Here is a 72,089-nt window from a genome sequence, read left to right as displayed (position 1 = left end):
TATCTTTACTTGTTCGATATCAAGACCATGTTGCTCGCCGGTTATGGTACGGAGAGGTAAGTAAAAATTATTTGATTTATTTTAAATAGAATTTATTATTATATCTTCTAATGTGGTTTTGTTTATTTATTTTCAGGAAAGAGGCTATAAAAATGAGCTTAAAGTTGCTGGGCACGGGACGAAGCTCCAGGAGAGAGTGCCTCAGCAGCTCCAACCTGAGATTGAGGCTATCGTGACTGGGTCAGGTCTGGCTTCTCTTCAGAGAACTAGCCTGACCAAGATAGACGTTAATCTCGTCTCAGCATTTGTGGAGAGGTGGCATGTTGAGACTTCGTCATTTCACATGCCATTTGGTGAAATGACGATTACTTTAGATGATGTTGCGTGCCTGCTCCATTTGCCTATCAATGGTATGTTCTGGTATCCTGATGAGCATGTCACAGAGCAGGTGGCTGTTGATCTTGGCTGTGAGTTATTGGGAGTGGATAGACATGCCATGGTTGTACATGTGCGTTCTTGCAGGGGAGCTTATTACTCACTGCAGTGGCTGTATGACAGATTCGTGCAGTACCGTGCTGCTGGTAGTTGGACTTACGCGACCAGGGCATATCTGATGATGTTGGTAGGTTCTACCATTTTTGCGGATAAGACATTTACCCTGGTTGAGGCCCGATATTTGCTATTGTTTAGAGATCTACGTGGGCTTGGTTCATACAGTTGGGCATCAGCGGCACTGGCCACTCTTTATCGCCACCTTGGGGATGCATCTATGTTTAGTTGCAAGCAGCTCGGTGGATATCCTACTCTTCTACAGGTATTTATGTTATTTTTAATTAATTATATGTTTATTCATATATTATAATTTATATTATTTAATATATATATATATATAAACATTGGTATTAATGAATATCATTTAATTTATTTGTTAACAGTGTTGGATACATGAGTACTTTCCTACTCTGGGAAGGAAAGGAGAAAATTGGCGGTCAGACAATCTAGGGCTTCCGAGGGCGTTGAGATGGTTCTACAGACAGGGGGCCATCAAGGTGGATGCATATAGACCGATATTGGATCAGCTGACACCTACAGACGTCATATGGCGTCCATTCGAGGATCATCGACCTCATATTGCTTTTAACGAGCTATCTTTATACAGAGGTTTCCTTGTTTGGGGTGACATACATGTGCCGTACTTACCCGATAGGTGTCTTCGCCAGTTTGGTATTCGCCAGTATATCCCGCCTGCACCTCCTGCTGATACGCTCAGCAACGATGCGATTGCTGTGGAGTGGATTGGTTATCACCAGAGCGTGGCAGATGTGATTAGAGGTACGAAGGCTGTGGGATACCCTCATGAGACGGTGGATGGATATTTAGAGTGGTATTACCGTGTCTCTCATCCTCAGGTTGTGCCGCCCCCACCTAGTGAGCGTAGAGAGGTTCCAGTTCCTGTCTTTGATGCAGGACCAGCTGATCCAGATTGGGCTCGTGCCTCCACACTGGTTCGCCGTTATCTCCGGCAGGTAGAGGCCGACGAGGATGATGTCGCGTATGCTGACTTATTTGAGGTGTTGCGCATCGCCGATGAGCATTGACTATGTTATATTTTATTTTAGATATTACATTTTGGATTATTTTATGGTACATTCTGGATTATATTTTGGATTATATTATATTCTATAGTTGATTTTAGTCTTTTGTTTTATTCTATATTTTATTGTATATTTTGGATTATATTTTATTATATAGTTTATATTATTTGGATAAGATATTATGTGGATAAGATATTATGTGGTCCAGGTTGTGCGGATAAGATTGCCCTCATGGCCTATAAATAGGACCTCCTAGTGTTGACACAAAATATCATATTTTTCAGAATGTCTCTTGGTAATTTTATGGTTGACACAATTGTTTTCTATACTGGAACTAAGGAACCCATGAAGCTTTCAATACCTAACGATTGCGGGAGACTCGAGTCACTTAAAAGTTGGGTGAAAGAAGAGTTGCCAGAAACTGATAACCGAGTGGTGACTAAAATCTGGTATCGTGAAAATTGGAACATGGATGTTGATGGAAGGATAAGTTATAATATTGTGGAGTTGAAATGTGATGGTGATATGAAAGACATGTGGAAATCATACCACCGTAAGATAACAAAGGGACCGATCGAGTTTGAGGTAAACCTAACAAGGTCTGCTGAGGATGTTCTGAAGATGCTGGTGCGCCCAGAATCGTCTGCAAGAGTCTAATGCTTTAATGTTTTATGTTATTGTTATCATGTTTTATGTTATTGTTATCATGTTCTATGTTTTAATGTTCTATGTTATTGTTATCATGTTTTAATATTCTATGTTATTGTTATCATGTTTTAATGTTCTATATTCAATGTTATAATAATTTAGTGTTTTTTTGTAAATAAAATAAAAACTTCTAAGATGTAAATAAAATAACTCAATCTAAGACGTTTTTAGCTAAAATATTACATATAAATTAAAGTCACTTAATTAATCTATATTAACACGTGATGGTAACATAGGCGTAAGATGGTGCCAATGTTGAAGACGTCCAGCAAATCCTAACATCCAAGATGTCGCCACTTGATGACGAAACTTCATCCAATCTAGCGTGACGGGTGGCAGCGGGAAGCCTTCTTTCATATTAACCTGATTTCATGACATAAAAATAATTAACAAAGTAATTAAATAAGTAATTATATAAGTAATTAAATAAGTAATTAAATAAGTAATTATATAAGTAATTAAATAAAATATATATAAAGGTTACCCCGAAGATAATGATTCCTGTTGACAAGGCCAATGCAAATGCAATATGTAGGAGCACTTGGAGAAAATGTTGTTGTCATAGGAAAAAAGGTCAAGCAAGGGTTACCAAGCAGCACAAGAATAATGTTATACCGATTCGCTATCAAATAACCCATCTCTGGTAGTGTCAACCATTTCTCCGGTGGTTGAAAACCAACATGATCTATCAACAATCCATTTCTCACTTCGGATAAACTTAGACCGAACAATCTCTCATATAAGTCCTTCTTTTCTCTTAATTCCATGTCCAAGTCACGACGAACCATTGCCCAACCATCCTCACTATACCCATGCCACGACGCAATGGCTCTAAATCCACAATTACCATCTGCTACAACATTAACAATCTCGGTAATATATGGCCTAATATGACAAGGAAACTGAAGAGTGAAATCCTCATCCTTTGCTTGTGATTGCTTCTTTGATTGTGATTGCTTCCTGGAAGTTTGTGATGCTTGCGATTGTTTTTGTGAAGATTGAGACGCCTGATCAACATACTCAAAACCTGAAGGATCCCTATAAACATCATACCCAACTGGTTTCTTCCCTTTCCTCTTCACTCCGCCTTTAGTTTTTATTTTCTCAGGTGGTGGACACAATGAAGTTGTTGTGGGATATGCAATTTCACAAACCCTACTTTTCAATGCTCTTTTTCCAACAACATCTAGTGATTTAAACCTTCTCCACAATTCATCAATTGCATTACTCATATCCACCTCCGAACCAGCTTCCTCATCTAAAGGCAAGTCACCTTCCATAGATAGTATCCTCCATTGAAGATGAACATTTTCTATTTGTAATGGGATTCCAACAACAATCGATCTTCCCATCTCACAAGCACAAGGTAGCCCATAACTTGTTCTCATAGTACAACCACATTTTTCCCTACTATTTAACACATAATCAAGCCTCGATAACTCTTCTGCAATGCGTCTCAAAGCAGCTCTCGATACTGAACCACGCAAATTATCATAAAATGGACTAATGTGTGCGTGCTCAACCTCATAAAAACTTTTTTGAAACGAAGCTCGAATGTTACCTATTTGGATTTTTAGGTTAGAATTCATAGCTTCCCAAACTTTGACCATGTCACCAAGGCTGTTTCCTATCACTTGCTTTAGCTTCCAATGTGCAGATTCAACCCTAAAATAAACAAAGAAGGTATAGAAAAATAATATTCCAAAAATTAATACTAAATAAATATTTTAAGAATTATGACATACCGATTTGTCGTGGTGTTACCAAAATGAAGCACTAGATTAATCCATGCGCCTACAAATCTTTGCCTATGTGGGATCAACCAAGTGTTCTTCACGTAATCGAGGAAGTCAGTACAAGCAAAGCATGCTTGTTCAAGATACTGCAACCGTACACCATACTCAACCTCATTACTAGCCCATACAACATCTTTCCACAATGTGCCTATCGTCTCTTGCATGTCTTTCATCACATATTCCTTGCATTTCATCCCAACATTTTTGTTAATATCAAAACGACATAGCAAGTTATGCGTCGTAGGAAAAACAGCTTCAACTGCTTTCATTAAAGCAAGATCTCTATCCGTCAAAATCACTTGTGGAACCACATCTTTCTTCACAAACAATTGCTTCAGCTTATCCAAGACCCAAATATAACTCTCTGTCTGCTCACACTCCATATAAGCAAATGCAACCGTAAATGTCAACTCGGTCGATGTCATACCAACTATTTCAAACAGAGGTTGTCTATATTTGTTGGTCTTATAAGTGGCGTCCATAATCAAGACAGTAGGAAAAAGATTCAGCAACTTTACCGAATCTGGATGAGCCCAAAAAATATCTCTCACAACTTCACAATCATCCCGTTTACTACTCCAATAAACATAGTTCGCCTCCTCTATAAGCTTAAGCAAATGTTGTATCTCACTTCTTGGACCTCTTATCTCCGCTTCAATCACACTTTTATGCTTGTATATTTGCGTGATCCGAGTGACGTTCTCAGGATCTCGCTCTTGCAAGGAAGTCAATATGTGTCTAGGCGGAACATGTCTCTTTGTCAAATCAGCAACATGCTGCTTCTCATCTGTTGTCAACCTACCAACAAATGAATGGCCTTCTAATCTATCTGGTAAACCATGATTATGAACTCCACATTTTACATCAACCTTCCATCCAGACCCATCTTTTGCCGGAGTCGATCTGATTTTGAATGGACATCCACATCTCTTAGTAGCACTTTGAGTCTCACTTTTATCCTTATATTTTCCACCTTTATCGCACGCAAATATAACTTTGTTACTTCTTCCTCTTTTGCCTGTTTCAGTGTCTGAACGCGCTATGATAACAGTCACTTTATTGTTGATTCCGGTCTCTTTAACCCAGCGGATAACTTCTTCCCGTGTGACAAATCTCTGTGAAGTTGTGAAAACATCAGTGGTATCTATAGCTGTCTCGTTTTTCCGACAAATTTGGAGCGGAACTTCCATACCTAAAAAAAAACCACAAATTTAAAAATGCAAAATGCGTTCCGGAACAGTTTTCCAATCTGTTCCGGTTTGATATCAAGTTCACCGGATCACTTTTCAAAACTGTTCCGGTTTGATTACAAATGCACCAGAACACTTTGCTTATCTGTTCCGGTTTGATTTTCGTATTACCGGAACAGTTTTAGAATGTCTTCCGGAAATAAAAAAAGTAAACCGGATGACATTCATAATGTGTTCCGGTTTGTTAATTTGTGAACCGGATGACTTACCAGAAGTGTTCCGAATTGAAGGTGCGTAGGGGTGCAGATTTGAATTTTTTTGACTTTTTAGATGAATGGTAAAAAGTAAAATGGTAAAATGGTTATTAACTATTGAGGGTAAAGTTAGCATTTTTACAAAATTGTAGGGGTAGAAGGGCAATTGTAGGGGTACGAAGTAAAATTTTCAAGTATACCTCATCATATTTTCAAAACTCATTTTACTTTTGACACACATTTACTCCAAAGCATAACTCCTATAAAATTTGATTTTTAGCACACAATGGCCGTATTTATTTATTTATCAACTCTTGGAAAACTAATGGATAATCCGATAATAGTATATTGATTTCAATGAAACAATGCCATTTCATAGAATGTAAAGTACAAATTCCATTATTCCATTGCTCTTCTTCTTTCTCTTACTTCTCTTGAGATACTAAATCCAATTGTCCTTGTTCATTTGTCACATGCTCATTCATGACATGTTGTGTACTCATGATAGGAACATGCTGAAAAATCAATGAAACTACACGATTCTTAACATCAGAATCTTGAACAGTATGTGCATCTCCGCGAAGGTACATGAATAATGACATTCTAGCAAGATTTATCGAAATATCTACGAAACTCCGAGAGAAAGATGAAGTATGAGCTTCTTTATTCATCTTCTTCCATAGTGTTAAAATCAAGGACTTTACATACTCACGAGCCTCCGTTTCAGAAGCATCATTTTCGTTCATGTAAAGTTGAATTGACTTCGGAATGTCACCTGTCTCAAGTTCGCGCTTAAAAACAAAATACCAAAAAAATTTAAGTTAAAAATCCAAAACTTATTAGTACTTTTAAATTTAATCTCTATTAATAGGAAACTTACTTTGTATGTTCCAAGATCATTCGCGAGGCGCAAAATTGTTGCAGAAAAATAAATTATGTTCAAGTTTTCTTCTAGACAAACCGAGTCTTCGGGTTGAAAATAGCAGAAACCATGAATAAGTATAACAGCTGAACCTATGGATTTCCATGCATTCTCTAAGTATTCTTCAAAGTTTGGAGTAGATCCAGTATGATACCATTTTGCTTCCACCAAATATGTTTTACATAGATCTATCCACTATATAGAATTCAAATTAAAAACCGTTACAAAAATCGTAATTAGTCAAACACAAAAATGAAACATACAATCAAGGTTTTAAACAACGGCCGCATTGCGGTGCATAAAAGACTTTTGCAATTTTGGTTGGTACAAAACAGTCATCGCGGTCTGAATTTACTTCAATTTATTTTTATCACAAAAAATATAAATAACAGACACCTTCTGATACCGTTTTGTTGCAGTTGTTTACTAAAAAACGCTTGTTTAAAACCTTGCACATAATATTGCTTAACTTACTGCTTTCTTTAGGTGTGGAGTGATATCACATCCACTCTTGTTTTGAACATCAAAAGCCAATTCATTCACAAAGTTATAGATTGGCTCAAAGCATATTTTCATATAATTTGGAAGACTATCCATGCCATTTAGATCCCATCTAGATTCATAAGATTTTGTTAATAAAATATTTCAAATAAAAATAGGAAATTAATTAACAAAAGTTAATAAGATTAACAAAAACCTGTAAATTGCTTCTGTGAAGAGTTCTAGTTCTTCCAAAGTACCATAAACATCGTAAACATCGTCCAATGTGGTAATTAAAGAAAGGATCTTGGTTGTATATTTTCTAAAGTATCCCGAATTTGGATTGAAATTTGTTCCTACTGACCAAATATAATTCTCAACAATTCTATCTCTAGCAAATGTCAACTTTTCTTCATAACCAGTTCCTTTCCACCATCTTATAATAAAAAAAGAACAAAAAAAAATTTAAAACTTGGTGTGAAATGAAATCATCATAATGGTTTGAAGCATATATAATGGTTGCTTTGATATGTTACCTTGAGTCATATTTAAGTTCTTCTTGGTAGATGCTTTGAAGAATGTTGTAATCCACTTTAGCGAATTGAAGTAAAATCGGATTCATGTTTTTATTTTTTTGGTATTGATCGATGAACCACTGCGCCTCCGATCGAGAAATTCTCAAATGTAGTGGAATCTCAAAAGCATGGCTTATTAGAATTGACATAACATCATCATCTCCATGTTTGTTCAAATAATCTTTAAGAAACTTTATTGTGAAATCTCTTGCTTCATCCAATATAGTTTCATCTTCAAATGAATGAAATGAGGCTTCATACATTGACAACATTCCCTCAACATCAATTGCGTGGTCAGTCTTCAAATCAAGCATTTCATCTCGAAAGCAAACAAAAACATCTGCAACAAAAACTCATATTGTAATTTAATATTTATTAAGAAATTAAAGGTTTTAAATTATGAATTTATGATCATGGTGAATATTATATTAACCTGTAGATATATCATAGCCATGTTGCCTTAAAAGTCTAAACTTGAGTGCTGTGACATATAAGTTATTATTCTTCAAGTTGGATGTTTGTGTATTGTAAATATTGTCCAACATGTTCCTTATTTCATTATTGAAATGATAATCAATTCCAAGTCTTTGCAATAAATCTATAAACTCAAGTTGATCAACCTCATTTTCCATTTTGTTAAACATCATCCTTACTTCTTCCCTTAGCACTATCAATTTCTTTGCATATATTTCTTCCTGCATTAATTTAATTAATTAACAACTAATTGTTAGCATTAATAAATAATAATTAACAACTAATTGTTAGCATTAAAGAATAATTAACAACTAATTGTTAGTATTAATAAATAAATAACTATAAAAATAAAAAGAAAAAAAAGAGTTAAATAATCATAACTTATATTCACTATTTAATGACTGGATATAATCATGGCTCCAAATTGAAGGTCGATCTTTATGAGATCGTCGAGGAATACGATCATTTGCAGCTTCATGTGTTGCCTTGCATTGAATTGGAAGATGGAAATTGGAGTTCCATATTGGTAGAGATAAAGAACCATTTTTTGGAAAAGGGGTTTTGTTAAAGGTAAATGGGAGAGATGAAAATATGGGTAAAGCCATTAGATAGAAAGGAAAATACAATGTTTACTTTATGGAGTAGTATATGCATGTGAAACCCAAAGCAAGCTTTTATAAGACTCAGACCATCGGTATAGTCCGGTGAGGACCAGCTCTGACATCAAGTGAGTCAAGCCTCCTCCCAATCGCAGTTGTAGGGGATTGCACCGTGGTTCTTCTTATCAGGTCTAACACCAATCACCACTGGACCAACTAACGATTGATATATTCTAGTTACAATGATTAGAAGATGTCTAAATGTATTTGTTTTCATTTTTTTTATATATACTAAATATCAAATTATTCCATTTCAATATAATAAAAATTTATAGAGGAATAAAAGATAAACAGACAATAAACTGCGCCACTTTTTTTTTATCGCAAAATCAATCATCTTAAAAATTACATTTATAAACTTAGGAGATATAATATTGTTATTCATAAACCTTTGAACTATTTGTAAAAGATCAACTACTTTTAGTGTTAAGAAATCAAAAATATCAAAAGCAAATAGTATGAAAACATGTTGATTGTCGGAACACGCCTTCTCACATTTAACCATTTTACTTGAAGCTGCTTTATCTGTTTCACCCACAATAAAACCTCCTAAAAAAACTCTAGTCATGTTTACACAAATCTAATATTAATAATTTTCAAAAAATTATTTTCATACCAAATTTTTACACCTACACCATATATATAAAGTTGGTTAATGAAATATAAGGACTATTTAGTACTTTTTATAAAGTGGCTAATGAAATAAGTGGTAAATAATATACTCCCTCTCCCTCTGTTCTAAAATATAAGTAAAAACATTAATAATTTGACTAAAATTTTGCTGAAACAAATTATTTAGAAAGATGTAACAACAATTCTAATCAATTGTTGGTTATAGAAAAGACGAGAGAGAAAATAAATTAAATGCAATTTGCATTTAATTTCACCTTGAAAAGGATGAAAGTTAATTTTTTCTCTTATATTTAAGGATAAGAAAAATACATTTTATTCTCTTATATTTTGAAATGGAGGGAGTATATATTTGTAGTTAATAAATTATAAGTGAAATAAGTTGTTAATTTGATGAAATTGGTTAATAATATAATTTTATAATTTTTATTATAAAATAATTCGAAAACATATATATTTTAATTAATAATATTTTTTATTTTATAAAAATAAAAAAACACTAAATACGACAAACAACACATAGTGTAAATATTGATGTCAAAGATAGCATAATTGCTTTTCAATATGTCTTTTTCCATATACTTCGACCAATTCTAGAGATCGAACCACTTATGCTTATGTAAAAATATATTATGCATAGCTTTTGTTTGATATAATTGTACATACCAAAAATACTTATGCCGACATAGGAGCTCGGAAGCTGAGATACGTTGTTATAGCAAGAGAGTCGGCTTGCAGTATTCATCGGAGTAGGTCTGAGCATCTTCCATACTCGGGGCATTAACCAAGTTGGAGGGGGTATCAAGTCATCACCTCGGTTGTCGACTATCCTTAGTTGGCTGCGACGATTATGAATGCAAAGGGACACCTGAACCGTTACACAGAGCGTTATGCTTCTTAAAGAGAACGGCAGAAGTTACGATTGTTGTCATTATTGGGGGTCTCCAAGAGTCACTCCATAAAAGCTACAGTTCATCTTTTCAGAGGTATAAATAAGGGCTCCCACCTGAGGGATAAGTAAGACATTCACTCTTGAGTTCACGCATACTATTTCTGTGCCACTCGAATCCCTTAATCCTTTCAATCAACCTCTCAGTTTTATTAAATACACTCGTAACCTCACTGGATTAGCTTCCGGGAGGTGATCCAAATGTGTTTTATAGGAACAATAATTTTAAAAAATAAACAACAGTTTTATTTGATAAGCACATTTATAATTTTTTAAGTCGTTTCATTCGTTGGCTAATTCATAGTGATAATTTTACAAAACACTACAAATATGATTCAATAATTGACAATTTTACAAAACACTTCAAATTTCTTCTCTGTATAATTGAGGAATTTGAGATCGTTAGAATGTTTAGGCTTTAGAATTATGAAGCGCCAGATAAAGTTGTCATAGAGTCAAGGGTATTAATCTTATCTTTTTCTCAACGGTAAGGGTTTGTTTTGGCTACTACATCCATTTTTCTTCACATTGTTAAAACTAAAATGGTTTGAAGAACAATGACTTCTAACTCTGATTTTCATGATATCAAAGATGTAAGAGAACAATTTTCTCCTCTTATGTTTGTTTCATGTAATGAAATTCATTGAAAACAATCTAAAAGATTTATGCTTTGACGCTTCCCTCTAGAACAAGATGGGACAGGAAATTTATGCTTTGACACTTCCTTCACTAAAAGCTGGTAGTTTACCTTCAGTAAAAGTTGGTGTATTCTTTTCCTACCTTCGGTAAAAGTCGGTAGTCCATCTTCAGTAAAAGTTGGTGTATTCTTTCATCTCTAGTAAAAGATGATGCTTTAATCTTTCTGGTGCGAAATATTTTCCCCAGTAAATTATCTTTTCCCAGCATAGTCTTGTTTTCCCCAGTGGAGTTCTTCCCACAAGACATTTGCCTTCCTCGGTGGATTTCTTTATTCTCCCCGGTGATGTTAGGTTTCCCCATATTTCATAATCGTGTCTGATACATTCATTAGCATTGTATTATATCTTAGGTTCAAAAATTGTGTGTTTTATATTTAAGTCTCTTCAATCGCGTCGAAATGAAGATTTCCAATTGTCGTGTCTCCGGATAGAATAAACTTAAATAGGGGCATCTGTCATACCCTAATTTTTTACCCTAAGATCATACATCATTTGCATCTCAATCATTAATCAAGAGCTTCACCTTAAAGCTTCGTTTATGGTGTTATGCTCACTTCATCTCTAAGGGGAACCATCAAGCACCAATGTTTGTATAGCTTATATATGTGTTACTAACCAAAATACCAAAAACATTGTGTTGTTTCTTTTGCATGTTTGTGTTTTGTAGGTACCAAGCCAAGACATCCATTAAATAAGGCATTTTCAACATTTCTGGTAGATGAAATCGATTTCCCTCTTGGGTAAATCGATTCCCATACTGCATTTTGCACCAGGATCTCACTTTGAACAGGGGTAAATCGATTTCCCTCCTGGTGAAATCGATTTCCACAGTGCATTTTGCGCCAGATTCTCATTTTGAACAAGAGGGAATCAATTTTCCTCTTAGGTAAATCGATTTCATGCAGCAAGTTTGGCAAAAAATGAACAAGTCTCAAGCTTAGTGATCTTTGGTACCATTTTGGGAGAATATTCTTGATCTCATAATTCCATGTCTCATCATGATTAAATCATATCATTGTTAGGAGTAAATTAATGGTAAATTCAGGTGTTAATAGAAGTGATTTAGTCTCCAAACCAATGCAAAATGTGATGAATCCATAGGTTTTTATGAAGAATTGAACTGAATAAGTTTAGTTCATGTATAAAGCAAATCGAATCACTTGTGGGTATTATTGTTGCAGGTTTTGAGCTAAATTGGAACTTAAGAAGAACATGAGGAGGATAGAGAGCTTGAAGTCTCAAAGGCAAAGGAAAAAGTTGGAAATTGCAAAGAGCGCGCCGCGAGAGTCCTAGAGCGCGCCGCGGAAACATATCTGTTTTGAAGCGCGCCGCGCCAGCCCGTTGCCGCGCCGCGGCCTCGGCGTTAAAAGCCCAAAAATTCTGTTTAAAAGCCCTAGCTTCCAAGAGAGAAAGGGTGGTTAGAGAACTTTGTGAAGAGCGAAATTAGGAGAGCATTCTGAGATTGCAGCCAAGAATAACAATTGAAGGCCAATTCTTTACCAATCGAAGACATTCCATTGATGAAGATGAATCCCTCCATTAATTCTTGTGTGTTCTTCATGTCTATGGAGAGCTAAATCCCTCTTGTTGAGTCTAAGGTAGTAGTTAACCTATGATTATACATTACCATTGATTAATTCCTGTGAACAATTATTTGAATTCATTATCAATAAGAAACCTTGTTTTTATTCTTAAATTATCGTTGAATCTTTGATCGAAAGAAAGGATTTAACTTTTGCCCTAGGTTACTATATTGATTCAATTGCAATTTGCAGAGATGGAATTGGGATTGGGTTTTCATAATTATCGTTCTTAATCACTATTATCGCTATTGATATTTGGAGAGATCGAATCTCATACCGGTAAAAGTTTATCTAATTTGATTTGCAGACATGGAATCTTATTTGAGGATAAGTGAAGATAGTGATTCAAAGGATTGTTCTATTGGGAATTAATTGATAATTGTATAGGATTAGGTTGATGAACCCTAAAGGCTCAACATCTTTCTTTATTTGTTAACACAAAGTCCTTTACTTACTTTTATTTTATTATTTGCTTTTGATATTATTAGAAGTATAAAACAAACCAAACCAAATTTCCTAACTCAAAATAAACAACTATAGAACGGCAGTGATATTAACCAATCCCTGTGGATACGATATATTACAGAAAATATTTACCCACAAATACTTTCAACAAATTGGCGCCGTTGCCGGGGATTGGTGTCAATATTGCACGCATTGCAATAGTTTTTTATTTTGAGTTATTTCCTTATTTTTAGTTATATTAATTTTAGTTATTTACTTATTTTTAGATTTTTTGTTTAGTTACTTATTTTTAGATTTTTTTTGTTTAGTCACTTAATTTTAGATTTTTAGTTTAGTTCCTTTATTTTAGATTTTTAGTTAGTTACTTTATTTTAGATTTTGTTATTGCAATAGTCTTTTAATTGTTTTTATTATTATTATTATTATTATTATTATTTTTTATCCTGTTATTTCACTTGTTTGCTAGTTTTGTAGAATTTTGTTTGTCGGCATGTTCGACCCAAATATAAATGCCGCGATTCATGCTCAAAACGAGATCCTATTTCAACAAATGGAGTATCTCCTTCAAAGTGTGTCACAATTCACACCTCAAGTTAATGAGTTTCATGATATCGGATGGTACACACCGGAAGATGCGATGGAATATCATATGGCTAACCATGAATATCAACAACAAGGGTTTTCACATTATAATCAAGGTTATCAAAGTGGACCCTCTGAGTTAGAGGAAACCATGAATCAATTCATGCAATTCTCTTTATCCATTCAACAAAACCGGGAAACTCAAGATGCTCAACTTACCAAATTCTTAACCGAGCAAAACGTAAGTCAAGTCTCAATTTTTCAAAACCCTACGACTTATGTAGAAACTTGCAATGCTACTTCTATAAGGAGTGTAAAAGTGATTGGTGAGGATGTTGGAAAGAAGAGAGTGGAGGAGGAAGTTGATGACAAAGAAGATGTTGTGGAAAAGGATAACATAGAGTATGTAAACATAAAGAAAAATATAGAAGTTGAGTATGAGCTCTCAATGAAGCTACCTTATCCAAGACCTCCTAAAAAAGTAGATGATGTGTTAGTCGAAGGAACAAAAAAGGAGGATATAATCAAAGAAGTCGTGAATGAGTTAGAAACTTCAAAAGTTGAAATTTTTTCAAAAGAGAATATGGTGGACTTAGAGTTGAAGAAGAGTAGTAAGGCAAATGAGCATAAACTCTCATTGGAATTACTTCCTCCACTAGTTCCTAATAAAGAAGGGAAGGAGAGTCATTGCTTTCGACCAATGGAAACGTTTAGCCGTTTGCAAATCACCATCCCATTTTTAGAAGGTTTGGAGTTAAAGCCAAAATGTATCAAATTCATTAAGGATAGGTTCTCACAGAAGAAGAAATTAACGGATAAGGAGGTTATCTCTTTTGAGGAGAGGAAAAAACAAATGAAGGAAGAAAGATCGCGAGTTGAAGTGGTAAGAATTAAGGATGAAGAAACCAAACAAGCAAACATGAAATACTTTTGGGGCTTCACATTGGTAAGAAAAGTACCAAGGAAAAGAGACATTGGTTGATGATTCAACCATGAACCGTCGAGCCATGCGACGTTAAACGAAGCGCTTCGTGGGAGGCAAACCACACTTCTAATGTTTTATTTTGTTTTGTTTATTTTTATTTTTTTCAGGAAATAATCAGGGAACCCGTCTGGTGAAAGCTAGGAGGCAGCAATTGAGATTGCGTTACTCTCTGTAAGTCACCCTCTCGGACTTGTTACGAAACATTGAGGTCAATGTTTAGTTCAAGTTTGGGGGGTGGAGCTAGTTATTTTTGAATTGTTCAAATTTTCTGTTTTTTTTTTTAATTATGTATTCCCAGTTAGAGTAAGTAGTCCCATAACAAAGCGGGAATCTCAAGCGAAGTATCAACAAGGAAGCAACATGTATGAAAAGTGGTAGGAAGTGAATGTTCAAAATTTTTCAGTTTCACTTTCTTTTTCAATAAGTAACAAAGCAGGTATGAATTTTCAAACTCAAACTCTTAATGTGTGCAATGAAACGTAAGGTGTTAGTAAATACTGTCAGAAATTCTTTATGGTACATTGTTTATTGGATCAGCTTAGCCTTAGCCATTGTGAGGAAAGCTTTCCATTGTTTACTATATGCAGGAGACCATCAATTATTTTGACGTGTTTGTATCATGCTAAACCGTTTGTTGCATCGTTTGTGGAAATCTGTGAAAGTGATTTAGGCACTTGTTTGAATCTGAGAGTTCTTTTAGCCTATTCCAATGAAAAAACTTATTTGCTTCTGTGAGAGTGTGATCCGTTGCTAACCATTCTTTGAGCCTGAGGTCAAGATAAGCATCATAATATGCACCAAGGAAAATACCTGGTGAGTTTTGATCTCAATAAAAAGTTTTGTTTTGGACCATCAACCATAAAATTGGGTGATGTGTTTTCTCTTTGACCTTTTTAGAAAGTAGGGGAGCATTCATATAATCTGAATACAGGTTGATCTCCAAGTTGGGGAGAGTCACATTCAAAAGAAGAGTAAGTACTTAGGGTAATCGGTGAAAGATAAAAGAAGTCGTAGCTTAAAAAAAAAAAAAAGAAGTAACAACGTTTGAATATAAAGATTGTTGAAAAAAAAAAAGTGAAAAAGAAAAACCAAGCTACGAATGAAAAAAGATGGACAGGTAAAGGAAGTAGAGTTTTAGAGAAAAAGAAATAAGTTATGAATTGGATGCTTCCCTATATTAGGAACAACCCTTGATTATCTTCTTTTCTTTGAATCTAAACCACATTACAACCATAGAAAGACCTTCTGATTCTCAGATTCCACAAGACTTGATGCGAGCAATTTGGTGAATGTATGATATGGATCTTTGTTGATTTAATTGTTTGGATGAGTGTTTAACCCCTCTTTTATTCATCATACTTTTTGATGAGAGTGATTAGTGCTGATTCAATTACAACTGTGTAGTGTTTTGAACTTCTGGAGGTAATTTGCTTTCAACGTTTGTTTCATGTGGATGTTCTGAGTTTGCAGGTAGAAGAGGAGTATTTGACTTAGTTACTGGATTGAACCACTTGAGAAAAACTTTTTGAAAAACTTGTTGCTTGATTGTCGGTAAACTTTGCTGGAGGTAAGTAATTTTGTTTAGGGACAAACAAAACTCTAAGTTGGGGAGAGTTTGTTAGGAGTAAATTAATGGTAAATTCAGGTGTTAATAGAAGTGATTTAGTCTCCAAACCAATGCAAAATGTGATGAATCCATAGGTTTTTATGAAGAATTGAACTGAATAAGTTTAGTTCATGTATAAAGCAAATCGAATCACTTGTGGGTATTATTGTTGCAGGTTTTGAGCTAAATTGGAACTTAAGAAGAACATGAGGAGGATAGAGAGCTTGAAGTCTCAAAGGCAAAGGAAAAAGTTGGAAATTGCAAAGAGCGCGCCGCGAGAGTCCTAGAGCGCGCCGCGGAAATATCTCTGTTTTGAAGCGCGCCGCGCCAGCCCGTTGCCGCGCCGCGGCCTCGGCGTTAAAAGCCCAAAAATTCTGTTTAAAAGCCCTAGCTTCCAAGAGAGAAAGGGTGGTTAGAGAACTTTGTGAAGAGCGAAATTAGGAGAGCATTCTGAGATTGCAGCCAAGAATAACAATTGAAGGCCAATTCTTTACCAATCGAAGACATTCCATTGATGAAGATGAATCCCTCCATTAATTCTTGTGTGTTCTTCATGTCTATGGAGAGCTAAATCCCTCTTGTTGAGTCTAAGGTAGTAGTTAACCTATGATTATACATTACCATTGATTAATTCCTGTGAACAATTATTTGAATTCATTATCAATAAGAAACCTTGTTTTTATTCTTAAATTATCGTTGAATCTTTGATCGAAAGAAAGGATTTAACTTTTGCCCTAGGTTACTATATTGATTCAATTGCAATTTGCAGAGATGGAATTGGGATTGGGTTTTCATAATTATCGTTCTTAATCACTATTATCGCTATTGATATTTGGAGAGATCGAATCTCATACCGGTAAAAGTTTATCTAATTTGATTTGCAGACATGGAATCTTATTTGAGGATAAGTGAAGATAGTGATTCAAAGGATTGTTCTATTGGGAATTAATTGATAATTGTATAGGATTAGGTTGATGAACCCTAAAGGCTCAACATCTTTCTTTATTTGTTAACACAAAGTCCTTTACTTACTTTTATTTTATTATTTGCTTTTGATATTATTAGAAGTATAAAACAAACCAAACCAAATTTCCTAACTCAAAATAAACAACTATAGAACGGCAGTGATATTAACCAATCCCTGTGGATACGATATATTACAGAAAATATTTACCCACAAATACTTTCAACAATCATATACCCTCATTTGATGACATGTGCACCACTTGATTATTTCTTAGATCACTCTTTTATTATTATCCATATTCCACATCATTACCATAATTAATTTCCTTCATAAACCTCATTTTAATCTCATTTCTTACCAATTAAATTCAAATTAATCTCCAAGGGACAATTACCAATTTGCCACTACCCTCACTTTCAATTCTATAAATAGAGGCCTCCTCTCCTTCATTTCACAATCTTTTGATAGCCAAACTCACCTTGCAAGAATTTCTCTAGAAGCTTTTGAGAGCCAAAATCACTCTTGCAAATTCTCTTCCCAACCTTTTCCAAATCACTCAAAGCTCTTCTTCCATAAAAAGTTAGAGAGATTCTAATTGAATCTTACTAATCTTTGAGCTAAACCTTTATCCAAACACTTTTTCTTCATCCATTCTTGGTAGATCAAGGCTTGTTGGTGTTTGTTCTTGAAGAAGTTGATTTCAATTGGTAATTTCTAGACCCACTTCCATCCTTCAAGATGTGATACTTTATTGATTATGTGTGCTACATCTATGGTGTTACTTTGGTGCTATTTGATGGTGATTTGATGGTATTTTCGTGCACTATTGTATCCAAGATCACAAGGTGTTTGGTTTTATGTTTAAATAAGTTTTCTCCCTTTAGATGCTGTTTCTTCTGAAAAATGCACAGGGGAAATCGATTTCCCTCTGGATGAAATCGATTTCCTGCTGTTCGTGCCCTGTTTTTTTTGAAAACTGCAGCAGTGAAATCGATTTCCCTCTGGATGAAATCGATTTTACACTGACAGAATGTTGTTTTTTTCCTTTTTTAACTTGTTTTTGGTACTTCCTCTTCTCCTACTCCCTTGTTTTGATGTTTGCTTTGAATTGCAAGTTTAGAGGTCTAATTTCTCTTCAAATTCAATGGACTTAGGATGTTGATGGGATGAAAATCCTAATCCACAATATTAAGTGATTGAACTTGAAGATGGAAGGAACCTTTAATGTGATTCCATCTTTTTCTTCTCTTTTATTTTGGTTGATGAAAATCTTCGATATCATGGGAATTCTTTTGAGTTCTTGATGAAGATGAGACCGTTACCTCTTTTCTTTTCGTGCGGCATGGCTTTCGGAAAACGATCTACATATCGTTTCTCTCGCATGCATTAGCACACAATTCATTATTGACCAACCTCGTTGTAGGGTGACTTCTATATAAGTTACTTGGCGATTGCTTAACATAGCGCTACATTACTTGTCCCGAATCGGAAAAAGATAAAAAATGGGAGAGATTGTAAGCGGTTGGTTTAAGACTTTTGAAAGCTTATCGTGTAGTTTCTTTGATTCTATCAATCTTCTGATGAGCTTTCATTGAATTTAAACCCGAGTTCATCATTCACTCACCATTGATCTTCATTTACTAACAATTGACAACTAACAATTAACTTTACTTTCATGCTTTTTATTATATTGTCCTTTTTTTATTTTTCGTTTTATGCTTTTATTTTCTCAGTTATCATTCATCATCTCTATGTTTATGCCATTTTCCCTTTGTCCAATTGGGCGTATGTTTATGTTTCCTCCATTTTTATTTTGTCCATTTGGACCATACTTTATTGTTATGCTTAAAACACTAATAATAAACTTGAACAATAAAAAATACTTAAGGCTCTTTGTGGACTATTAGTTACTATCTTGAGCACTTTGGAGATCTGGACCTCTTGGACTTAGCATTAGGATCCTTGTTATCTTGATACCTCTGGACCTTGTTATCTTGCTGTTATTCTGTCTGGAATTCCTTGGAGTTTACTCCAAGTCATTGGATTGTTTTCTTTTTGTGTATGCAAGTGTTTCCTTGAAAGTCCTTGATGGTTAATTCCAAGGCATTGTGATAAGGAATTCATCTGTACACAGCCGTTACTCTTCCCGATTTTTGTCAAGAGCTTATGATGCTATTAGCTGGAAATTTCGACTAATATTTATGTTCTTCGAAGATGTACGTCTCGAAGAAAGAATGGCTTCTGAATCACTATTTTTTAAGATTGTTATATATCACGAGGGTTTCCTAAATCGAAGCTGGATGTGAATAGGTTGCCTTCGAAGCCTAAGGGCTGAAAAGATTTAGGATATTTTGATATATTTTCATAAAAGACACATTGCTGCGCGTCGAAGGGTGTTCGAGCGGGAAGATTTGAAATTTAAAGAGTTTCGTTTAAATCGAGGAGGACATGTGGAGCCCTAGGAATTCGAAGAGCATGCAAGCGAGCAACGTGGCATTTCGTTAGAGTAGGACCGTTAGGGTCGAATTAGTATAAATAAGGGTCTTAGTGGTAGGATCCAGGGGTGTTCTGTAACATCCGTATAATTTTAATATTAATTTAATTTGAAATATTGAATTAATAATTAGAATTATTAAGAATATTATGGAAAATAATGGTTTATGGCAATTGGGCCACTGTAAGGAAATAGTAAAGAAGGGGGTGTGATATAGTAAAGTTTTTACTAACCTTAATATTATTATTTTCATAAAATAATAAAGGATTGGGGAAAAGAAAGAACGTGAAAGAACATAAGTTTTGGGAACGAGGAACGTGAAGGAGAACTGAAGAGGAGAGACCAAAGATCAAGAATTTGGCTAAGGTAAGGGGGGACTTGTCTGATTATCATCTATTATCGGGTTAGGGGTTGATAATACTGAATAGATGTGGAATTTGGGTCGATTGAGTCATATGATAGGTTTAGGGATTGAGTCAAATTGTATGATGTTTGATCTCTATGTTTGAATCCATGATGTCTGCGTTGTTATGGTCTCAATTGATGTGTAATTAGTGTATTATGAGACGTATTTTGTGTTGTTTGTGCATTCCATTTCCCTAGGTTCGTACTGGTATGAATTGGGTGAGTTTGGAATGTGTAGAATGCTGTTTTCTGCAGGTTGGGGTTTCTGAAATCACCGGTTCGCGCCGCGTGCATAGGGTTGGCGCCGTGAACAGGTGGGCAGAATGCTAGGATGTGATGATACGCACAGGTCGCGCCGCGTAACCGTGTTGGCGCCGCGAAGGCGTAACCTTTTCTCGCTTCGCACCGCGTGCAGATGTTTGCGCCGCGAATCGCTTGGCAGAGAGCCAAGGATTCTTGGAACGCTCAGTTCGCGCCGCGAACTAAGATGGCGCCGCGTGCTGTTGATGTTTTGAGATATTTTAAAAGTTCAAAGATGCATAACTTTTTAACTGTTGGTCCGTTTGATGTGCCGTTTCGAGCTAAACGAACCTTATAGAATAATCTATATGATGATGATTGATTGGTTTTTAGAATGATGAAAATACATGTATGCTATTCTTATTGAGTATGATGATTGGTGCAAATACTGTATGTTTTGTATATGATGATGATGGAATTGTGATTGAATGATGTTAATATATATGAACATACTTGAATGATGATGATGATGTTGATGATTGATGATGATGATGGTATAAGTATGTTGTATATGTTGCATTCATTCATGTTCATTGATGATACTGTATCCATAAGGGTGTGTTGGATCAGTGAAGGGCATGATTCCCATTGTGTGGAATCTGTGTTGGCAGGGCCGTATCTTGAATGATGTTGGATCGATCATGGGTTATCCCCATTTGATGATGTTGGTACCACATGCATAGTGTCAGTTCATACATATGCATAATTTATAACATGATTGGATGTATTCCAGTGTTGTAAATGTTGATGATGTGTTGATTGTTGTTTGACTTGTTTTGAATGTCTGTTTATGAAACAATTGGGTGAATGATGCAACTGTGATGTGTTATTGCTTTATAACCTTATAACATTTGTTAATTATGATGAGACTCACCCTTACATGTTGTCATTTTCAGATTGAGGATAGCGGCTGTTCGACTCGGTGAGGATTAGCTCATGAGTCAGTGTCTTAGTTAGCGTCAGGTGTCATGCTCTGGTAGTTGTAACACTGGGGACGTGATTGTTTAGAGTTTATGATTATGACTCTAGTTATGTTTTGATGTTTTGAAGGATAAGTTTTAAAGATGTTAAACTTAGTCCGTTTGATTTAAATTCCGCTGTGTTAACATGAAACGTTTTAATTTATGATGATTACCTCAGTGAATGCATGACATGACTGAATGATGTTTATTTATTATGAATTGTGGCACCCTTATTTCATGTACTCTGAATCTTTGTTTAAATTGCCGTGGGGTTAGTAAGGGGTGTTACAATAGTGGTATCAGAGCATAGTCGGTCGTTATGACCAGAGTCTTAGTGTCAGTTTTGTTTTCCTGTGTATGCGACTAGTGAGAGTTAACTGTCGATACTTCTGTTCTGATTAAATTGGTTGTGATTTAAGCAGAACAATGGCTGGAAGAGGAGGAAGAAACGATGATGCTATCGCTGAGGCTCTGGGCATGATTGCTGGTGTGCTGGGAGGAAATGCCAATGGAGCTGCGATTGGTGCTGACAGGCAGCTAAACAGTTTTCAGAGGAACAATCCTCCATTGTTCAAGGGCACGCATGATCCTGAAGGTGCTCAGAAGTGGCTTAAGGAGATCGAGAGAATCTTCAGAGTCATCGATTGTGCTGAGGATCTGAAGGTTAGATATGGTACTCACATGTTGTCTGAAGAAGCTGACGATTGGTGGATGGCCACCAGGACTGAACTGGAAACTGATGGTGTGGATATTTGTTGGGCTGTGTTCAAGAGGGAATTTTTGAGAAGGTACTTTCCTGAAGACGTAAGAGGTCGAAAGGAAATTGAATTTCTGGAACTAGTTCAAGGAAGCATGACAGTACCAGAGTATGCTTCGAAGTTCGTTGAGTTGGCGAAGTACTACGTTCACTACAACAACGATGAAGCTAGTGAATTCTCGAAATGCATCAAGTTCGAGAACGGTCTCCGTGATGAGATTAAGCAGGGTATCAGATATCAGAGAATCCGGAGATTTGTAGACTTGGTGGACTGTAGTAGGATCTTCGAGGAAGATAATCTCAAGCTGAAGTCATCTCACTCTCGCGAGTTAGTTGACAGAAAAGGGAAGAAGCCTATGGATAAGGGTAAGCCATATGGTAGAGGTAATCCAAAGACTGGTGGTTGGAAGAAGCCTAGTGGGGGAGACTCCAGTGCTTTTGTCAGGTGCTATAACTGTGGTGAGGTCGGGCACCGTAGGAATGAGTGCAAGCTGAATCAGAAGAAGTGCTTCAAGTGTGAAGAAGTGGGTCATGTTGCCGCTGATTGTAAGAAGAAGATTGTGACTTGTTACAATTGTGGTGAAGAGGGTCACATTAGCCCACATTGTCCTAAACCGAAGAAGAACCAAGCTGGAGGAAAGGTCTTTGCTTTGTCTGGATCAGAAACCACTCCGGAGGATAGACTAATTAAAGGTACGTGTTTTATTCATGGCACACCTTTAGTTGCGATTATTGATATTGGAGCAACTCATTCTTTTATTTCTTTGGATTGTGCTAAGAGGTTGGATTTGGAAATATCTGAAATAAATGGAAGTATGGTTATTGATACTCCGGCGTCGGGTTCAGTAACTACTTCGTCTGCATGCTTGAATTGTCCGGTTGATATTTTTGGTAGGGAATTCGAGATGGACTTAGTGTGCCTTCCGTTGAAACAACTCGATGTGATCCTGGGGATGAACTGGTTAGAATTTAACCGTGTTCACATCAACTGTTTTTCGAAGACAGTAATCTTTCCTTAAGAAGTTCATTCTGATGATCTGGAGATGACCGCTAGACAGGTGGATGAAGCTATCAAGGATGGTGCAACAGTGTTTATGTTATTTGCATTGACAAATTCGAAGGAAAGAGTAGTAAGTAGCGAACTACCAGTGGTATGTGAGTTTCCAGAAGTTTTTCCGGAAGAAGTGAATGAATTACCACCAGAGAGAGAAGTAGAGTTTTCCATTGAATTAATTCCGGGAACTAGTCCAGTGTCAATGGCACCGTATCGTATGTCACCGTCTAAGTTGACTGAACTGAAGAAGCAGTTGGAAGAATTACTTGAGAAGAAGTTCATTCGTCCTAGCGTTTCTCCGTGGGGTGCACCGGTGTTGCTAGTGAAGAAGAAAGAGGGTTCAATGAGGTTGTGTGTGGATTACAGACAACTGAACAAGGTTACTATAAAGAATCGGTATCCCTTGCCGAGGATTGATGATTTGATGGATCAACTGGTTGGAGCATGTGTGTTTAGTAAGATTGATCTGAGGTCTGGGTATCACCAGATTCGTGTGAAAGACGATGATATTCAGAAGACCGCTTTCAGAACAAGGTATGGACATTATGAGTATTCGGTAATGCCGTTTGGAGTTACTAACGCACCTGGTGTATTTATGGAGTATATGAATAGGATATTTCATCCTTATCTCGATAAGTTCGTGGTGGTGTTTATAGATGATATCCTAATATATTCTAAGAGTGAGGAAGAACATGCGGAACATCTCAGAATTGTGTTGGAGTTGTTAAAAGAGAATCAACTTTTTGCCAAACTGTCGAAGTGTGAGTTTTGGTTAGAAGAGGTCAGTTTTCTTGGACATGTAATTTCTAAGAATGGTATTGCTGTCGATCCTACTAAGATAGAGGCTGTATCTCAATGGGAGGCGCCGAAGTCAGTGTCAGAGATTCGTAGTTTTCTTGGTCTTGCAGGTTATTACAGGAAGTTCATTGAAGGATTTTCAAAGTTAGCATTACCGTTAACTAAATTAACCAGAAAGGGTCAGGCTTTTATTTGGGATGTAAAATGCGAGGAAGGATTCCAAGAGCTGAAGAAGAGGTTGACTAGTGCTCCTATTTTGATTTTGCCGAATCCGACAAAATCATTTGTGGTTTATTGTGATGCTTCGTTGATGGGTTTAGGTGGTGTACTGATGCAGAACCAACAAGTGGTCGCGTACCCGTCGAGACAACTCAAAGTGCATGAAAGGAATTATCCGACTCACGATTTAGAGTTGGCAGCGGTAGTGTTTGTTTTGAAATTGTGGCGACACTATTTGTATGGTTCGAGATTTGAGGTGTTCAGTGATCATAAGAGTCTGAAATATCTCTTTGACTAGAAAGAACTGAATATGAGGCAGAGAAGGTGGTTGGAATTCCTTAAAGACTATGATTTTAGTTTGAATTACCATCCGGGTAAGGCAAACGTAGTTGCTGATGCTTTAAGTAGGAAGACCTTGCATATGTCTATGCTAATGGTGAAAGAATTGGATTTGATTGAACAATTCAGAGACTTGAGTTTGGTATGTGAAGGTACTCCTACTAGTGTTAAGTTGGGAATGCTGAAGCTGACTAGTGGCATTCTTGAAGAAATCAGAGAGGGCCAGAAGGCTGATGTCGAATTAGTCGACAAGTTGACTTTGATTAACCAAGGCAAGAGTGGTGAATTCAAAGTTGACGAGAATGGTATACTGAGGTTTGGAGACAGAGTTTGTGTTCCTGATGTTGCTGAACTTCGAAGGAGTATTTTAGAAGAAGGACACCGTAGTGGATTAAGTATTCATCCTGGTGCTACCAAGATGTATCATGATTTGAGAAAGCTATTTTGGTGGCCTGGAATGAAGAAAGAAATTGCTGAGTTTGTGTATTCTTGTTTGACTTGTCAGAAGTCAAAGGTTGAACATCAGAAGCCATCTGGATTTATGCAACCGATGTTTATTCCTGAGTGGAAATGGGATAGCATATCAATGGATTTTGTTTCGGGTTTGCCGAGAACTGTTAAGAATTGTGAAGCTATTTGGGTCGTGGTAGACAGGTTGACAAAGTCTGCACATTTCATACCGGTAAGAATGGATTATCCAATGGAAAAGCTGGCTCAATTATATATTGAGAAGATAGTCAGTCTGCATGGTATTCCTTCGAGTATCGTGTCAGACAGAGATCCGAGATTTACGTCTAAGTTCTGGGAAGGTTTGCAGAAGGCTTTGGGTACTAAGCTGAGACTGAGTTCTGCTTATCATCCGCAGACGGATGGACAGACTGAGAGGACAATTCAGTTGTTAGAAGATTTGTTACGTGCTTGTGTGTTAGAAAAAGGGGGTGCTTGGGATAGTTATCTGCCTTTGATTGAATTAACCTACAACAACAGTTTTCATTCGAGTATAGGTATGGCTCCGTTTGAGGCATTGTATGGTAGGAGATGTAGAACTCCATTGTGTTGGTACGAAGCTGGTGAGAGTGCTGTGATTGGACCAGAAATTGTACAACAGACTACGGAGAAAATTAAGATGATTCAAGAGAAGATGAAAGCTTCTCAGAGTCGTCAGAATAGTTATTATGATAAAAGGAGGAAGACACTTGAGTTTCAAGAGGGAGATCATGTGTTTATGAAGGTTACTCCTATGACGGGTATTGGTCGAGCTTTGAAGTCAAAGAAGTTGACTCCGTGATTTATTGGACCATTCCAAATTTCGGAAAGAGTGGGAGAAGTGGCATATCGTATTGCGTTACCGCCAATGCTTGCCAACTTGCATGATGTATTTCATGTGTCTCAATTGAGGAAATACATTTCGGATCCGTCCCACGTGATCCAAGTGGATGATGTGCAGGTTAAAGACAACTTAACGGTTGAAACGTTACCTGTGAGGATTGAAGATAGAAGACTGAAGCAATTGCGAGGCAAGGAAATAGCTTTAGTCAGAGTAGCTTGGGGAGGACCAGCTGATGGAAACGTCACCTGGGAGTTAGAAAGCCAGATGAAAGATTCCTATCCGGAACTATTTGCTTGAGGTATGTTTTCGAGGACGAAAACTCTTTTAGTGGGGGAGAGTTGTAACATCCGTATAATTTTAATATTAATTTAATTTGAAATATTGAATTAATAATTAGAATTATTAAGAATTTTATGGAAAATAATGGTTTATGGCAATTGGGCCACTGTAAGGAAATAGTAAAGAAGGGGGTGTGATATAGTAAAGTTTTTACTAACCTTAATATTATTATTTTCATAAAATAATAAAGGATTAGGGAAAAAGAAAGAACGTGAAAGAACAGAAGTTTTGGAAACGAGGAACGTGAAGGAGAACTGAAGAGGAGAGACCAAAGATCAAGAATTTGGCTAAGGTAAGGGGGGACTTGTCTGATTATCATCTATTATCGGGTTAGGGGTTGATAATACTGAATAGATGTGGAATTCGGGTCGATTGAGTCATATGATAGGTTTAGGGATTGAGTCAAATTGTATGATGTTTGATCTCTATGTTTGAATCCATGATGTCTGCGTTGTTATGGTCTCAATTGATGTGTAATTAGTGTATTATGAGACGTATTTTGTGTTGTTTGTGCATTCCATTTCCCTAGGTTCGTACTGATATGAATTGGGTGAGTTTGGAATGTGTAGAATGCTGTTTTCTGCAGGTTGGGGTTTCTAAAATCACCGGTTTGCGCCGCGTGCATAGGGTTGGCGCCGCGAACAGGTGGGCAGAATGCCAGGATGTGATGATACGCACAGGTCGCGCCGCGTAACCGTGTTGGCGCCGTGAAGGCGTAACTTTTTCCAGCTTCGCGCCGCGCGCAGATGTTTGCGCCGCGAATCGCTTGGCAGAGAGCCAAGGATTCTTGGAACGCTCAGTTCGCGCCGCGAACTAAGATGGCGCCGCGTGCTGTTGATGTTTTGAGATATTTTAAAAGTTCAAAGATGCATAACTTTTTAACTGTTGGTCCATTTGATGTGCCGTTTCGAGCTAAACGAACCTTATAGAATAATCTATATGATGATGATTGATTGGTTTTTAGAATGATGAAAATACATGTATGCTATTCTTATTGAGTATGATGATTGGTGCAAATACGTGTATGTTTTGTATATGATGATGATGGAATTGTGATTGAATGATGTTAATATATATGAACATACTTGAATGATGATGATGATGTTGATGATTGATGATGATGATGATGGTATAAGTATGTTGTATATGTTGCATTCATTCATGTTCATTGATGATACTGTATCCATAAGGGTGTGTCGGATCAGTGAAGGGCATGATTCCCATTGTGTGGAATCTGTGCTGGCAGGGCCGTATCTTGAATGATGTTGGATCGGTCATGGGTTATCCCCATTTGATGATGTTGGTACCACATGCATAGTGTCAGTTCATACATATGCATAATTTATAACATGATTGGATGTATTCCAGTGTTGTAAATGTTGATGATGTGTTGATTGTTGTTTGACTTGTTTTGAATGTCTGTTTATGAAACAATTGGGTGAATGATGCAACTGTGATGTGTTATTGCTTTATAACCTTATAACATTTGTTAATTATGATGAGACTCACCCTTACATGTTGTCATTTTCAGATTGAGGATAGCGGCTGTTCGACTCGGTGAGGATTAGCTCATGAGTCAGTGTCAGTTAGCGTCAGGTGTCATGCTCTGGTAGTTGTAACACTGGGGACGCGATTGTTTAGAGTTTATGATTATGACTCTAGTTATGTTTTGATGTTTTGAAGGATAAGTTTTAAAGATGTTAAACTTAGTCCGTTTGATTTAAATTCCGCTGTGTTAATATGAAACGTTTTAATTTATGATGATTACCTCAGTGAATGCATGACATGACTGAATGGTGTTTATTTATTATGAATTGTGGCACCCTTATTTCATGTACTTTGAATCTTTGTTTAAATTGCCGCGGGGTTAGTAAGGGGTGTTACATGTTCATTTTGTACAAATTACTTACATATCACTCAAGTACCAAGTGTTAGAGAAAGAGTTTTCGCTGAGAAATATACGTGTAACACCATTACCTTTTCAATATTCGTCTTTCTTTTAAAAGTACAAAGTCTTTTAAATTCCCTTACTTTCTTGTCGAATCCTTTACGTTTGCAGTTTAATTCTTTTATATTTCTGTCGCAGCCATTTATGTTTATTTTTTAGTCATTTCGATTTACTCTTTGCAATTTCTTTCGTTGCATTGTATCTAGTTTTACTTTATAACCAGTCATTGATTAGGATTATTTCGTTAAAAACAAAAATTCAGAAAGTATGAATCCTCTCACCATAAATGCTAACTTTTCGACACATGTCCTAGGATCAATCTAGTCGATCCTGCGAGTAACCAAAGTATATTCATAGTTTGGAGGACCAGCGGTTGTTTACCGGAAATCACCGTAAATAAATTGGCACGCCTAGTGGGACGTTGTCAAAAGTTGTCATTTATGTGTTTTTGTTTTGTCTTATAGGTTTAGAGTACATTAAAACTTTGTATGAACCTTAGGAGTGGTAAATCTACCAATAATTCACAACCAATTCCTAAACGTAAATACAAAAAGAAAATGGTTAATTCAACCAGCGAACGGGGAGCACAAGATCCCCCACAAGGGTCAGGCACAGTTGCTGCAAGTGCAACGAATGTCTCAACTTCCACGCCAGAATCACAGGCGATACCTACATCGACAGGGTCTGCGGCCGTAAATAGCTCACAGGCCATGCCCGAATCTACGTCGATGACAATGTCCACTGGGACGATACCAGTACTTAGTTCGACCACGGCGCCTCCCTTTACGAGTACAACAGAAATCCCGCCGTTTTCGACAAATTTTACAAGTCAGGTGCCACCATTCACCCCCAGACCAACAGGATTCGAAGGTTATAGACCTTGGAACCAACAACCTTATGGAATGCCATCATCCTATATGATAGGTTTTCAGGGTGGCGCACCTACGTACACACAACCCGTTACGGCGACTTTTTTTCTAAATGCAAGTTCGATTGGTTAAAGTGAACAAAATCAAGGCCCGTCGGGCCAAATACCTACACTGACTACCAACAATCAAGCGGCATTTAGGCAAGAAATGGATGCAAGCAACCATGATATGGTTGGTGTACTTTCTCGAGAAATGGGCTCAATTTTTTCTCCCTTAATAACAAATCTTAATAGGACTAACCAAGATAATGTCCAAACATACCAACAATTGTCTACACAAATGAGGCGTATAGCAGATTTCCTAGGAGCCCCTCAAACTTCTACTCGACGCAGTACCAACTAGGTTGTAATCCAGGAGGAAGAACCAATCATGGAACAAGTTCGACCACCTAGACAAAGACCTGGCGAAAGGATCCCGGGGGCAGGGTTGGAACAACAAACCCAGAGAACTAACGCTATTCAACAGGAAATTCCTAAAGAACAACCTAGGGTAGTTGTGGTTAATAGGGAGCAAAATGCAGACGAAGTGATTAACAAGGTTATGCAAGATAACATGGCGACGGAAAATAACTTAACAACCCTAATTGAGAGAATTATGGCCAATAACGGCCTTAACACTAGACTTAGACGTCCCAATTACACCTCCCATGTGGCAGATTATATTCTGCAAACAGAACTACCAAGAGGTACCAAAGTGCCTAAATTTACAAAATTTTCAGGGGACACTAGTGAATCGACTATGGAATATATAGCCCAATATTTGACTGAGGCAGGTGATTTAGCAAATAGCGAAAATTTAAGAATCAAATACTTCCCTAGTTCACTGACAAAAAATGCATTTACTTGGTTCACCACCTTGCCTCCAAATTCTATAGATACTTGGGCTCATCTAGAGAGAATGTTCCATGAGAAGTTTTACATGGGAAGAACCAAGATTAGTTTGAAAGAGTTGGCTAGCATTAAGAGGAAATTTACAGAGCCTATAGATGATTATTTGAATAGGTTCAGTTTATTGAAATCAAGGTGTTTCACAGTGGTACCTGAACATGGATTGGTCGAAATGGCCGCAGGTGGCCAAGACTATTCAATTCGAAAGAAGTTGGATACCCAGTATTTGAGAGATATGGCCCAGTTGGCAGATAGAGTTCGACAAGTCGAACGATTGAAAGCTGAAAAGGCTAGAGCAAATAAAAATTACAAGAAAGAGAGAGTAGCCTATATCGAGGCTGAAGATGTCGAGGTTGAAGCTTTCGATGACTCATATGGTCTTGATGAGGTCGAAATAGATTTGCTGAATTAAAAGAGGCACCCCCATATTCTTGTAAACTACTCACTCCTTCTAATGGAAAAAACCCTGTCGAAGTAGACAAAAATGACAAATTCCCTAAGAAAACATATACTTTCGACGTCAGCAAGTGTGATGAAATTTTTGATCTATTAGTAAAAGATGGCCATATGATAGTACCTCCTAATTCTAAGATTCCTCCGTTAGAACAACGGAAGAAAAGAGGTTTCTGTAAATATCATGAATTCTTGGGCCATAAAACCTCACAATGTTTTCTTTCCAGGGATCTGATTCAGAATGCTATCAAGGATGTTCGTTTGAAGTTTGCTGACAAGGGCAAAAACCACATGAAGGTTGATGCTGATCCCTTCAATGTCGCTGACACCAATTATGTTGAACCTGTTGATATCAACATGGTGGACGTGACTGAGGCTGATCCCAAGGAGTGGGAGAAAGTTTCAATAGGAAAGCAGGCTACTAAAAGCCTAAGTAACAGTGTGATCTTCAATACAAGTTGGAGGTTCGTTCAAATCAAAGACTACTGAAGGTCTTTCGGAGAAACCAAGTGAGGCTACTGAGGACCTTAGGGCAAAGCTCCAGAAAATAAGGATTTCGGAGGCTTCTCCAGCAGGAGTCAACATGGTGAATGTTGGACAACCCTTGTATGAGATCGAAGAAGTGGAAAGATGTCTAATAAGGGAGAAGGAGAAAGGGAACTATGGAAATCCAAAGGCAAATGAGACTTCGAAGGATTATCTCTAGAGATGCCATGAGAAGAATGCTAGACGAATGCTGATGTGTCCAAGATGCTCAATCATGCTGAGTCGAAGGGTTCAAGAGAACTATGAAAGGGCTCAGTGAATCAGGACACAAGGACATTGGAGACATGAGAACCAGTTGTTGAAGGTTTACCTAAGGCCGGGTGAAAGCCTCTTAAGTTTTCTGGTTTGCTGTCACAAGGAGAAATCTGAAATCATCATGTGTCCCAGATGTGGGGCAGTTTATGATGGCCAGGTGGCAGAAATGTTCGAAAGAGTGTCGTTCTCCACTGGTTGGGACATGCAAGGAATCAATCCCAGCATGTATGTTTTCAATAATCGAGGAGCATCGAAAAGACCTGACACCCTCACCCAAAGGCTCGAAGGGTAATATTTAAGCTCCCAGCAGAAGTGCCCATTGACAAATGGATTCAGGCTGGCGCAGGGAATAATAAGTGGCGAAACTTCGATTAGGGCGGAAGAACAACCATGGCATACAGGAGGAAATTTCAGACTTCCAATCGAGAGATGTACAGGCTCGAAAACTATATGGGAATGAATCCAATGTCTAGGTCTCAATGGAGGAGACATCAAAGGATGAAGAAAGCTGAAAAAGAGTCGAGGTCGAAAGAAGTTGGAGAATCCAGCAGCAACAAAATTCCACTGTAGACAGTAGGAGTAAACAAACCTCCTATTGGGCGTAAGTTTTTCGTTTCAGCAGAGGAAAAGATTGATGAAAAGGCGCAATCCATCCCAGTGAAGGAAGAAGACATGATGACAGACGACTTCAACTATGATGGGGTCTCATCTATAAATCTCAATTGCAACAGAGTGTCAGTCCTTCCTCATGAGTATTATCAGGAGACGGAGGTCAAAGACTGTGAAGAGGCAGACGAGGAGGAAATGGCGAAACATAGGCCAGTATGTTACTATGTGTTGAATAACGGTGCAGTCGAAGAACAAAGTGCTTTCTTCGAAAGGCCTGATCAGGGAATGAGGAATCATCTGAAGCCTCTCTACATAAGAGCCAAGATTGAAAATGTGGGCATCAACAAAGTCCTCGGTGATGGTGGGGAAGCGGTGAATTTAATGCCCCAATATATGTTGAAGAGGATTGGGATGTTCGACACAGATATAAAACCCCATAACATGGTCCTATCCAACTATGAAGAAAAAGTGGGGCACACTTTAGGAGTTATCCAAGTGAACCTTACTGTGGGTTCAGTTACTAGACCCACCATGTTCATGGTAATACCAGCAAAGGCAAATTATAACCTTTTGTTAGGTAGAGAATGGATTCATAGAGTGGCTGCTGTGCCTTCAACAATGCACCAAAGACTAACTATCTGGAGAGAAGACGGGATAGTCGAGAACATAGAAGGAGACCAGAGTTATTACATGTCTAAAGTAAACCAAGTCAATAAAACAAGCTTCGACAAAAATCTGGCTAACATAGGACCATGCCATGCAGCAGAGGATATATATTCTCCGAACAAGAATGCTTTGTATTATTTATCCCTTCACCCTAGTGGGTTTCAATGGAATAGAGAGATAATAGGAGATCCCGAAGAAACAGAGCATATCAAAGGATTACCTGGAACACGGCCAACTGGCTGGGACGAAGATGTTGAATATGTCTGAGTCATCCTTCTTCGAAAAGATTTCGGCTTACATAGCCGAGAATAAAAGAAAAGCGGCTCTAGAGGCCGAAATGACAAGCATGGCTGTCGAAGCCATAAGAGAAGAATCAGAAGTACCAGGCCCAGGGGTGCACTTTATTCCAAAACCCCCCGACGTGAAAATCTCAGACGATTAGGTTTCAAGTGAACAAACAAGTCAAATACTAGATGCCATTTATGATGAAGAACCTTTGGGATTCGAAAAAGATCCAATGGCGCCAAGTGTGAAGATGTTAGCTCAGTATCCCCTCGAAGAAGTAGATCTTGGAGACGGAAGTTTAAAGAGGATCACGTATATCAGCACAAAGTTGGACCCAGACTTGAAAACAAAGGTCATCGCGTTACTAAAAGAGAATAAAGATTGTTTCGCTTGGGACTATGACGAGATGCCTGGTTTGGAGAGAGAGTTGGTCGAATTGAGATTTCCAATAAAAGAAGGAAATAAACCCATCAAGCAAACTCCAAGAAGATTCACACCATAAATTCTCTCGAAGATCAAAGCAGAAGTTGAAAGGCTTCTTCGTTGTAAATTCATTAGGATCACAAGGTATGTCAAATGGATTGCCAATATAGTACCTGTTATTAAAAAGAATGGTTCTTTAAGGGTATGTATAGATTTTCGTAATTTGAATGCAGCAACCCCTAAAGATGAATACCCTATGCCTGTGGCAGAAATGTTAGTAGACTCAGCCGCAGGCTTTGAATATCTGAGTATGTTAGATGGGTATTATGGATATAACCAAATCTTCATTGCTGAAGAAGATGTCTCCAAAATAGCTTTTCGATGTCCTGGGGCAATAGGCACCTATGAATGAGTAGTTATGCCTTTTGGTTTGAAAAATGCTGGGGCAACTTATCAAAGAGCAATGAATTCTATATTTCATGATTTTATAGAAACTTTTATGCAGGTATACATAGATGACATTGTCATAAAATCTGCTTCAGATGACAGTCATCTAAATCATCTTCGCCAATCATTCGAAAGAATGAGGAAACATGGCCTGAAGATGAACCCCCTTAAATGTGCTTTCTTTGTGCAGGCTGGAGATTTCTTGGGCTTTGTGGTCCATAAGAAGGGGATAGAAATTAATCAAAATAAAATGAAGGCCATTATGGAAACAAGAGAACCGTCCATGAAGAAGGAGTTACTATCGCTATTAGGGAAGATAAATTTCCTAAGGAGATTCATCTCTAACTTAAGTGGGCGAACACAAGCCTTTTTCCCCTTACTCCGTCTGAAGCAAGGAAGATTCGAATGGAGTGCTGAACATTAAGGAGCTTTCGATAAGATAAAGCAATATCTGATGCATCCACCCATCATATCACCTCTAAATGGGAAGAAACATATGAGACTATATATATCAGCCTCTGATACTACCATAGGTAGCATGCTAGCTCAAGAGGATGAAAATGGCGTCGAAAGAGCCATTTACTACTTAAGTAGAGTACTTAATGATGCAGAGACTAGGTATACTACTATAGAAAAACTCTGCCTTTGTTTATATTTCTCTTGTATAAAACTTAAGTATTATATAAATCCAGTTTATGTTTATGTTTCGTCTCATTTTGATGTCATTAAACATATACTGTCTAAACCAAAATTGCATAGTCGAATTGGTAAATGGGCTTTATCCCTTACTGAATACTCTTTGACCTTTTGCCCTCTTAAAGCAATGAAAGGACAAATAGTATCAGATTTTATTGTAGACCACGCAGTGGTCGAAAACCCTCAACAGTATGTTGAAATAAAACCTTGGAAGTTATTCTTCGATGGTTCAACACACAAAGAGGGAAGTGGAGTTGGAGTTCTCATAATTTCTCCTGAAGGAATTCCAACAAAGCTCAAGTACAAAATCGAAGGCCCTCTATGCTCCAACAACGAAACAGAATATGAAGCATTGCTTGCTGGACATGAAGCCTTGTTGGAATTGGGGGCAACCAGAGTCGAAATTAAAGGAGATTCTGAATTGGTAATAAAGTAGTTGACGAAAGAATACAAGTGTATAAAGGAGAACTTGATCATGTACTTTGTTATGACGAATAGGCTGCTCAAAAAATTTGAATATGTGGATTTAAAACATGTCCCCAGGATAAAGAATCAAGAAGCAAATGACTTGGCACAACTAGCTTCGGGGTATAAAGTGTCGAAGGAAAGGCTAGAAGAATTAATTCAAGTTAGGGGAAAAGCAATGGCAACCAGGTTATCTCCAACCGACCTAGAAAATACACAACTGGGCTTTGCCAACGAGGAAGAGTTCGAAGTACTGAACATAGACACTCTGGAAAATACAGATTGGAGAAGCCCGATTGTTAATTACTTGAAAGATCCTTCGACTGATACAGAGAGAAAGGTGAAATACAGAGCCTTGTCATATTTTTTGATGGGGAACGAATTGTTCAAGAAAATTCCTGAGGGAATTTTCTTAAAAATCTCGGCGAAACAAAAGCTTATTTAGTACTATCAAACGAACATAGTGGAGCGTGTGGAGCCCATCAAGCCGGGCATAAGATGAAATGTTTGTTGTTTCGTTATGGAATGTATTGGCTCACTATGTTAAAAGATTGTATAGATTTCGCCAAAGGTTGTCAAGAATGCCAGGTACATGCAAGTATCCAACATTCTCCAGTGAATGAATTAAGTTCGATCATCAAGCCATGGCCCTTCAGAGGATGGGCATTGGATCTAATTGGGGAAATTCGTCCTACTTCATCGAAAGGCCAAAGATATATCTTGGTAGGAATAGATTATTTTACCAAATGGGTTGAAGCAATACCATTAGCCAACATAGACCAAGAAGCTGTGATTGATTTTATTCAAAAACAAATAATATACAGATTTGGAATCCCAGAAAGCATAACCACAGATCAAGGATCAGTATTCACTGGTCGAAAGATGCAGGAATTTGCAAAAGAAATGGGGTTCAAATTACTCACCTCCACACCTTATTATGCTCAAGCAAATGGACAAGTCGAAGCAGCAAATAAAGTGATAATAGGTTTGATAAAGAAACATGTAGGAAAGAAACCAAAAAATTGGCATAAAACCTTAGATCAGGCACTCTGGGCTTGTCGAACATCAGCCAAGGAAGCAACCAAGACTACGTGCAGCAAGGTCTTTTGATGCCTTTGAGGCTGAAAGTTGCCCTTCATTGAGCCTAGAGGAGTTGCATCTTCGAGTTAATTGAAGACAACTTGTAGATTTTCTTTTATAATCTTTTGTAATGTCCCAATGTAATCCGGGCTTAACTGTATCAGACACTTTTTGATTAATGAATATCTCTCATTCTGATCTACATGTCAACTTGAAAATCTCTGAACCTTTTATTTTCATTCTATATTACAATTCTGTTTAGGATAAAGCCATCTTGGCGAAACATTCACCATTTTAGCCGTAATATTAGTCTTTTACTTACTACGTTCTTGCAATTTTGACTTCATGCATAAATGGTTTATATTTCTTCAAATATTTCCCATTTAATTTTAGGATCCTCCAATCCTCTGCTAATTCTTCTATTTCATAAGAATTATTTGAAAATACTTTTAAAATTCGAAAAGGGCCTTCCCAATGTGGGGACCATTTACCTAAGGCTTGATTCTTTCGATCCATGGGTAAAATAACTTTCCAAACTAAGTCATTTATAACAAACGTTTTATCTTTCACCTTTTTGTTATATGCTCTTGCTACTCTTTCCTTTTGCCTCCTTATCATCTCTAATGCCCGTAACCTTTATTCGTCTAGATCCACCAGCTCATTCCTCATCATTTCCTAGTATATGTTTGGGGGAATCTCTTCTTGTTTCTGAATTCTGATTGAATGTAAATAGATTTTGACTGGTAACACTGCATCATGCCCAAGTGTGAGTTGAAACGGTGTAGTGTGAAGCATCCCAGAAATACATGGATGCTACCAACATGGTTTGGTTGTATTCTAAACCAGTTTTCGATAACTGGATTAAATCATAAATCCCTAATTCTTTCCAAAATGAGGCTTTTTTGGTTTCAACTTTAGCCAACCAAGCATAATATAGGTCAGGATCTTTTGCTAAGGGAATTTCCCTAAAGACCCTAAGGATATTGGTCATATATTCTAACCTAATGGCTTCTTGGACTACAGAAGTGTTAGTCGAAGAACCTTCAGCGGTAGTGTTTTCAACAAGGAGTGGCTTGCCCTCATCATCTATCTTATTTCTACTAACTAGAGGCCTAGTCTTATAGTAAGCAGGAAAGAATTTATTTTGAAGATGAGTGTCACGACCAGGTAAAGGACCCATGAAAGCATGAGTTTTTCGAGAAATCGTGAAAGGGATAATTACCTGAGAAGCGTAAATGGCGCGAGTTTCCTCCAAATGTGGTTCTGGGATGTATTGTTGATTCCCCACTTGTGAAGGACGTTGAAGCTGCTGAACACGTTGAGAGGCGTCCACGGTTTGCATTGTTTGGTTTTGATCGATTGCTGAAGCCATGGATGAAGTTCTTTAGAAGATGAAGATTTAGTAAAAAAGGGTTTTTGTTTCTGCGTTTGAAGATGCTAATGGAGAAAGTGATTGGGAGAAGAAAAGAAGGTATTGTAAACGGTGAAACCCTTTATTTAAAGGTTTAAGAAAACCCTTTAATTTTCTATTTTATTTGGTTAATTGAGTTAATGGGGCACACGCCAGCAGCTGATTTATCCGTCTGACGGTCCAACGGTTGTTAGCCTTACTCCTAGTACCTAGGAGCAATGATCATAAGTATTGTTGAGACGTGGGAATGCACGTTCTGAAGAGACGTTTTTGAAAATGACAAGACGTTTTGAAATAAAGGTCATAAATGATTATGACGTTATTCACAATCTTGGAACTCAAAGGTTTTGAGAAGTTGAAATTTCAAAGTATCAAGAAATGTCCATTTCTATTTGTCTTTCGAAATAGGCATTTATTGGGGGCAATTTGTTAGCTGGAAATTTTGACTAATATTTATGTTCTTCGAAGATGTACGTCTCGAAGAAAGAATGACTTCTGAATGGCTATTTTTTAAGATTGTTATATATCATGAGGGTTTCCTAAATCGAAGCTGGATGTGAATAGGTTGCCTTCAAAGCCTAAGGGCTGAAAAGACTTAGGATATTTTGATGTATTTTCATAAAAGACACGTTGCTGCGTGTCGAAGGGTGTTCGAGCGGGAAGATTTGAAATTCAAAGAGTTTCGTTTGAATCGAGGAGGACATGTGGAGCCCCAGGAATTCAAAGCGCATGCAAGCGAGCATCGTGGCATTTCGTTAGAGTAGGACTGTTAGGGTCGAATTAGAATAAATAAGGGTCTTAGTGGTAGGATCCAGGGGTGTTCATTTTGTACAAATTACTCACAAATCACTCAAGTACCAAGTGTTAGAGAAAGAGTTTTCGCTGAGAAATGTACGTGTAACACCATTACCTTTTCAATATTCGTCTTTCTTTTAAAAGTACAAAGTCTTTTAAATTCCTTTACTTTCTTGTCGAATCCTTCACGTTTGCAGTTTAATTCTTTTATATTTCTGTCGAAGCCATTTATATTTATTTTTTAGTCATTTCGATTTACTCTTTGCAATTTCTTTCGTTGCATTGTATCTAGTTTTACTTTATAATCAGTCATAAATTAGGATCATTTCGTTAAAAACTAAAACTCAGAAAGTATGAATCCAATCATCATAAAAGATAACTTTTCGACACATGTCCTAGGATCAATCTAGTCGATTCTGCGAGTAACCAAAGTATATTCATAGTTTGGAGGACTAGCGGTTGTTTACCGAAAATCACCGTAAACAGATGCATTCTAAAGGCTTGGTGCAAGTTGTGTTAAAGATAATCAAGTTCATCTGGATCCCCAATTGGTATTATGTTGGTTTAGTACTGGTAGTTGATAGGATGAGAAATCTACATTGACTCTTAATGTCAAGTGTTGGCTTCTTATTTAGTTATATTGTTCTTTTCCTTAGCTTTTACTTTATGCTCTAGGATAGTCCCTTCATCTTCTTCCCCCTTCTTAGATTTTCAAAATCTTCTCCCTTTTTCCAAAACCTTCTTATGTTTGCAAACCCTTTTAAAAATCTTTCTTTAAAAATATCTTTTGTCCTTGTTGGAGTTTCTTTCAAAGTTTAGACACGTTTAATTGTTGTGGTAAGTTGTGATAGCCCACGATCTTGATATTGATTGATATGATGGAACCTTTTCCACTTGAGAGAGCTAGTGGCATACTTGTTGATTTTATCCAAGTTGGAGCCCTTCTCTCATTTGTGATGCAAAAGATCCATCTGTTCTCATGTTTAAGATCAATGGCTGAGTATTCACTCCTATGATGATAAAGTGTATATTCCTTTTAAAAACCATCTTCCCTTTTAAGCGGAACTACATTAGCTCTGACTTCTCCATTGTACCGAGGAGGTATTTAGGCACAAGATGTAATGTCTTGCCGAGCTTATTTTAAAAAAACAAACAAAACCTTTTCTTTTACACACAACATCTTTTCAACACAAATTTTCAAAAAGGTTCCTGTGGAGTACCACAGATATGAGGGATGCTTAAAACCTTCCCTTTGTATAATCAACACCCGTACCTAAGATCTCTTTTTTTGTTGTTTTTGTTTCAAAAACTTCTTTTTTGGATTTATTTCGCTCTTTTCCCATTTACTTTGGAAACAATAAAGCGCGTTGGCGACTTTCACTGAAATAAAGAGTCAAGTCAATCCAATGACTTTGATCCCATATTTTTCCGCTACACTTTGACCCCCTTTTCACACCACCCCACAAAAACATCCTTTGAATTTTCACAATCTTCTTCCAAACCTTAACATGCATCTCTAAAAAATACAAGTGTAAGATAGGAATAACATTAAAAATAAAATTAGGAAGAACCACCCGCCCTCCTAGGGATACATATTTGTGCCTCCACGAATGAAGCCTCCTAGTGATGAGACTAACTAGAGGTTCCCATGTGGAGGACAAACGAGGATTCGCCCCCATCGGAAGAACAAGATACTTAAACAGGAGGGAACCTTTTTGACAATGAAGAAAGTCATAAGCTAGATCAAGAAAAGCAGGATCAGAGCTCATTCCAATGAGACTATTCTTCGCAAAATTCACCCGCAAGCCTGAAGCTAATTCAAACGCTCGGAGGATAGCCTTGATGGACCAAAAATTTTCAATGGAGACATATGCCAGAATTAGCGTGTCATCCACATACTGAAGATGAGAGACCACAACATTCGAAGAGCCCACGCACGAAGACCTGAAAAAGATGCTAGTCAATAGCCCTATAAAAACTTTGGTTGAAATGATGTTAATATCTAAATCACATCATTTTAAATATTTTATATTGTTTTTTATAAGTATAAAATGAAAAGTTCAAAATAAAATAATTTTAAAATTTGGGATCGATTTTATGAGTGTAACAATATGAGATAAAAAATAGGGTTAAATATGTTTTTAGTCCCTATAAATATGCGATCCTGCATTTTTAGTCCTTATAAAATTTTTCTTCAATGAATGGTCCTTCTAAAATTTTTATGCATGCAATTTCAGTCCATACTATTTTCTAAAATTTTAAAAACTGTTAGATTATCCTTGAATTTTTAAATTTTTGAATAATTTTTTTTATATATGTTTAGAATACTGTAAAATATTTATTTATCAAGTTTTAGAATTTTTTAAAACGAGAAGAATTAAATATGAATTTTTCAAATTTCAAAAAATAATGATAAAAGTAATGAAAATCTCAACTTAGAAATTAAATTTTGAGTTTCTTTTTTTTCCAGGAACTTTTTAAAACATTAAGAACATGTCTGCAAAATAATCATTCTAAAATACACATTGGTTTGACAGTAGGGACTGAAACTAGGTGCATAATAATTTTATAAGGACCATTCATTGAAGAAAAATTTTATAGGGACTAAAAATACAGGGTCGCGTATTTATAGGGACTAAAAACGTATTTAACCCTAAAAAATATAACTAAGTTTAAATTTTAGTTAGAAAGATGGCGCGCTAAGATTCAATATTATTTTATTTTGTAGTAATTTTAAATAAAGGAGAAAATGTCACATGTTATTCATTTAAAACATCTCCCTAATTTCGAAGAGATGATGCTAGCAGCTGGCTTGGATGCAGACAGATTCCTAATTATTTTTAGTATATTAAAATTTGAGTTTAATGATAGTGCACTGTCAGTGTAAAGAAGTATTACACAGACATCCAATCAGATTATTTTAAAGTGCCAAATCATTTCAGTATTTTAAAATTTAAAAGCTGACTTAGTAAGATACATGGTTGTCATTGGTTGACAGTGTAAAAATAATTTACACTGTCGGTGCACATCCCCTTTTCTCTTAAAATTTTATTACAAGTTGTTAAGTCATTTCATAATTTTGCTGCCAAAATTGAGGGTAATTTTATAATTATATATTTTCATATAATTTTGTAATTTCATATTTTTATAATTAATTTATTATAATTTCTTCCATTAACTAACCTTTTCCATTTAACTTTTAAAAACTTTTTTTAATTATTTAAAATAATATAACCTTTTTTTAGTAATTTCCTATATTTAATATATTTAAATTTTATAATTATGTAATAATTTTAACTATTTATTAAATAAACTAATTTTATATTTCCTATATTTAATATATTTTAATTTTATAATTATGTAATAATTTTAACTATTTATTAAAGAAACTAATTTTATCCCACTAACTTCTAACTTTTTATTTAATTTTTTCCTAACCCACTAACTCCATTAAGTTGCACTAGTTTTGAAACAGTTTTCTCAAACTTTTTTTAATTATTTAATAATATAACCTTTTTTTTAGTAATTTTCTATATTTAATATATTTTGATTGTATAATTATGTAATAATTTTAACTATTTATTAAATAAACTAATTTTATATTTCCTATATTTAATATATTTTAATTTTATAATTATGTAATAATTTTAACTATTTATTAAAGAAACTAATTTTATCCCACTAACTTCTAACATTTTATTTAATTTTTTCTTAACCCACTAACTCCATTAAACTACAACATCATTTTCAATAAATTATTTTTTCTCACAATCTCTTCCACTACATTCAATGCCACATTTTTTCACTCACAATCTCTCCCACTACATTCAATTCAATGCCACATTTTTTCTCTATTATGCAGTATATATAAGCTATTAAACTACAACATCATTTTCAATAAATTATTTTTTATAACTGCCCACTAATATCTACTATCCACTAACACATTTGCAACTTTTTTTTTTTTTTTTTATAAAAATGTCATTTAGCATATTAAACACATGTTTTCAATTAATTAATCAAATAAATATATTATAACTTCTCAACAACCCCGCTCACCCATTTATTCACTCACTTTCTATTACTCCATTAACTAATATTTTTATTATTTATTAATTAATAAAAAATTATCTTTATAAATAATAGACTTAAATGCAGTTTTGACTCTCCTATTTATATTATTTTGAATTTTTAAACTCCCTTTTACAAAATTCAGCCTTTTAGTCCCCACAATTACTTACTTCTGGCAATTTTTGAGTCCCCCACCAAAATTGCATATGTGACATGTTTTAATGATGACATGGAGCAATGACCTTTGTGCCACGTAATATAGATATTTTATGTTCTTATTTTTAATTAAAATATATTTTTTGAAAATTCATTATTTCAAAAACATAATTTTTGAAAACGTGATTTAATCATCTCTTATCTCTCAAACCCTAATTCCTCTCTTATCTCTCAAACCCATAAGTCTCTCAACCTAACAACTCAACCATAAACATTGGTTCTTCGAAGAACCCATAAACACTAAACATGACACAAAGTTCAAACGCAAGGACCAGTAACAATAGTGGCGACATTCCTCCCATTCCTCTTTCATCGAAGAATAAAGAATATGTCAGATTTTGTTTGAGGTATATCACGATTCCCATTTCTTTTCTCCTCGTGCAGTTTTATCTTGTTATCTGGTTGTTTTAGACAATACGCTGATTGTAAATATTGTCATTCAGACCATCTCAGAGTCAATGCATTAAGCTGAGAATTCATCATATGAGAAAGTTAGTAGAGCATCCTATTAAATGGTATGTGGATGGATTAGTGTATGAAATGGATTGGTTTTGGGATACTGATTACATGTCATATATGCAGTTTGAAAAATTGGTAATAAAAGAGGGATATAGGAATATCAAACGCATGTGGTATTGGAACCCCAAGTATAGCTTTAGTCGTGGTCTGAGACCCCTTAACTGTGATGGTGATGTTCTTAAGTTAGTTGAGGATTTAAAAGGATTTAACTTGGTGGATGTTTATGTTGAGCACACAGTAGAAGTGATAGATGAGTCAGACATAATACATGATTATGATGAGGATCGTGGTCCAAATTATGCTGAGGATGAGGTTGATATTGATGTTGAAGTTGCAAATGATAATAATATGGCTGAGAATGTAGTTGCAAGTGATAATGATATGGATGATATAGATGGGAATGAAGCTGACAGGGAAGATGTTGAGACTGAACATGTTGATGTTGGAATAGAAGATGACGATTATGAAGATGAAAACTATGTGGCTGATAGTGAGTTATGTAGTTTTTCTGATGAGGAATTAGAATGCAGTGATCATGTGGAACAAAATGTGGATTTGGATTGGACAACTGTCATGCATTGTGTCATGCATTGTGATGAGGATCGTGATAAGGCTCGACACTCTGATGAGGATGGTGATTCGGATGTGCTGCATACACCTAATGAGAGTGGTAATGATGAGGAACATGAGAAGTTTCCTTCTTATAAAAGTGACGAGTCCTTAAAGTTTGAGCTTGGTATGGTGTTTAGTAAGAAAGAAATGGAGAGGGATGCTGTAAAGGACTATGGTATGGAGAACAACAAAAATGTTATCATAAAGAAAAATGAGGCAAAGAGAATGGTGATTAAATGTATGGAAGGATGCAGTTTTCACATGAGAGTTAGTAAGAGGGTAGGGAATCAATATTGGCAAGTGGTTAGTTTAATTGATGAACACAATTGTGCTATAACTCCATATAATAGGCAAGCAAAGACTACATGGTTTGCTAAGAAGTTTGGTCACATTCTAAGACACAACCCTAACATGAAGCCAGCAGGATTGATTGCCCAATCTCTTAAAAGATGGGGAGTGAATTTGTCACATGATCAGGCTTATAGAGCTAAAAGGAGGGCTATGGATATGTTACAAGGGGATGGTATGGAACAATTTAACCATTTGAGGAGATATGCCCAAGAATGATTGAAATCCAACCCTAATAGTACTGCTGTGATCAGGTGTGCTGACTCAAGTGAAGGCCCTGTCTTTGAAAGAATCTATGTATGTCTAGAGGCTTGCAAGTATGGCTTTGCAAAATTCTGGAGGCCATTAATAGGGCTGGATGCTTGTTTTTTGAAAGGTGATTTTGGAGGACAGTTGATGGCAGTAGTTGGGAGAGATGGAAATAACAAGATTCTGCCTATTGCATATGCTGTTGTGGAGGCTGAGACAAAGGAATCTTAGTATTGGTTCACCAAACTTCTATTGGAAGACTTGGAAGCTATAAACCAAAGAGCCTATGTTTTTATCTCAGACCAACAAAAGGTACCTTGTAACTTGTAATTATTTATTATGTAAATATTCATCTTGAGATTAGTACAAACAAAAGTTGTATTGATTGTTTTGATTATATGACAGGGATTAGTACCAGCAATTCAAAGTGTGAGTGCTCATGTTGAGCAACGCCTATGTGTGAAGCATCTATATGGGAATTGGAAGAAGAAAAATCCTGGTCTTGAAGTCAAAGAGGTTATGTGGAGTGCAGCACGTGTAACACCCTTCTAAACCCCGCGGAAATTAATAAAATAATTCAGAGTAAAACATGAAAACAAGGGTGCCACAATTCAATTTAAACAATTTATCATAAATCAATTGTCATGCTTCACTTAGGAACGAATCATCAATTTAACAAAATCATGTTTCTACACAGCAGAACATTAACCAACGGATAAGCATAACATCATCTATGCAATATCTCACAAAATTACTCCAATAACAACAAAATAGAGTATCATCATAAACTCTAAACTAGCGTTCCCCAGTGTTACAATATCAGAGCATGACACCGACGCTATACTTAAACAAACTGGCCTATGAGCTATCCTCACCAAAGCCAAAAGCCGCTACTCGCCAATCTGAAAATGTCGACAGTAAGGGTGAGTCTCATTCAAATTAACAAATGTTATTGAATCATAAATAATAACACATCATAATTACATCATTCACCCAATTGTTTCATAAACAGACATTCAGACAAGTTTCATCATCACAAAACAATCAACCAACACATCATCAATATTTATAACACTGGAATACATCCAATCATGTTATAAAAGTCATGCATATGGATGCAACTGACACTATGCATGTGGTACCAACATCATCAAATGGGAATAACCCATGACCGATCCAACATCATCAAGATACGGTCCTGCCAGCACAGATTCCACACAATGGGAATCATGCCCTTTACTGATCCAACACATCATCATGGACACAACATCATCAATGAATATGAATGAATGCAAACATACATGAACATACTTATACCATCGTCAAGTCTAATGAGTAACATCTTCAAATACTCATTTCATCATCATCATCATTATCAACATCATCATCATCAAAGTATGTTTATATACATTAGCATCATTCAAATACAATCAATCATCATTATCATCATTAAAGAACATACATGTGTTCACATCAATCATCATCATTAATAAGAAAGAACATACATGTATCCACATCATTCCAAACAAAGCAATCATCATCATACAATTCTCAACAAATCATCACATCATAATGTTTTTCAAACGAAATCTTATATTGTCACATTTCATCACATATTTCAATAATACATCATCCATCCAACAGACAAGATATTCACATCATCACGAAACTATCTCATAAGCTTCACCATACCAACAAACAAATCATCACATAATAATGTCTTAAACATAGCTTGTGTCGTTACATCTCATCATATATGTCCACAACACAACATTCATCAAAACAAGCAAAGTAGTGAAATAATCTCAAGCTACTAATCATTTCATCATCCTAACATAAAGAATACCTCATAAGCTTCATCCTGCTCGAAACGGCACACAAAACGGACCAACGGTTCAAAAGTTATGAGTTTTCTAAAATGATTCATTTTTTTAAAAACCTTCAGCCGTAACGGGTTATAGAAAAAGCGTAACGGGTTACGAAGAACAATTTTTCAAAAACAGTTTCAGCCGTAACGGGTTACGAAAAAAGCGTAACGGGTTACGAAAATAATTTTCAAAAACAGTTTCAGCCGTAACCGGTTACGAACAACACCGTAACCGGTTACGAACTCGTAACCAGCCCAAAAACCCCATTTTTCACAGCCGTAACCGGTTACAAGCCCGACCGTAACCGGTTACATCACCTGTAACAGCAAAAAAAACACTTTTGACAGCAACTTATTTCCATCCAACACAACCCAAATCGAATCATTTCGACCATACACAAAAAAAACAGAATCAATTCACAATTATTCCATGTCATTTCATGCCTCAACAACACATTCATCATGGATTCTAGCCAAATGATCAATCATCATCCAAATTGACTCAAATCCCTAACTCTATCATATGAATCAATCGATACGAAATAATATATCTATATCAGTCCTATTATCCATAACCCGATAATAGATGTTAATCGAAAGAGTCCCCCCTTACCTTAGCCAAGAATCTGGACTTTTCCCCTTCTCCATCAAACCCGTAAGCCCTTTTTCTTCATTTTCAACAAGAATTCCCAATCTTCAAACTCGCTTATCTCCCTCATCGAGAAACTCCCTGACACGAATTAATATATCAAATCGAAGGAAATTTCGTGTAGAATCCGAATCTTCGAGAATTACCTGATTTGGAGTTACGAGCAGGAAGTTATGACCCATTTTGTGAAGGCTGCCAAAGGGTTGTGAAAATAGCTTTTGCCCATGAGTTCTTCTTCTCTCCCTCTTAGGTTTACCTCCTCTATTTCTCAATTTCCTCTTATTTTCTTGTTTTATGAAAACATAACATAATTTAGTAATGGGCTCCTTCACACTAACACCCCCACATTACTAACTCCACCAATGGCCCAACACTACATTTTATTATTTCTCCCAACATAATTCCAATAAAATGCTAATTCAAATTAATTAATTTAAAACTTAATTAAATTAATTAAATAAGAAATTTTGGGATGTTACAGCACGAGCTACAAGTGTACCATCTCGGGAAAGGGCAGTGTTAAAGATGAAGGGCATGAAATAATATGCAAGGAAGGAAATGGTGGATGTCCCTTCAATTTACTAGAGTCGGTTTCCCTTCAAAACCTATTCCAAATGTGACCTTCAGGTAAACAACATGTGTGAGGCTTTCAATAGGGCTATTCTAGAATACAGGGATAAGCCAATAATCACTCTTTTGGAAGGGATTAAGCATTATCTTACTAAGAGGATAGCTAATCAGAAAGAGCTAATGAATAACTACAATTGTGATATATGTCTTATAATACAATTGGTGCTTCAAAAAAACAAGAGGAATGCAGCACATTGGACTCCTACATGGCATGGTGATGATGACATGGCCATATATGGTGTGACTAATGGAATTGATACATATGTTGTTAACCTCAAACAAGAGACTTGTGCATGTAGGAAATGGGATTTAACTGGAATCCCTTGTAGCCCTTCTGTCACATGTATTTGGCAAAACAAGAAAAAACCTGAAGACTATGTATCTGAATATTACAGGTAAATTTTAGCATATCTGTCTTAATATATGTGTATCTTAATATGTGTGTCTAACTATATGTGTCTGACTATTGCAGGAAGGACACTTTTAAGAACATTTACTCACACATCATTTACCCTACTAATGGTCCACAATTATGGCATTTGGAGTGTAACACCCCAAATCTACCCCGTAAATATAAAGGAAAATCAGAGTGTAAAAGTCTCAAAACATACATCACATTTGAGGCGTCACAATTACATCGTAAAACAAATCATACACATGCTCACATATGTATAGATACATATCAAGTAAAATGGAGGAAAATCACATCCATTAAACATTAATACTCGAATAGTCATAATATCACAGCGGAACAACATCAACAACAATATTCAGGTCATACGTGCCAAACACGGGCAACTAAAAATTCAACATATCTCTACAAGACATAACAACATAATCCAATGAGAGATAACCATATCCAAATATAATAACAAAAATGACAAGACAACATGACATAGTCACAACAAGCTAGACGTCCCCTGAGTGCTACGTATCAGAGCATAGACAGACCGACACGAGCTAAAAGGTAAACAGCTACTCCACGTCGTTACCTGCACGTTACCAACAAAGGGTAATATTCAAACAGAAGGGGTGAGATATCATTCATTATAAAGAAACATATGATAATATTCAAAGCAAGAGAAAAGATCATACATTGGCCACCACTTCTCAACTTACACAACTTGCAACAACTTTAATCACAATCGCAACATTATTAGTCATTCTCAACAACATAATCGATTTCACAACTAAAACATCAACACACCACAACATTCATACCTCAATCAAAACTAATCAAATGCAACTCAATATGCGACTTTATGTTATGCTATGCATGTGGTACCATTTGGAGTAAAACTCCCAACTTAATCATTCGCCATTGGGCCAACTTAAACATTTCCATATAGGCCAACTTAAACAATTGCCATTTAGGCCAACTTAAACAATGCCATGGATGCGACTCAATGAATGCACATCCACAAGTACAACTTAAACAACATAAATCCACATAACCAACTTGCACAACATAATCAACTTGAGCAACTTAACAAACTTGAACAACTTAATCAACTAGAACAACATACACAACATCAACATCATTACATTTCATAGTAATTCATTGCATGTCAAACACATTCTTACGATGTTCCACTTATTCCATGTTCAACTTCTCCAAACATCATCAATTTAGCAACATATCATTCAAGAAAAACTCTATAAACGGTTTCCAAAGGTTTTCAAGTCATATACAGTAGATAGACATTGATTAGAGCTTCACGGAGGTTCAAACAGCAATTAAAAACAAGTTATGGTTCAAAAGATACATCATGTCAAAGTTTGAACAAGTTTTGCACAGCAAGGTCCGCTCAGTGACCTTCAAGCACACTTATGGAAATACAATTTCAATAACCCCACTTCAAGCGACCAAAAACAGTAGCGAAATGCAAACCAGGCTCCGCTTAGTGGACTGGCTCCACTTAGCGAGCCATCTTTAATTTTCAAAAACAAACAGCATCCGCTTAGCTGCCTCGCGTCCGCTTAGTGGACGTGCGATTATGCAGAAAAATCACAGCAATGACAGATCTGCGTAATCATTCATCCATCACCCAAAATACATTTAAACAGCAATTAAACACATATAATCATGAAATCTATCATCATCTATCATCAAACATCAATTAAAACACATTTCCAATCAAAGATTCATGCATTTTCATCATAAACCCTAAAATTCTACACACAATTCCATGGATACAACACATAATCAAAACCCCACCCTAAACATCATCATACATCCCTTTATCATGAAAGAACCCCACCCTTACCTTAGGATATGGATTGAAGCCAACTCTAATCTTCAATCTCTCTCTTCTTCTTTTCTCTCTTCTCTTCTTTCACAAAATTCCCAAATGAGCTTCTAATTCTATTTCCTCTAAAACCCTTGTTTTGTTAAACCCTTACTATGATCTAATTGCTAATGGGCCCTAATTAACACCTCTCTAATGCTAATCCAATCATAGGCCCAATAACTAGTCTAATCACCAACTTATGTCATTTACTAGTAAAACTCAATAAATAACATAAAGCCACATAAGCACATATAAACACACTTAATCAATATAATTCACAAATAATAAAATAAAATATGAAATAATAAATACGCGTGTTACAACTTTCCCCCACTTAGAATATTTTCGTCCTCGAAAATTACCTCAAGCAAACATCTCAGGATACGACTCACGAATCTTGCTCTCCAACTCCCATGTCAAACTCTCACCGGTAGTTCCCGACCAAACCACCTTCACCAAAGCAATCTCCTTGCCTCTAAGTGTCTTTGTCTCGCGATCCTCAATCCTTATCGGCATAGTCTCCATCGTGAGATTACTAGGAAGTTCATCAAAATCAACTTTGTGGGCGTACCTCCCGAGCTTAAAGAATTAGTCTCAAAGGTCCCCGGAAATTCTCAATTCACTGAAAGACATTGTTGCCTAGTCAGATTTTTCTCCTCAGATTTTGAAGAAGATATTATGAGGGTCTTATTCCAGTTCTTCGATCCTATGCACCACTGCTTCACTTTTCCCGATTATCAGTTAGTACCCTGGAGGAATTCTCCGAGTTACTTTGCTTACCCATCCGAGATCAGATGCCCTTCACAGGTTTGGAGGACGTTCCAAAACCTGAAGTCATGGCAAGCGCGCTACATATAGGAAAATCAGAAGTTGTGTCTAATTGGGAAACAAAGAGTGGAGTCAAAGGCTTTCTCGCCAAGTTCCTATTGAAGAAGGCTCGATCATTCCTAAAAGCCATGAGTTATCAAGCTTTTGAAGACGTGTTAGCTTTATTGATCTATGGTTTGGTACTATTCCCTAATCCTGAACAGTTCAGAGATGTGCATGCTATCAAGATATTTATAACTCGCAACCCGATACCTACCTTGCTCGGAGATATCTTACATTCGCTTCACACTCGTACCAGCAAGAAGCGAGGAACTCTCATGTGCTGCATACCTTTACTTTCCAGGTGGTTTATTTCGCACCTTCCCAGATCAGTATTAAGGAATGAACAAAGGATGCAATGGTCACAAAGGATGATGTCACTCTCTCATTCTGATATTCATTGGTGTACTCAATCTAACCAGGATTTTACTATCATTGACCGTTGTGGTGAATTCCCTAATGTGCCACTCCTTGGCATTAGGGGAGGTATTACTTACAATCCATCTTTAGCTTTACGTTAGTTTGGGTATGCTCGAAGAGATGGTCCTCATGATATGATTATCAAGGGTTATGTGTTTGATTACAAAGACGATCCTCAGAATTATCGACAAAGGTTCATACGAGCATGGGATAAAGTGTACAAGTATGACAACAAGGAGTTGGGACAGAGAAATTATATTCCCCCCGAGCCTTACCTTAAATGGGTGCGCACCCGTGCCCAGAGTTTTATTATGCCATATCCTGCCGTCAGACCTATGATTATTGAGCCTGAATTCGAAGGAGATGTTCCTCGGATTATTCTTCATCCCGACATGCCTACGGATTTAGAAGAACTACAAAGGTCCTGGATTCAGTTGAAGGAAGAAAGAGATACTTTTGAGGCCCAATTCCATGCTAAAGAGAAGCAAGTGTTAGAGCTTACAAAGCAACTTCATGCAGAGCAAAGGGTCAACAACTTCCTTGGGTCAAAGAGAAAGCGTCCATGGGAAACTTGAAGAAGTTTATTTTATTATTATTATTTAGTTGTTTTTTATTTGCTTTCCTTTGTAAGCCTAAAAATGGCAAAGAACAATAATTGCAGTTTAATTATTACTATTAAAAGTTGTTTCTTTTCTTTTGTTTAAACAAATTTAAATTTCAAGGTCCTTGAAAACATTGCATACGCATACGCATACCATTCATAAACATTGCATCACAGGTTTTTTTAAACAGGTCTCTCATCTTTCCTCTGTTTATTTCTGTAAGAAAATGGATCTCGAACAATCCGTCAAGAACCTCCAAGCTCAGAATGTTGAGTTCCAAGCTTTGATCCTGAATTTGTCCAAGGGGCAAGATGAGCTGAAATTCCTTCTAACTAAGAAGGAAAAGAAGACCAGAAAGCCGGTAAGTATTCTCAACATGGGGAGAAGATTCAAGGGCCCTCTCAAAAAGGTCAAAGAAGCTGAAATTCCTGAAAACAATGAACATGAAGACAATGACAACATCAAGACTGACGCCAAGAGCAACATAGGCTCCGATGATCAGGATGATGAAGAGGACTATTACCATGAGGAAGAATATCCTGAAGAGAAGTACAGGCAACTAGAGGAACGTATGAAGGCTATGGAAATCCAGAAGGTACCTGGGCAGGATTTTGAGGAACTAGGGCTCATCCTTGGAGTCGTTACCCCTCCAAAGTTCAAGACTCCAACTTTTGCTAAATATGATGGAGTTTCTTGTCCTAAGATGCATCTGAGATCATATGTGAGGAAGATCCAACCTCATACCGAAGACAAGAGACTGTGGATTCATTTCTTCCAAGAGAGTTTGTCTGGGACTCAACTGAAATGGTACTATCAGCTGGAGAGTGCCAACATTCGCACTTGGGAAGACATGGTTGCGGCTTTCTACAAGCAATATCAATACAATGCTGACCTTGCACCAACTCGCATGCAATTGCAAAGCATGTCTATGGGATCAAAGGAAAGTTTCAAGGAGTATGCTCAAAAGTGGAGAGATCTAGCTAGAAGAGTTCAACCTCCCTTAGCTGATAGAGAATTGGTGGACATGTTCATGAGTACACTAACTGGTCCGTTCTATAGTCACTTGCTGGGTAGCTCTTCATCTAGCTTCACTGACCTCATATTGACTGGAGAACATGTTGAGAGTGGTACTCAAAGTGGGAAGATTCAAGTAGGCGCCACCTCTGGTACTACAAAGAAGCCATACCATGGAAGGAATAAGTATAATGCTGTTCATAGTCAGAGGGGTCGTAATAAGAAAGATTAGAACTAGTCTGTTGGGGCCGTTCTAATCTCTGCACCAACACCTCAGCAAACCCCCAAACAAGGGTATCGGCATAGGTCAGACGCACCCAAAAGGCAATTCACTAAGATCAACATGCCTTTATCTCAAGCCATGCAACATCTGTTAAAGGCCAACTTGATCACCATAAGAGATCCTCCGAAGAATGTCACTACTACGTCTCCAAACTATGATCCTAATGCAAAATGTGTGTATCACTCCAATAGTCCTGGACACCATGCTGATAACTGCTGGGCACTGAAAAATAAGATTCAAGACATGATAGATGCTGGTGAAATCGAGTTTGATCTTCCAGAAACTCCGAATGTCATTACTGCCCCTATGCCAAATCATGACAAAGCTATTAACGCTATCATGGACACGGTCTATGTCTATGATGTGAGAGATCTGTCAACTCCACTTCCAGTCATCAAGAGAAAGCTGCTGCAAGCCGATTTATTTCCGGGTTGCGACCTAGGTTGTTATTATTGTGCATCCCAACCCAATGGTTGTGAGAATCTGAAAAGAGGAATTCAAGGCTGGATGGATCATCGTACTATCATGTTCGAAAAGATTCCTTCTGTAGAGAATTTGTGCGAAGGTTTCTCCCGTGGCCTGAAGATTGAAGACGTGTCGGTAATTTCCAAAGCTCCATTGAGGATCCCTACTGTAATACGGTGGGAGAACTGACTTTATTGAAATGTCGCGGTAAGCAAGAGTCGCCACCGACTTTTATTTTATCCAAATTTATAGAAAGGCTAAAAGAACAGGAAAAACCTTATAAAAGAAATTTTGAGTTCGGGGGGTAATTTATACAAAGGGAAGGTGTAAGGCACCCTTTGCATCCATGGTTTTCCATGGGCTCTTAATTGCTTAGCTCACTTTTTGTTTGAAAATGTTTGTAGTGAATAAAGAAAAAGATTTGAAATAATGACTTTAGCTTGTAAATAAGCGTAGCCTTTTTGAAGATTTTGATAAAGTGTAAGAAAAAGATTTTAAACCAGAGCAAGCAATTAGGAGGTAATTACCCTTAAATTTAAAAAGAATTCTTTTAGCCTTTCAGGGCTATCCATACCATAGGAGGGTAGGAAGTCCTTTTATTGGAGGTTGAAGGGTCGTCGAAATTATCGTTCGCCATCAGACTGTCCCTGCCATAGAGGGGGCAGGTAGTCTAAGGGAAGGATAAGAATAGTCATTATTAGGCAACCAGAGGACACCTCAGCATATCGTAGGCAACTTCGAGGGACGAGATCATATAACCGAATTGAAGGCAGCATCATTGGGACTTATGATCTTTTTGTGACAAGAATGAGCTGAGGGCAACATTGCTGAGGCATCCTCGTATTCAAGGGACTTGACTATTCTACACTGAAAAGGTAACAAGGCAACAGGCAATAGGCAACAAGCAACAGACAACAAAAGGGGTTACCATAAAAGGTGTGTGGGTGCACAATCACGTGATTCAATTCAGATAATTATCTTGTAAATTAGTTATTCTAAATTCAGTTCGAGGTTACACTCGCTAGAATTACTAACCACACAACTATAATATAATGCTGAACAGTTTAAGTGCCTTCAAGGCCACACAATACAACCAGGAGCAGTTACAAAATAAGCCATGGGGAAGGGGAAAAAAGCAATAAAATAAACCCCAACAGAGCAATAGGTTTAACACAAGTAATAATTAAAGAAGAAATTAAAAAGGAACGAGTTTGAGGGTTACCGAAGGTTCGAGCTTTGACCGATTGGTTAACCCTGAAAATTGGCAAAGGAAGAATAAACAAAAGGGTGAGTGTAGGAGGAGTTCATTGACAACGTGGGACAAACCCTAATTCAAGGCAAAAGACAAAATAAAAAGTAAAATAATATTAAATTAAATAGGGATTCAGAAACTTAGCTTTTCGATTGGCATGGCGTGTAGTCGGAAGAATCCTGATGGTAACCCTGAAAAATTGCACAAAGAAAAGAAATTTTTTTTAGTGTAGGAATGATCTGATGACAAACCTCGTAAACCCTGATTCGGGCACAAGTTAACTATGGTTAATAAAATAAATAAAAACCAAATTAATTAACTATTGGTTTTCAACCTAATTAATTAAATCAGAAAACATAAAATTTTGATTAAATTACTTAACCCTAATATGTATTTTAATCAATTAAAAAAATATTGGTAATCAATTAAACAATTAAATTAATTTAAACATTTAATAAAAATTATTATCAATAATTAATATTAAATAAAGTATTTTTATTTTTAATGTTTTTTTTTATGAAAAAAAGAAATTTAGAACAATTTTTGTTAAAAAGGGATATTTAAAAGAACTTAAAAAAACTATATATAAACAATATAAATAAATAAAGAAAATAGACTATATAATTAAAAGTAAAAAATTTTTGGAAAATCTTAGCTGTGATCTAGTGCTGCAGGGCGTAGAGAGACCATGGTGCGCATGCATGCTCCAGTGCGTTGGATTGGATGCTGGAACGATCTAACGGCTGATGGAATGAGGGTACATGATATCACATGCGTCTTAATGCACCAGACCTGTCTTGATTCAAACCAAAATGCGCGCGAAGCCCCAACCAATAGGGGAGTGCCACCTCTCCATCTTCTTCCTTGAAAATTTTAGACAGCTCCTTTTATAGCGCTTTTTGCAGAAGCGCTATAAAAACATGAACCTTTTATACCTGCCATTTACGAATACATCCAAACAACACAAAAAATATTTCGCGACCATACTACTATGATCGTCCAAGGCCCCTGAGTTCAAAAACACCATTGGTTTCCCCTAATTTTGCCTCAATCGTAAAGCCCCAATTTTAGAGCTCGAAACCCTAATAATGGTGTTAGGCTTAAACAGGCACAAAAAGACAATTAAAGCTCCAGACACAATCAAAACCACGTCACAAGTAATAATATGCAAATAGATTTCACTATGAATGCTTGAATCAAACGAATCGAAGATTTTTAAAAAAATACAAACCGTGAGTTGTATGGGACTGTTCTTGATGCGTGGAGGCTTGGAGATGATCTGGAAATCTTCAGAAGAGTCTCAGGAACTGTAAGTTAATATGAGCGCCTAAGAGGGGGGGGGGGTGAATTAGGTGATGGTAGATTTTTGTCCTTTTATTGTTTTATGATCTTGTTGTGTGTGGTAAAAGCAATAAAAGCGGAAAGTAAATGAACACACGATGTATACTGGTTCCCCTCACAAGTCGAGAGTACTCCAGTCCCCTTGCCAACAAGCAAGAGATTTTACTATAATGTTATGACTCTTACAAGACTCTTCCTAGTCCTTCTAAAGAGACAACCACCAAGAACACCCTTCTTGGATTTCAATAAGTCCTTAAGAGAACACCCTCCCTAAGGATACCTCTTGTTTCCAAAACTATGGACAACAAGGTTACAACCTTACAATCTTATATCCACACTTGGAACAATAAGATGTAATCAATACAAACATAAAGAATTACAAGTGATTGAATATATTTGGTAATAAGTAAAGTTTTCTCACAATAGGTTATTATGTACTCAATGGAAATGATGAAGAAAATTTTCTAAGTATATGAAAATGTATGCTGAAAATTTTCTTTAAAGAAGTTTGAACACAATGGAAATTTGAGAGCAAGAGCACAACAAAATGATTATGAAAAATTGATAGTATGTGTGTGTTTTTCAAAAGGAATAAAGAAGCCTTTATATATGATTAAACACCCTTCCAAAAGGCTGCAAAAACATTTTCAAAAAGATGCAAACTCATGGCTAAAAAGGAGTTTCGTATGGCTGAAGAAATAATGAAAAGATGTGATGCTTCAGCAGTAATCGGTTACCAGAAGTAGGGTAACCGGTTACCCAATACCAACGTTCATATTTTTTCAAATTTTTAACAGGGTAACCGATTACTGAAACCAGGGTAATCGATTACCCATACAAAAACCAGAGAGAGATCATTTGAGAACTTCAGTAACCGGTTACCATAGCTTCAGTAACCGATTACTTCAACTACAAAACCAAAAAACACTTTGAAAAAAGCTTTTTATGTTGAAATGAGTTTTACCAAAAGCCTTTTAAATGCAATGCATGTTATGTGTGATATTTCCATTGATTACACAATTATATCTAAGTGAGTTTTTCTTTAACTTATTTACCTTACAATTGATCAAGATATATTGAAGATTAAACTTGTATATTGAGAGAATTCTTGATCCAAGTCCTTTGCCAAAAGCTATGGTGATGTTTTGTCTTCATCAAAAACCCTTGAAGAAGCTTGTCTTCACATTCTCCCCCTTTTTGATGATGACAAACCAATCTTAGATGAAAATATGAATAATATTGCTTTTGCCTTATGATTGACTTTTGCTCCCCCTATCACCAATACTCCCCCTTTATGTAAGAGTATTTCTTGATTTTGAAAATTAAGTATTCTTGAGCTACATATGGTTAGTAAAAGCAATCATATAATTTTGAGATCTTTCTCCCCCTTTGTCATTAACAAAAAGGAATGAAAGACTAATAAAAGTTAGAGTGTATAAAAGTTACAAAGAATATAGAAGATATTTTGAATCCAAACATAACTCAAATTTAATAATTCAAAACATACTAACATAATGCAAACATTGTTTTTAGAACATGAAATTTAAACACACAACTTTGATGAAAATAACATAAAACTAGAACAAACAAAGATGATAAAACATAAGCTAAATGATAATATGAAATGACTATTCTTGCTCATCCATGTTCTCTTCCTCTTCCTCCTCTTCTTCCTCTTCATTTTGGTTGTGAAGCATATCTATTTGGAGTTGCATGTTGTTAAACCGGTTGATCATATAGGTGTCCATAGCACACACCTTGTTGTAGGTTAACATTTGAAGGTTGTAGATAGCTTCATTTGTGTATCCTCCTTTGGGTATAGCGGGAGGTTGGTAGTGAACATTTGGTTGTTGTGGTTCAACATCTCGATAAACAAACCGACCTTCCCGGTTTTGAAAAATGCCGGTATTTTTGGTGATGGTTGAAGTGTCGATCTCATTATCATTAGTCATCATGATTTTAGGTTCCCTTCTTAGAGCAATATCAAATTGAGGCAAAAGGCGAGAAATCATTCTAGCATAGGGTAGGCCACCCTTCAATTTAAGTTGATGCTCCATATTCCTTAAAATCATAGTTGCCCAATCAAGTTTAATGCAGTTTTTGACCGCAAACATAATCATCAACTCGGTATCACTCACTTGAGAGTGGTTAGAATGTTTTGGAATCAAAATATAACTAATGAAAAAGTGAAGCACTCGATCACTTACGGTTAAATTCTTCGCCGGTAATACCAAACGGTCCGCCGTGTTAGCCTTGGCCGCGAAACTCTCCCTAACCGATTCTCTTGAAATATCATAAAAGTAGCCATACCTAGTATAGTTCTCCCATGGAGGTAACATACCGTGAAGGATAGCTAAGCCGGTAGTGGGAATAGTTGAAAACTCCCTAAATTCTTCTAAGGTCATGGAAATTTGTTTCCCTTGAACCTCACTAGACAAAGATAAATCATTCCCAATTTCAAAAGAACAATAGAAATCTTTCACTAAATCCACATATACTTCTCCATGGTCACAAACAAATCTATCCACTTTTTGATATCTAAGCAATTCCGGAAATTGGAAACTAGTATTAGGGAATTTATGCAACATACCATACTTTGTTGCCATTAGAGGTCTCTTGCGGACATTGAAGGTGAGTCGACGAGCTTTCAAGGATGGTGCCGCCGGATGCCTTGAAGAACTTCCATCCACATGCTTGTTGCTTCTTGAAGATCTCATGATGAAAGTTAGGGTTTGGAGAAGATGATAGAGATGTTAGGTTATGGATGGAGAGATGAAGGTTTGAGGTAATATAAAAGGTAGAGAGTTTATGGGAATTTGAGAGTTTTTTAAGAGTAGTGAATGTGAGGGTTGAATGGATTGAATGTGTAGTTATGAGAGGTTTGAATGAGTTGAATGAGATTTAAGAGAGGTAGGTGGAAGAGATAAAAAGGAGATTTGAGGAGAGAGGAAATAAAATAAAAAATTATGATGCATGCATGTATGCCACATATGCAATACAAGACAAAAAATAAAGCAAAAACACAATTTAATATCCTAAAAACGTGAACAAAAACAGCGCTGGACGCAGGGTAATCGGTTACAGGGGTTTAGGTAACCGGTTACTCAAAGTTAAAAAACAATTTTTGTGCAAAACGCCCAGGGTAACCGACTACTCCCATCTGGGTAACCGATTACTGATGCAAAAAATGCAAAAATACATAAAATAAACATAGGAAAAACATGATAAGCATAGAAAGAAAGCACCTTAATATTTTGGTGAAGTTTTAGGCTAGGTCACTTTCATCCAAAATGCCAAGTTCTCGACGGATTTTATAGAAAGCATCTTTTGGAAGCGGCTTTGTGAAGATATCTGCAAGTTGATTTTGCGTATCTACAAATGTTATCTCAACATCACCTTTGAACACGTGATCTCGTATGAAATGATGTCTGATATCTATGTGTTTTGCGCGGGAGTGCATCACAGGATTTTTTGTTATGTTGATCGCGCTTGTGTTATCACATCTTAGAGGAATACACCCAAGGTTTAAACCATAGTCAAGCAGTTGTTGTTTGAGCCATAAGATTTGAGCGCATCCACTTCCGGCTGCAATATATTCAGCCTCAGCAGTACTAAGAGCCACACTTGCTTGTTTCTTGCATGACCATGACACTAGAGCATTTCCCAAAATGTGACACGTTCCACTGGTGCTTTTGCGATCAGTTTTACAACCTGCATAGTCAGCATCAGAATAACCAACTAAAGTATTCATACTACCTTTAGGATACCATAAGCCGACATTGGTTGTTCCTTTTAGATATTTAATGATTCGTTTGACTGCTGCAAGGTGAGATTCCTTGGGGTTGGCTTGATATCTGGCACATAAGCAGACGCTAAACATTATATCTGGTCGACTTGCTGTTAAGTATAAAAGTGAGTCGATCATTCCACGATATTTTGTGATGTTGACAGGATTGCCTGGTTCATCTGGATCAAGGTAGGTGCCAGATCCCATTGGTGTTGCACTATCTTTACTATTTTCCATCTCAAATTTCTTGATTAGTTCCTTGCAATATTTTGACTGATTGATGAAGATTCCATGCTTGAGTTGTTTTATTTGGAGACCAAGGAAGAAATTTAATCTTCCCATCATGGACATTTCAAATTCTCCTTGCATCATTGAAGAAAACTCTTTGCACATTTCATGGTTAGTCGAACCAAAAACAATATCATCTACATAAATTTGTACAAGTAAAGTATGACGATTGAATTTTTTAATGAAAAGAGTAGTATCTACTTTACCCTTTACAAACCCTTTTTCGATTAGGAAAGTACTTAGTCGATCATACCAAGCCCTTGGTGCTTGTTTTAGCCCATATAATGCTTTGTTTAGTTTGAAGACATGAGTAGGATGCTTGTAGTCTTCAAACCCGGGGGGTTGCTTTACATAAACTTCTTCATTGATGATACCATTGAGAAAAGCACTTTTTACATCCATTTGGAAAAGTTCAAAGTCTAATGAGCATGCATACGCAAGAAGTAATCTTATCGCCTCCAATCTAGCTACTGGAGCAAAAGTTTCTTCAAAGTCAATACCTTCTTCTTGATTGTACCCTTGTGCCACTAATCTTGCCTTGTTTCGAGTAATTATACCATTTTCGTCCATCTTATTCTTGAATACCCATTTGGTTCCAATGATACGTTTGTTTCCCGGATTAGGAACAAGTTCCCAAACATCGTTTCGCTCAAATTGATTTAACTCTTCTTGCATGGCAAGAATCCATTGATCATCTTCTAGTGCTTGAGATACCTTGGATGGTTCTATTTGTGAAACAAAAGCCATGTGTAAGCAAGCATCTTTGAGATTTAATCTTGTTGAAACTCCTTGGCTAATATCACCAATAACTTTGTCAATAGGATGATCTCTATGAGTTCTCCATTCTTTTGGTAGATCATTGGTGTTTGATTCTTGTTGTGCGCTTTCTTGTTGAACACTTTCTTGTTGAACACTTTCTTGTTGAACTTTCGGTGCCTTCACAATTGTTTCATTTGAAAGTTCTTCCGAGGGTAAATCTAAAGGATCATCATCATCACAAACAACTATTTCCTCCTTGGAGGTGTTAGTCTCATCAAACGATACATGCATAGATTCTTCAATAGTTAAAGTTCTTTTATTATAAATTCTATATGCTTTACTAGAAAGAGAATAACCAAGAAATATACCTTCGTCGGATTTCTCATCAAACTTACCAAGATTGTCTTTGTCATTGTTGAGAACAAAGCACTTGCATCCAAAAATGTGAAAGTGAGCAATGTTTGGCTTTCTTCCTTTGAAGAGTTCATATGGAGTCTTCTTTATGATAGGTCTAATGATCACTCGATTTCCATCATAACATGCCGTACTAACCGCATCCGCCCAAAAGTATTTAGGAAGACTTGCATCACTAAGCATTGTTCTTGCAAGTTCCACTAGAAACCTATTTTTCCTTTCAACTACTCCATTTTGTTGTGGAGTTCTTGGTGCTGAAAAATTATGAGAGATACCATGTTCTTCACAAAATTCTTCAAATGATGCATTTTGAAATTCTCCACCATGATCACTTCTTATGGATACAATCTTTAATGACTTCTCATTTTGGATTTGTTTTGCATACTTTTTGAAGGCTTTAAAAGCATCACTTTTCTGCACAAGAAACAAAGTCCAAGAATATCTAGAATAATCATCAACAATAACTAAAGCGTATACATTACCTCCGATGCTTCTTGTCCTTGATGGACCAAATAAATCCATATGCAATAGTTGAAATGGTCTTGTTGTAGTCACCACATTCTTTGGTTTGAAAGATGATTTGGTTTGCTTTCCCTTTTGACATGCATCACATAATTTATCTTTGACAAACTTTATCTTAGGTAAGCCAATAACAAGATCATGTTTGGTTAACTTATTTAAATGATACATATGAATATGGGCTGCTCTTTTATGCCATAGCCATGAATCATTATTATTGTTTACCAAAAGACATTTTACTTTCAAAGATAAATCATTTAAAGAAATCATAAAAATGTTATTAATTCTTGTACCTTTGAGTTTTACCTCATTGGTGACTTCATCGATGATCAAGCATTCCTCCTTAGTGAATTTGATCTTGAAGCCTTTGTCACAAAGTTGGCTAATGCTTAGAAGATTATGCTTTAGTCCTTCAACATAAAGAACATCTTCAATGGATGTGAAAGGTGGTGCACCAACTTTGCCTTTGCCAAGAATTCTTCCCTTATTGTTGTCTCCATAAGTGACAAAGCCCTTGGCCTTTAACCTTAGATCTGAAAATTGGTTTAGATCTCCCGTCATATGCTTTGAACAACCACTATCTAGATACCATAGGTTTGAAGTGGTCTTCAAGCATGCCTACAAAACAAATTAAGTTTTGTTAGGTACCCAAATGGCTTTGGGTCCATCATAGTTAGTTCCTTTCTTCACCCATACATAATGTCCACTAGGAACACTAAAGTTTCTTACATAACAAGCATTGGGTGTGTGACCAATAATTCCACAATAAAAACAAGTAGGTTCAAAGTTACTTCTATATCTAGAAGGATGAGATTTCTTCTTAACAGCATTCTTCTTTTTAGGATAATGTTGCATTACTTTAGGCTTGATCCCTTTCTCTTGAATTGGTTGGTTACTAGCCTTGACAAAGATAGTCTTGTTGGATCTTGGTTTATCAAATTTAGAGAAACCAAGTCCGCTCTTATCATTGGAGTATCTTTGTGTGCTAAGAACATTTTCCAATCCAATTTGCCCTTTTTCATATCTTTCTAAAGCACGTTTTAATTGGACAATTTGGAAGGAAAGTGATTCACAATTCTTGCATGCAACATTATCTTCTTTAACATTAATCATCTTTTCTTTGTCATCTTTATGTTCTACTTCAATTATCTTAACCTTCTCTTCTAAAGATGATATTATTTTCTTTTGAGATGAGATAGTTTTATAGAGAATTTTGCATTCTTTTAATAATTCATCTATTGCACCTTGTGCACCATTATCAAAAAGAGAATCATCATAACTAACCTCGCCTTCTTCATCGTCGGAGTGGTGTGATGCCATTAGTGCTAGGTTTGCGCTTTCGTCACTATCGGAGTCCGATGAGGAACTTACTTCATTATCTTCCCATGCTATGTAGGCCTTTTTATTTTTGAACTCCTTTTTGCCTTTGAATCCATTCTTCTTCGAAAGCTTTGGACATTCCGGCTTTATGTGTCCTTGTTTCCCACATTCATAGCATGTAACTTCTTGTGATGAAGTGGATGCTTCTTTATCCTTGTGCTTTGAGAATTTCTTTCTTTTGACATAGTTAGCATTATCAATATTATTTTTATTACCAAAAAATTTGCCTAACCTTTTTACAAGAAGCAAGAAGTTTTCATCTTCATCCGATGCATCTTTCATTTTGCTTTCTTTTGAATCTACTTTTAATGCAATGCCTTTGGATTTCTTCTCTAAGTTCTCATGCTTTTCCAATCTTCCAAGTTCCGTCTCATACTCTTGAAGTTTTCCGAATAGTGTTGCGGAAGTAAATTTTGATAAATTTTTCTTTTCGGATATCGCCGTCACTTTTGGTTGCCACTCCCTTGTCAAAGATCTGAGCACTTTAAGATTAAGTTCTTCGGTAGTAAGAGTCTTACCAAGTGCCTTCAAGTGATTTGTCAAATGTACGAATTGTTTTTGAAAATCGAGAATAGTTTCTCCGGGCTTCATTCTAAACAGTTCGTACTCTTGGCTTAAAGTATTCAATCTTGATCTTTTAACTTCAGTGGTACCTTCATGAGTTTCTACAAGAGTATCCCATATTTCCTTTGAAGTTGTACATGCCGATACTCGGAAAAATTCATCCATACTAAGAGCACCTTGAAGAAGATTGACCGCCTTTTTGTCAGCAAGAACCCTTTTTCTATCATTATCATCCCATGACGCTTTAGGTTTCTCCGATCCAACACTATTAACGACCGTTATAGGGACATGAGGACCTTGTAGGACAGCCTCCCAAACTTCTTCTCCTTGTGCTTCTAGATGAGCCTTCATTCGGATTTTCCAAAAGTCAAAATATTCACCACAAAACAATGGAGGCTTGTTGTTAGAACCACCATCTTTGAAAACTGGATTTTGATTTGCGGAAGCCATTCTGGATCTTTAGGAACAAGTTACCTATAACTTGCTCTGATTCCAATTGTAAGTTAATATGAGCGCCTAAGAGGGGGGGTGAATTAGGTGATGGTAGATTTTTGTCCTTTTATTGTTTTATGATCTTGTTGTGTGTGGTAAAAGCAATAAAAGCGGAAAGTAAATGAACACACGATGTATACTGGTTCCCCTCACAGGTCGAGAGTACTCCAGTCCCCTTGCCAACAAGTAAGAGATTTTACTATAATGTTATGACTCTTACAAGACTCTTCCTAGTCCTTCTAAAGAGACAACCACCAAGAACACCCTTCTTGGATTTCAATAAGTCCTTAAGAGAACACCCTCCCTAAGGATACCTCTTGTTTCCAAAACTATGGACAACAAGGTTACAACCTTACAATCTTATATCCACACTTGGAACAATAAGATGTAATCAATACAAACATAAAGAATTACAAGTGATTGAATATATTTGGTAATAAGTAAATTTTTCTCACAATAGGTTATTATGTACTCAATGGAAATGATGAAGAAAATTTTCTAAGTATATGAAAGTGTATGCTGAAAATTTTCTTTAAAGAAGTTTGAACACAATGGAAATTTGAGAGCAAGAGCACAACAAAATGATTATGAAAAATTGATAGTATGTGTGTGTTTTTCAAAAGGAATAAAGAAGCCTTTATATATGATTAAACACCCTTCCAAAAGGCTGCAAAAACATTTTCAAAAAGATGCAAACTCATGGCTAAAAAGGAGTTTCGTATGGCTGAAGAAATAATGAAAAGATGTGATACTTCAGCAGTAATCGGTTACCAGAAGTAGGGTAACCGGTTACCCAATACCAACGTTCATATTTTTTCAAATTTTTAACAGGGTAACCGATTACTGAAACCAGGGTAATCGATTACCCATACAAAAACCAAAGAGAGATCATTTGAGAACTTCAGTAACCGGTTACCATAGCTTCATGTAATACGGTGAACTGACTTTTATAATCGAAAAATGTCGCGGTAAGCATGAGTCGCCACCGACTTTTATTTTATCCAATTAGGAAAGGCTAAAAGAACAGGAAAGACCTATTGAAAGATTTTGAGTTCGGGGGGTAAGTTATACAAAGGGAAGGTGTAAGGCACCCTTTGCATCCATGGTTATCCATGGGCTCTTAATTGCTTAGCTCACTTGTTTGTTTGTTTGATTTGTTTGAAAAGCAGTGTGCGAATAGTAAAAGATTTCGTTAAAGACTTTAGCTTGTAAATAAGCGTAGCCTGGTTTGAAATTGTTTCGAAATAGGAGGTGCGAAAAGTAAAAGCTTTGAAGAAGAACTTTAGCTTGTAAATAAGCGTAGTCTTTTGAAAAGTATTTGAAAAGTAGCGGGAAAGGAGTTTTAATTTGAATTTTGAATTTTGGTTTGAATGGAGCAAGCAATTACTAGCAACTTACCCTAAGTTTGAAAAAATGTTCTTTTAGCTTTTCGAGGCGAAAGGATCTATCCATGCCATAAGAGGGCAGGAAGCCTTTCAATTGGATTTGAAGGGTCATCGAATTATCGTTCGCCATAAGACTGTCCCTACCATAAAGAGGGCAGGTAGTCTAAGGGAAGGATATAATAGTCATTAATCTTTTTAGGCATCATGCGAGGATACCTTAGCAATTGGGACAATCATCATGTTTTTACCGAGGCAACTTCGAGGGACATCTTCGAGGGACATCATTGATGATGATAATGAACTTAGGGCAACATTTGTTTTGCTTTAGGTATCCTCGGAATCGAGGGACTTGACTATTTAGTACACTTGAAGGCAACAAGGCAACAATAAGGCAACAAGGCAACCTGAGGGATTACCCTAAAGGTGAGTGTGTGGCACAATCAGGTGGTTCAATTCATATATATTATCTTATAATTAGTGATCTATGTTAATTCAAGGCTTGCACTCCCTAAGATTACTAACCACGCAGTAAAATAATATAACAGTTTAAGTGCCTTCAAGGCCAAACAATACAACCAGGAAACAGTTACATAATAATATGGGGAAGGGGACAATGAAACCAGCGGATCCCTTAATAGGGTTTGACACAAGTAATAATGAACAAAGAATACCAGGGTTAGGGTTTAGGTTTACCAATATTCGCAGCTCTGGCAATTTGACAAACCTTAGCTTTGACTAATGAAGGTTGATGGGCGGAGGTTTGCCTTTGAGCAAGAAGCATTGACCCTGACCATTAAGAGTTGACAGAAGAAAAAGAAAGCAGTGAGTGTAGGAGAAATTCATTAACAGATAAAGTAAAACCTAATCGAACCTATAATGCAAAGATTAAAAATAAAATGATATTTAAAAAAAAAGAAATAGAACTTAGCTTTTATTGCTCTGACGACGCGTAGTCGGAAGAATTTTGATTGATCCTGAAAATTTGAACAAAGACAGAAAAAGTTAGTGTATGAATGACCTACAAACCCTAAAAAGGTTTACAAACCCTGAAGGGTTTGTTAAGAAAACTTATGATGACCTACAAGATTTGTAACCAGTAATCCTAAAACTACTAAGGTTTATAAATGAATCAAGGTTAACAAAAAAATAAAATAATTATTTTTAGTTAAGAGCATATACAAAAATAATAGTTTTTTTTTTATTTTTTTAAAATAACAATTATGAAAAATTTGTGGAAAAATCGAGCTTACGATTAAATAATAAATGAGCATAAAATCATGAGATGATAAAAAATAAAATGTTTATATATAAAAAAAAAGACTTTGATTTATAAAAAGAAAACAATAAAGATAAAAGGTATTTATATAACAATAATAAAAAATAAATAAAAGATAAAAATAAATAAATTTAGAAGTACTCAGCTCTGATCTGGTGTGGGTAGGTCTATGAAGGTCCATGGTGGATTTGTGTTTTGGAACGCTCTGATCTGGATCTCTAAATCGCTACTGGCTGATACGTGGGGACGCACCATGGTCTCGCGCAAGCTGGGTACACTGGATCTATGGATAACAAACAAACAAAACAAGAAAAATAAACGTGGAACACTGGGTTCGAACCCAGGTTCCTTGTGTCTCACGCCCTGCATACTTTCCACTTGTGCCAAACGATTCATTTGTTATTAGTGTTCCTTAAATAAAATAAATATGAAACAAGATAAATAATGAGAAATTCAAAGCTAGTCAGAACCTGGGTCCACCACTATTGCTTGCGTCCAATGAGAGAGGAGGGACGACTTTGACTGACCAACAGCAGGAAGCCACACATGCGAAGAGAGAGAGAGCTGGTTGACGGACCAACCGATGCAAGCCACGCGTATGGTCAATTGGTCCAAGAACTATTCATCTTCTTCCTCACGATTTCCTGCGGATTTTGATATGATTCTAGCTGCGATTCTTCCTGCGATTTTCGCTAATTTTCCATGGCTAATTCTTCAACCTTAGAACCTGCAAAACACGATGAAAACAATAATAACAAGAACCCAGATCACCTAATTCAGGTGCTGCGAGTTCAATGATGGCCTTGGTTCGTCCTAAAACGGTCTGTACATGGAGATACGAACCACAATAGCTCGGTGCCCTAGCAATGGCATCTCGCGCTACATGTTTCCTTGCTTCAGTTTAAGTGTTCTAATCTCTTCTAAACATTAGTAGAAACATAGCAGTGACGTTAGATTTCATTTAAATGCAGTTATTAATCGAAAACAAAAACCAATAGTAAGAAGAACATGGTGAACATGTGACCTGCGTTTTATGCATTATGGAACCAATTCAATGGTTCATTCTTACACTATACTGCCTTAGGAAGATGAATGAACGAGTGAGAAGTCCTGAAAAGGCTTGAGGAGATCGCACCCAATCCTCACTTCTTTTTGAAAAGTTTTCTTTTGTAACCCTTGTTCTCTCCCCCAAAAAAATCGTCCCCTCATGAGGCTGCATCATTAGGTATATATATGAAGTTGATTAGGGTTCGAAAATATTGGAGAGAGGGCATGTGATTTGAGTGAAAAATATTTGGTTTTGATCATGCATATATTCTTTCCAATCTTGGCCAATTCTATTTTCATGACTTCTCATTCACGTGTAATTTGGCTTAGTGAATCAATTTGAATGTCCCAAATTAATCTCACAATATTTGAGGATTAAATCATAATTTTATTTGATTTATTTTTGAACTTAATTAATGGATTAATTCAAAAATAAAATAATAAAATCACAAAATATTATATGAGATGGATTTATGGGTCCCCCAAGATGATTTTAGATAGACTTTGATTTGTAATTTTGATCACATAATCCTTTATTATTTATTTTGTGATTTCTTTGATTTTAAATTGAATTTAATTGAATAAATTCAAATAAAAATGCAATAAGATCAAGAAATAAATAATATTTGGTTTATGGGCCATTGAGCGAGCAATCTTTTGAATCAGAGTTTGAAACTTGGCCTGAGGATACTATGAGGCATATGAGAGACCATGAATTCCACTTGAGGTATCAAAAGTTGACTTTCCTTGGAAAGAAACGAAACCCTAGTTTTGGTCTTCATTGTTTAGGAGGAGAGTGTATGCTTTCTTTTTGTATATATTTGCGCATTTGAAGATTATATGCGTCGAAATATTTTGAAATATGATGGGCAAATTTTGGGGTATGACAGCTGCCCCTGTTCAATTATCTTAAACCTGAAGATATAGAGTGGTTTGTGTGCCAGTCGGTATCTGAAGGTGGAAGATGATTGAACACTAGAATACCAAGAAATTTGCCCTAGTTGAAGTAGGGACTTTTGTCGGAGATGGGCTTTTAAAGATGCCATCCGGTAGTTGAAGTTTGAGAAATATCGTTTGCGCGTTGATCGTGTCATTACCGTTCGTAGTAAATGAATTAGATCTTTTGGAGAGATAATCGTGTCTACATCGTTCGTGATGATAGAATTAGACTCTCTTGTCGTGTCAGCACCGTTCGTAGTAACTGAATTAGACCGTGGACGTCAGTGATCGTGTCTACACCGTTCGTGATGATAGAATTAGACCTCTGAAATTTGATCGTGTCAGTACCGTTCGTAGTATCTGAATTAGATCTTCTGTCGTGTCAGTACCGTTCGTAGTAGCTGAATTAGACTGAGAAGGTCAGTAACCGTGTCTACACCGTTCGTGATGATAGAATTAGATCTCTGAGAGTTGACCGTGTCAGTACCGTTCGTAGTAACCGAATTAGATCTTTTGTCGTGTCAGTACTGTTCGTAGTAGCTGAATTAGACTTTGAAAGTGATCGTGTCATTACCGTTTGTGGTAAATGAATTAGATCTTCGAGCGTTGATCGTGTCAGTACCATTCGTAGTAGCTGAATTAGATCTTGGAAAGTTGGAGATTTCGTTCATTTGTCGGTACCTGTATTCTGAAAAAGGTAAGGTTAATCTTTATGCAATGTCATGATGCATGGGTTATGTAATGAATCCCTCAAAATAAATGAGAGCTTTTGCATGTTATGTATGAGTTCATTATGAGGTAATGTATGCAATGTATGAATATGTTTATGACATATGGTATGTGAATATGATTTATGTTGTCTTTGATTAAGAAAGTGGATCTTTATGTCCTTGTAATTGTACTGTCTGATCTTGTCTTGAAGATGCTCAGCTGGAAATTTATGATTTCTGCTTGGGGATGATCAGTGACTTGATGTTCCCTGATTGGTGATAAAGATATTGATAAATCGTGTTGGAGGAGAGCGATAGTGTTGAAGATGTAAACTCTGTTGGGCAGCCATGTCTCTATCGGGAGCGTTTGAAGATATCTTCTTAATGATTACTCTGTGGGGATATGATCTTGTGAACTCGGCTTTGTGGGGAGACATGGGTGAAAGTTGCCCCCAGTATTATAGTAACTACTACTTGATTTCGGACACGTCACTCAAACTGGACTTGTATAGATTTGCCCCCAGTTAGCAGGAACTTTGGAAAGATTCGCCTTGCGAGGACTTTATAAGATGTGCACTTTAGGAGACATGCCCCTAGTAATCATATGCCCAATATGATGTCCTATGTTGGTTGAGAAGTAGCTTCAGATCTTCTTGGATGCGTGCCCCTGATTATTTTGGCATCCTTGAGAGATTCTTATAATCTTGACTGGATTGCCCCAGATTGATTGGGCAAAGCATGCCATGCCCCTTGTATACGTACGAGACATTGCTTCTCGGAGTAATCTTGTCTGTTGGGATAACTTTTAGTCATTAGTTGTACCATGTGCAAGTTCTTTCTGATTCTAGCATTTGAAATTATGTAGCAGAATATGTTTAATAATGAATTCATGAGATGCAATGCATACGTTTGTCTTGAGTTTTTGAAAAGCATTAGGACAAGAGATGTAAAAGTGTGATGTTAGTAAAAAACATGATATTTGTAACAACGTGATGTTTGTAAAAACATGATGCTCGTGAAAACGAAATATCAACTCGACATTTGTGGTAAACCTTAAGGAGTCAGGATACCTTTTTTTGGTGACAATATGCTTTCGAACTAACCATGCTTCAGTTAGGACTTTCAAGGGTTGTAACGTGGCTTGGTTCACGGTTTAAGAAACAAAGGATAAAGGCTCAAAATTTGATTGTACCCACCCCTCTTCGTGATGATCTTCAATCCTAAGCTCAGTTAATTCAACTTATGCATTCAGTTTCTAGGAGACTTTTGGATTTGCACCTTTGATAATGATGATGGTTCACAAGCGAAGAAAACTTTTGAGATGGCAGCCACTTCTTCCTTTTGGTAGTTACAACATTGTGTTGTTCAGGAATTTATTGACTTCTCTTTTTTTTTTCTTCATATTTTTGATATCCCTAACTTTTGCCTGAACTGTCTATTTTGAGTTTACAGTCAGCGGGATGCCTTGGTTTTTGCCTAAGTCATCTTTTTGATTCTTGACTTAGCAGGCTTTTCTTTGTATATATGTTTTTTTCATTTTTTTCTTTTTGAAAGATACTGACTGCCTTGCTTAATGATTGATGAACCATCGTTGGCTTTTGATTGATGTCTCCAACACTTCTTTGATGTGTGCGGATGATCGCTTGTGATTGAAACCTTTGTTGAAAGGTGTACTGAATGATTCTCTTAAAATAGAATGCACAGCCGAATTAACTGAGAACTACCCTGCCCCAGGTTATGATCAAGGGTTTTGAATTTTTCAAGAAAGAAAACTCCTACAACTTAGGCTCAAAAGGGGTTGACGAGGGATTAACATCCTTATATCTCCACTGTTTAGGAATTGAAACAATGCCTGTACATCGTCAGCATAGTCCGCTCAAAAGCATACTGTATGAGGTTGCGGTATCGTTTTCGTCATCCTCCCTCAAGAGGCCTACAGCTTAGCAGGAGTTGAGTATCATAAAACATATGCAAAGTAAAGACATAATTTTAAAATGAGTGATAGCGAAATAAATTATTCAAGACAAACATATGCAATGCACTGATGATGATTATTAAAACAGATAATGTCTATCATGAGTCGAATGTTTAAACAAACAGAAAAGAAATTGTAAATGAAAGTAGAACTAATGATCCAAAAGTTCGTCCGTCTAGACGTCAATTAGTCTTGTCATGACTAGGCATAGGAACGGTGATCACCACAGGAATTTCAGGAGGGTTGAATTTGATTTCCCTGTTATCAGTTAGATCTTGAATCTTATTCCTCAATGTCCATCGATTGTTTATGTAATGTCCAGGAATGTTGGAATGGTACGCGCATCTTGCGTTGAGTTTATAGTAGGTGTTAGAATTCGTTGGCTTGATTGCCCTGAGCGTCAGGATCATATGAGTGAATTGATTGTTGTGACTCAGTTGTCGTGATTCCATTATCGTGACTCAGTTGTCGTGATTCCATTATCGTGACTCAGTTGTCGTGATTCCATTATCGTGACTCAGTTGTCGTGATTCCATTATCGTGACTCAGTTGTCGTGACTTTGTTGTCGTGACTCATTTGTCGTGACTTCATTGTCGTGGTCTTTTCTGATTTGAGTGTCATGATTAAATTTTTAATGGCACACTTCAATGGTCTACCATCCTTTACACCATAACCAGGATTGTTCGAATAATAAGCGCATCTCGCATTGTAATTGTACCCCAAGAATAGGGGCGCCTTTAATTCTTCTTTCCCCTTGGCCGGGTTAAGGATCATCCCTCGGAACTGGTTATTCTGAGCCTGAAGATTTATGACTGATTGCTCGAGATCCATTTGTGCTGAAATAAAC

The 72,089-nt window shown here is 36.5% G+C and overlaps 4 protein-coding genes across 4 annotated transcripts in view; 2 read left to right on the top strand and 2 right to left on the bottom strand.

Annotated features, from left to right (window-relative positions):
* The window catches only part of LOC131596931 (protein MAIN-LIKE 1-like), a 1,710-nt gene extending 112 nt beyond the window's left edge, over positions 1 to 1,598 (top strand). Inside the window, exons 1-3 of the mRNA XM_058869662.1 lie at positions 1 to 56; positions 137 to 814; positions 936 to 1,598. The exon at positions 1 to 56 is cut by the window's left edge and continues 112 nt beyond it. Of these exons, the coding sequence (XP_058725645.1) occupies positions 1 to 56; positions 137 to 814; positions 936 to 1,598 (1,397 nt within the window). The remainder of the gene's footprint in view (positions 57 to 136; positions 815 to 935) is intronic.
* A 909-nt stretch (positions 1,599 to 2,507) lies between these two features.
* LOC131596930 (PKS-NRPS hybrid synthetase cheA-like) lies at positions 2,508 to 5,289 on the bottom strand. Its single transcript, XM_058869661.1, has 3 exons — positions 4,049 to 5,289; positions 2,813 to 3,968; positions 2,508 to 2,666 (listed from the first exon to the last, which is right to left on the bottom strand). The coding sequence occupies exons 1-3, from the start codon at positions 5,287 to 5,289 to the stop codon at positions 2,508 to 2,510; spliced, it is 2,556 nt and encodes an 851-aa protein (XP_058725644.1).
* A 558-nt stretch (positions 5,290 to 5,847) lies between these two features.
* Positions 5,848 to 9,221, bottom strand: LOC131596929 (terpene synthase 10-like). Its single transcript, XM_058869660.1, has 7 exons — positions 9,003 to 9,221; positions 7,954 to 8,215; positions 7,482 to 7,860; positions 7,163 to 7,381; positions 6,940 to 7,078; positions 6,424 to 6,660; positions 5,848 to 6,334 (listed from the first exon to the last, which is right to left on the bottom strand). Exons 1-7 carry the CDS (start codon positions 9,219 to 9,221, stop codon positions 5,969 to 5,971), a joined length of 1,821 nt encoding a protein of 606 aa, XP_058725643.1. The 3' UTR covers positions 5,848 to 5,968.
* A 33,322-nt stretch (positions 9,222 to 42,543) lies between these two features.
* LOC131596928 (uncharacterized) lies at positions 42,544 to 44,256 on the top strand. The gene is made up of 3 exons (XM_058869659.1): positions 42,544 to 42,644; positions 42,741 to 43,951; positions 44,084 to 44,256. The coding sequence occupies exons 1-3, from the start codon at positions 42,544 to 42,546 to the stop codon at positions 44,254 to 44,256; spliced, it is 1,485 nt and encodes a 494-aa protein (XP_058725642.1).
* The last annotated feature ends 27,833 nt before the right edge of the window (positions 44,257 to 72,089 follow it).

This window comes from Vicia villosa, linkage group LG4 (genome assembly GCF_029867415.1).
Source record: "Vicia villosa cultivar HV-30 ecotype Madison, WI linkage group LG4, Vvil1.0, whole genome shotgun sequence".
Lineage (NCBI taxonomy): Eukaryota > Viridiplantae > Streptophyta > Magnoliopsida > Fabales > Fabaceae > Vicia > Vicia villosa.
The sequence above is the reverse complement of the archived record's forward strand: the minus strand, read 5'-3'. Positions and strand labels throughout refer to the sequence as shown.

Coding starts and splice junctions, on each gene's coding strand:
- LOC131596930 (XM_058869661.1), bottom strand. CDS start 5,289: ATGGAAGTTCCGCTCCAAATTTGTCGGAAAAACGAGACAGCTATAGAT. Junction 3,969..4,048: donor GGTAACACCACGACAAATCG/GTATGTCATAAT, acceptor TGTTTATTTTAG/GGTTGAATCTGCACATTGGA. Junction 2,667..2,812: donor ATTGCATTTGCATTGGCCTT/GTCAACAGGAAT, acceptor TCATGAAATCAG/GTTAATATGAAAGAAGGCTT.
- LOC131596928 (XM_058869659.1), top strand. CDS start 42,544: ATGACACAAAGTTCAAACGCAAGGACCAGTAACAATAGTGGCGACATT. Junction 42,645..42,740: donor TATGTCAGATTTTGTTTGAG/GTATATCACGAT, acceptor ATTGTCATTCAG/ACCATCTCAGAGTCAATGCA. Junction 43,952..44,083: donor GGATATGTTACAAGGGGATG/GTATGGAACAAT, acceptor ATGTATGTCTAG/AGGCTTGCAAGTATGGCTTT.
- LOC131596929 (XM_058869660.1), bottom strand. CDS start 9,221: ATGACTAGAGTTTTTTTAGGAGGTTTTATTGTGGGTGAAACAGATAAA. Junction 7,079..7,162: donor TTCACAGAAGCAATTTACAG/GTTTTTGTTAAT, acceptor TTATGAATCTAG/ATGGGATCTAAATGGCATGG. Junction 6,335..6,423: donor ATGATCTTGGAACATACAAA/GTAAGTTTCCTA, acceptor TTTGTTTTTAAG/CGCGAACTTGAGACAGGTGA.